Source organism: Gossypium hirsutum, chromosome A09, assembly GCF_007990345.1.
Source record: "Gossypium hirsutum isolate 1008001.06 chromosome A09, Gossypium_hirsutum_v2.1, whole genome shotgun sequence".
Classification (NCBI taxonomy): Eukaryota; Viridiplantae; Streptophyta; class Magnoliopsida; order Malvales; family Malvaceae; genus Gossypium; species Gossypium hirsutum.
Window position 1 is genome coordinate 14,896,104 of NC_053432.1, and position 72,089 is coordinate 14,968,192.

Consider the following 72,089-nt stretch of genomic DNA (forward strand, 5'->3'; position numbering starts at 1 on the left):
ATCATCTTCCAAACCGAATAGCAAAAGAAAGAGAAGCCATGGAAGCATTTTTAGACTCGGCAGTTGCATGATCAAGATGTAAGTCCATTTTGACTCGGTTTTTAATAATTTCTACATTTTTTAGATCGTTGCAGCTTAATCTAGCTAGCCCATATCTCTGATTTCTGAACTGTTAAAGTATGTGAATTTTACCATTGTTGATTAAGTGTATATTTCGATAATTGATGATAGAAAATAAATTATTGTTGTTAGATATACAAGTTTTGTAAAGTGAATTTTAGTAAAAATGTCAATTTTAGACTAAATTGTGAATTATTGAAATTATGTGGTTAAAAGTGTGATTATTTTGAAAATATGGGCTTTTATGAAGCTATACAAAATTCGGCTAGCATGGGCTGTCCTTAAATTTCATGAATTTGAAATTTTACAAGATAAGGACTAAATTGTAAAAATGTGAAACATAAGCGGTAAAAGCGTAATTTTTCCAAAATGTGTATAAAGTGTCAAATTGAACAGAAAGGAAGTTAATTTGCTGAATTTTTAATATATTATAGATCAAGATAAGCAAATACCGGAGCTAGATCGAGGAAAAAGAAAGGTTGGCGAATAGACAATAAATTCCATCTGAGCAACTTAAGGTAAGCTCGTATAGCTAGAATTGAACTATTAATATTTGTAATTGTTTAAAATGAATGTGTATAAGTTGAATGAATAACCCAATTGAAATTTGAATTACTGATTATATGATTAAATTATTGTTTACATGAATGAAAGTGAAATGCTACAATTGTTATATATGTTACATGGATTTAGTATGATAATATGCACTAGGTATGCGAATTGAGTATTTAAATGTATGTACTTAATTGAATTGAATATATATATATGACTTGAGGAATTGAATTATTGATCATTAAATGCTTAAATGATGAAGTTGGATAATTACCGAGCCCCGCTTGAATCGTAGGAATTTGTTAGATACGAGTAACATGTCACTAGGGTTACCGATTTGGTCGAGCTCCTACATTTGTTGCAGACTCACCACAGCTCGTATGAGCTTACCGATATATCAGCTCGTAAGAGCTTACTATTTTTAGCTCATTGGAGCTTACCGTTTCAGCTCGTGAGCTTAGTATTCAGCTTGATAAAGCTTACCATTTTATCTCAATAGTGCTTACTGTTTATCAGCTCAGGAGAAGCTTACTGATTATGGCTCGAAAGAGCGAAAATGATAATAAATTGATAGATTTTTTATAAATACACTTAGTGTGTATCACCTGAGTATCTATCCATATTCTACGTAGTTCAACGGGCATAATTACTATTACTGGTCATATGAATAAGATATGTGTTTATATGGATGAATTACTGTTAATACGGATGAATTACTTTTATTACCGATGAACAACTATTTATACGGATGAACTACTAGTTATATGAATGAATTACAGTTATACAAATAGAAATGAATTGCCATAATGTTATGTGAATTACATGGTATTGATGACTTTATATGCTTATGCATTTGGAAAATTTGGTTCGATTGTATTGAAATGGTAATATAGGTTATAATGACGTACGAACAAATGTTATATATGTGAATCAAGATATAGGTGGTTTAACCACATATGTGCCCATTAGTGTACAAGATACAGAATATTCGATGTTATTTCCATGGTTCAACGGAGAAGATAACGGTATGAGAATTGAAATGATGATATGAATCAGTTCAGGTATACGTGACATGCTCGACAAGTAAGTGATATTTTAATAATTTCATAAAATAATAGATAAGAATATCGCAAATAAAGCCATTGCAACACCCATCAAAGGAGTCGTTCCCCATCCAGGGGCTACCTTACCATATTCCGAATTCAATGGTTTCAAAAAATCCCCTACAACAGTTCGTCTTGGACCAGATCCAATATATAGAAATTCCAATCTCTATCTTTTATTTTTACCCTAAAATAAAAACTTTACAAAAGTTTGGTAAGAGATTTTTTACTTATTTTTTATATTTTATATATATTTTATATAAAATATAAAAAAAAAGGTAAAGAAAAGAAAGACCACTAAATCGAAATAAAGGAGCAATAACCACTTTCTTGTTATGATATGTAAGTGAAAATCGATGAATACATACAGGGATTACCAGGTTGTTATTGTATTACGTGTTGATTTTGATAGAGCTGATTTATATGTCCTCATGTTTCTCTAATTCTGAATTAATTGTTAAATTGTATATAGTACATATTAGTCATATGAGCTGACTAAGCTTATTAGCTTACTCTATTTATTTTCCTTATTTACAATGATTTGAAAGCTCGCTCAGGTTGGAAGTCATCGAAGATTTCATCACACTATCCAGAATTTGATTTGGTATTTTTGAACTCTTTGAAATTAGTAATATGGCATGTGTAGGCTAGTTGATGATATGAGATATATGAGTTATTTTAGCTATTAAAGCTTATATGCATTGATGTGTTAGGCCATGTGATTTGGCTTATTTTGGTACTATGTTTTGATTGAATTTTAGCGTTCAATTATGGTATGTTTTGGTAAGAAATGATGGACTGAAAATATGTAAGTGAGGTATTGATATATATATTTTGTTAGATGAATGGATTATGCATGGTATTAAATAGGTGATTGAATATCAAGTTGAATTGGTATATATAGTATATGGAATGGTTATGAAATGTTTGCTAATTGGGTTATGAAATGTGGTCATTTACGCTTGTGTATATAAGGTGGCAAAATGGCTTTGTAAATAGCCTATTTTTGTCCACACAGGCAGGGACACGGGCGTGTGTCTCAGCCGTGTGTGACACATGGTCCTGTTGCAGCCATATGTCCCCTGGTAAAACCGAAAAAATTTGGTTAACCGATTGAATTCAGTTAATCAGTCGGTTAACCAAATTAATTCGGTCGGGAGTCGGTTAATAATTTTTTGAGTTTTCGGTTAACGGTTAATTTGGCTCCAAACCGGTCGATTAACTGAATTTTTTCAGCTTAACCGAAAAAATTAATAAATAAAATTATAATATATAATAGCCCACTATTCACTCAAACCCAATCTAACATAAACCCAAATACCCAATCTAACATATATTAAGCCAAGTACCCAACCCAACCCAATTACCCAACCCAATCATAAAAATTACAAATAATTTAATAAATAAAAATAAAAATATAAAACTAAAAATAAATAAAAAAACATATAATTTTATACAAATAATTCGATTAATTCGATTAATTCAGGTAATTCGGTCAATTTGATTAATTCGGTTAATTTAGTTAATTCGGTTAATTTTATACTTATTTTAACCAAAAATTAAAAAACATATAATTTCGGTTAACTTGGTTAACCGACCGAATTAACCAAAAAAAATTCGGGTCGGTTAATTTTTTTGAAAAAAATTTGATTCGGTTAACAGTTAAAAATTTTGAAGGTTCAGTTAATTCGATTAATGTTAATTCAGTTAAGATAAAGCTTCAGATTAGTCAACTTTGTTTCTACGCCTTTATTGTCGAGGTAAGTTTGTGTTATTTTATAATGTTTTAATGCTATCTTTTGAGCTATAGGTAAATTGTGGATTGTTATGTAAATAATTAATGCAAATCCAACGACGTTACGAAAACTATCGAGCCCCGTTAGAACTTTAGGAATTCGTAGGATACAAATGACATGTCATTAAGGTTTTCATGTTTCAGGTGCTGGTCTTGAATGTCCTACCGATGGCTGAGGTCCAGCATGTGTTGTGGATACTTCACAGCTCGTGTGAGCAGCATCGTGTAGCTTACATTCCGACCCACAACTCATGTGAGCAGGCCCAATTCACAGCTCATGTAACATCCCGAATTAGGGCTTAGTCGGAATAGTGGTTTTGAGACCATAAATCTGAGATATAAATAATTATTTTATGATTCTCATGAGGTTTATGTTATGAATACATGCTTGTTTCTATGCATAAAATGTCTAATTGCATTTTAAGGACCAAATTGAATAAAGTGAAAAACTTTCATTCTAGAAGCGTTAAGCATGAAATTGCATTAGATATTGAATTAGAGGGTCCTAATTAGAAATTTGACCAATTTCTATAATTTTGGAAAAAAATGGACATGCATAGGAAAAATGTAAAAGAGAAACCCTAGGGGTATTTTGGTCATTTGGTAATTAAAAGAATAAAAAGGGAAAAATAAGTCAAAATTGGCATCCATCTTCTTCCTTCATTGCCGAAAATTGCAAGACACCATAGCTAGGGTTTGTTCAATATTTTAAAGCTTGATTGTAAGTGCATCCTAGCCCCGTTTTTAATGTTCTTTGCATTTTTGAAGTCCTTGAAGCATGATCTAACCATTTCTAACTATATTTTGATCTAGCGTTCATGTATAAAATTTGACCCATGTGTAACATGCATGTATTTTGATGATTAATGAAGGAATATGAATGTTTGATGCATGATAAACATCTTTTACTAGGTGATTTTTAGTGAAAACACCTAAACAAGGGACTTGTTTGTAAAATGTAAAAGAGAATAGTAATAATGTGAAATAAAAGAAAATATGGGCTAATATGAGCATAGTAAAGGTTCGGCTATGCTTGGGTAACCAAGAAAATGCATGCATTTCATTTTACGAGTCTAGAGACCAAAGTGCAAATATGTGAAAGTTTAGGGGTCAAAATGTAAATTTGCAAAAGTACGAATTATGGACCCATTTGAACAATGTGAATAATAAATAAGTTAAATTTGGCATTATAGATTAAGAAAAACGTGAACCGGGATTTGATCGAGGAAAGAATAAAGTACACGACGATTAAGCTCGATTATCATCATTTTGTACAGAGGTAAGTACACATGCAAAAAATGTGGTGTTGTAGTATGTTTTTGTAACACCCCGTACCCGAGTCCGTCGCCAGAGTCGGACACGAGGGGTTTGCAGACTTAAATCACTTCTTTGCACAATCCATTTTAAATTTTCCAGGCAAGCTGGCTAACTGCGTCACTGTCACCTTAAAAATCATATCTTGAGTTTCACAACTCAAAAATAAGTTTCGTGATTTTTCCCTGAAAATAGACTCATATATGCATCTACAAATTTTTTTATAGAATTTTTGGTCGGGCCAATTAGTACAGTTTATTAGTCAAAGTCTCCCATTTTACAGGGATCGACTACACTGACCTTTGCGCATTACGACTTGGATATCTCCCTGTACAGGGATTCAATACTGATGCCGATTGTTTCTATAGAAACTAGACTCAAAAAGGAATCTATGCATATATGGCATGACTTCTAATTATCTCTGTTTAATTTATAATGAATTTCCAAAGTCGGAATAGGGAATCCAGAAACCGTTCTGGCCCTGTCTCACGAAAACCTGAATATCTCTTAACATACTGTTCATATGATCGTTTCATTACTTTCATATGAAAATAGATTTATCAAGGTTCGTTTACATAATTTATTCACTATTTAATTCCATTCCTACTATTTTTAGTTATTTTCCAAATCTACATCACTGCTGCTGTCAGCATCTGCCTTTAAGGTAGACTTTACCTATTTCATAGTTTCCATGATTCAACTAGCCCTTTTAGCGTAAATAGCACAAATTATGATAGTGATTAACCATTCCCATGGCCAATCCTTGTTAAGCATATCCACACCTCTCAATAACCATATCCATACCAAATGATTATAACATTATGCTCAAACATATATATAAGCCATTTTCGCATGGCTATCCAAAATTATACAAATCCAAAGGGTCCATGACCCACAACAAAAAGGGTAGTCCTATGCATGCCATTTCAAAGTTCAACCAAAAGTATACCAAAAGGAGCTTTGATAGTGTGGGCGACTTCGACTTCAAAATCCCGAGTCCAATAGCTGAAGAACCAAAATCTATAAAACAGAGAATCAAAGAAACGGAGTAAGCATTAAATGCTTAGTAAGTTTTGAGCAAAGAATTTAGACACAACCAAAGTATAGCATTCATGTAGCTAAACAGATAATTTCATATGCACAAATTTTCAATATCATACTTACTTCACATTACCAACCCTTATATTCATACACAAAGATCAACTTAGCCAAAGGCCGGTAGCTCATTTATCAACTGAGCGAATACTTATTTGTAAGGGCTCAACTAATTCAAAGCACAAAGCCTTCGGGACTTAGCCCGGACATCATTCGAATAACCATGCACATTTAACAATAAATCATGACACATTCGTATTTCATTTTCATTAGCAAAACTCAAACACAAGACACTTATCACTCTTGCAATTTCGGCTCAATAGCCACATACAAAGAGCATGATTTTGATTCGCTTAAAATATGATCTAATCAAATCATAATCTAAGTTCCATTACTCGAAAACTTACCTCGGATGTTGTCGAACGATTTCGATGGCTATTCGACCACTTTTTCCTTCCCTTTATCGGATTTAGTTCCCCTTTGCTCTTGAGCTTAATTTAACAAATAAATTGATTTAATCATTTGAGCATCGAAAAGAGGAACTCAAGGTACTTAGCCCATATATAATTCATTAGACATCAAAGTCACATATGTACGGAATCATGAATCAAACTCAACACATTAGTTAGTATTCTCCTTAGCTGAATTTTCTAAGTCAAGATAAATCCTTCAATATGCTTACCTATGGCCGAACAAACACATCAACCTATGTACTCATTCATGTGGCCGAATATGCATGTTTATGTTGAGGCCAATTATATACTTAATACCACACACAAATGGCATACACTTTACTAACTAATGCATTACATATTATAACTCAATACGCATCCATCATTTACTCCATAACCGAAACACCATCATATGAAAATATATACCTTGAGATATTATATATGTCATGCCAATACATCATGTGCAAACATATATATATATATATGTGTGTAAGAGCCGAATCACAAGGTTGATTATAACCAAACATAAACATAAATCCAAAACACAAATCTTACCTACCATGCAATAAGCATAAATCATACTTATGGATATACCATGGCCGAATACATCACAACACCTTACCATTTAAATTTTGATCATGGTTAAACAAAGAACTTAATGTCTCACTCAAAAATGCTAAAAAGAAAATCCAAGAGTTAATCAATCCACCATTACATGTATCATTAACAAGCTTCACATTTAGCATGCAATGACATTAACACAAAATCCACCTTGGCCGAATATCATCCCCATGACATAGCAAAGATTTGAACCATGGATAATTAGAACTCAAGCTAGCAACTAAAAACATGCATGAATCTCATGGCACAACATCAACATACCTTAATCTAGATACAAGTATGGCCGAACCTCCTCCTAATCCTCTTCCAAACCAAACATGAAGCAAGAACTCCTTCCTTCTTCCTTAGAATTTTCGGCCAAGGATGAACCAAAGGATGAACACTTTTTTTTTTGTTTTCTTTTCTTCCACTCACGGCAATAGGGGGGGAGACAATCACACACATTCTTTCCTTTTTTTTCCCATTTCTTTTTTACCCATACTCCTTATTTTATTTTTCCTAACATACATCACTAAAATAACATGTTTGTGACATGTTTCCACTCATAACATGGCCGGCCACTAAGCTTAAATTTGGGTAAATTGACATGCAAACCCATCATTTTCACAACATGCATTAATAGGCCATTTCACATTTGCCTAGCACATTTCTAAAATTTCTCACATAAGTCCTATTTGATAAAATTCACTTACAATTGACAAAATTCAAACATGAAATTTTCAAACATGCATATATACATATAATAAGCATCAAATATGACAGCTAATTATTTTTATGACTCGGTTTTGTGGCCCCGAAACCACTTCCCGACTAGGGTCACTTTAGGGCTGTCACAACTCTCCCCCACTTAAGAAATTTTCGTCCCCGAAAATCTTACCGGTAAATAGGTTTGGGTATCGTTCTTTCATAGAATTCTCGGTTTCCCAAGTAGCTTCTTCGATACCGTGTTTGAGCCATAACACTTTTACTAACGGAACCCTTTTGTTTCGCAACTCTTTCACTTCACGAGCTAGGATACGAATCGGTTCTTCTTCATAACTCAAGTCAGATTGAATTTCAACTTCTGATGGATTAATCACGTGTGACGGATCGGATCTATAACGTCGAAGCATCGAAACATGAAAGACGTCGTGAATCATTTCAAGTTCAGGGGGCAAAATCAATCTATATGTAACTGGACCAACTCGTTCGGAGATTTCGTACGGCCCAATGAATCTTGGGCTCAACTTGCCCTTAGGGCCAAATCTGAGTATCTTTTTCCAAGGCGAAACTTTAAGAAACACTTTATCTCCCACCTGATACTCAATGTCTTTTCGTTTCAAGTCCGCGTACGACTTCTGGCGATCTGTGGCTGCCTTCAGACTCTCACGAATTATTTTTACTTTCTGTTCAGCATCTTTAATCAAATCAACTCCGAAAATTTTACTTTCACCGAGCTCGGTCCAAAACAATGGTGTACGGCATTTACGACCGTACAAAGCCTCGTAAGGTGCCATCTTAATACTTGATTGAAAACTGTTGTTGTAAGCGAATTCAATCAAAGGTAAATACCGTTCCCATGAACCACTGAACTCGAGGATGCAACATCTCAACATATCCTCAAGTATCTGAATTATCCGCTCGAATTGACCATCGGTTTGGGGGTGAAAAGCGGTGCTAAAGTGCAGCTTGGTACCCAAAGCTTCTTGCAATTTCTTCCAAAATCGCGAGGTGAATCTCGGATCTCTATCCGACACAATAGAAATCGGTACCCCGTGTAATCTCACAATCTGAGAAACATACAATTCAGCTAGTTTATCCAATGAAAAATCCGTACGTACGGGGATAAAATGAGCCGACTTAGTCAGTCTATCAACAACAACCCAAATCGCATCTTTCTTACTTGTCGACGGTGGCAACCCAGACACAAAATCCATCGTGACTCGATCTCATTTCCATTCAGGTATCATGATCGGCTGAAGTAAACCCGTAGGCACTTGATGTTCCGCCTTTACTTGCTGACATATTAAACACTTCGAAACAAAATCGAAAATGTCTCGTTTCATACCATGCCACCAAAACTGACGTCTCAGATCGTTGTACATTTTCGTACTCCCCGGGTGAATCGACATTCGGCTATAATGAGCTTCGTTCAGAATCATTGAAATAAGTTCTGAATTTCTTGGAACACACAAACGATTTCTGAACCTCAAGCAATCGTCATCATCAACTTGAAACTCTGATTCCACATTCGGAACACATTCAGCCTGTTTTGCAACCAATTCATCATCGACTTTCTGAGCCTCACGAATTTGAGGAATCAATAATGGTTTGGCTTTTAATTCAGCTACTAACACATTGTCGGGTAGAACAGACAAGTGTACATTCGTTGCTCGTAAAGCAAACAGTGATTTACGACTTAAGGCATCCACAACCACATTAGCTTTTCCCGGGTGATAGTCAATGACAAGCTCATAATCCTTTAACAACTCGAGCCAACGTCTTTGTTGCAGATTTAAGTCTCTTTGAGTCATCAAATATTTGAGACTTTTGTGATCCGAAAATACATGGCACTTTTCACCAAATAAGTAATGTCGCCATATTTTTAAAGCGAATACGATGGCAGCTAGTTCGAGATCATGGGTCGGATAATTTTTCTCATGTGGCTTTAATTGTCTCGACGCATAGGCCACAACTCGACCTTCTTGCATCAATACGCAACCTAACCCAAGTAGGGGCGCATCACTATAAATGACAAAATCTTTGCCTGATTCGGGCTGCACTAGAATTGGAGCTTCAGTCAAATAAGTTTTCAGTTGATCAAAACTTTTCTGACATTTTTCCGTCCATTCGAACTTAACATCTTTTTGAAGTAGCTTCGTCATCGGTGTGGCTATCATCGAGAAACCTTTTACAAACCGTCGGTAGTAACCGGCAAGTCCCAAAAAGCTCCGAACCTCAGTAATATTTCTCGGAGGCTTCCAGTTAAGTATGGCTGAAATTTTGCTCGGGTCAACTCGAATACCCGATGCAGATACCACATGGCCCAAGAAGCTAACCTCTCTTAACCAGAACTCACACTTACTGAACTTAGCATATAACTGCTTATCCCGTAAAATTTGCAACACTAATCTCAGGTGCTCAGCATGTTCGGTCTCATCTCTTGAATAGACCAAGATGTCGTCAACGAACACAACTACGAACTGGTCCAAATACTGTCTGAAGATCCAATTCATCAAATCCATAAATACCGCAGGGGCATTAGTGAGCCCAAACGGCATCACTAAGAACTCGTAGTGGCCATATCTCCTTCTAAAAGCAGTTTTGGGTATATCCGAATCTCGAATTCGCAACTGGTAATAACCCGATCTCAAATCTATCTTTGAAAACACTGAGGCTCCCTTTAGTTGATCAAACAAATCATCAATATGCGGTAACGGATATTTATTCTTTATCGTCATTTTATTCAGCTGACGATAGTCAATGCACAACCTCATGGTTCCGTCCTTCTTTTTCACAAACAATACTGGTGCACCCCAAGGTGAGAAACTTGGTCGAGCGAAACCTCTATCCGTCAACTCTTGCAACTGAGCTTTCAATTCTTTTAACTCGGTTGGTGCCATACGATACGGAGCTATCGAAATTGGCGTAGTTCCAGGTACAAGCTCAATACCAAACTCTACCTCCCGAATAGGTGGTAAACCCGGTAATTCTTCAGGAAAAACATCCGGGTATTCACAAACCACCGGCACAGATTCGGGTTTCTTTTCTAATTCTTTGTCATCAAGTACATACGCAAGGTATGCTTCGCACCCTTTTCTTACATATTTCTGGGCCAACATTGCTGATATTACAGCTAGCAGCCCCTTTAAGTCCGTAGACTCAACTCGGATTATCTCATTATTTGCGCACCTCAAATCAATAGTCTTGCTTTTGCAATTCACAACCGCATCATGCACGGTCAACCAATCCAAACCAAGAATAACATCAAATTCATCAAACGGAAAAAGCATCAAGTATCTCGTAAAACAGGAATCTCGAATTACTAGGGGGCATTTCTTACACACTTTGTCGACAAGCACGTAACGACCCAAGGGATTTGACACCCGAATTACGAACTCAGTAGACTCAATAGGTAAATTCTTACTGGATGCTAAGGTTTCGCATATATAAGAATGAGTAGAACCAGGGTCAATCAAAGCAATCACTTTAGTATCAAAGAGAGTAAAAGTACCCGTAATAACATCTGGCGAGGAAGCATCTTCGCGTGCGCGTATAGCATAAGTCCTAGCAGGAGCACGAGCCTCAGATCTGGTCGTAGCATCTCTAGATCCTCTCTGACCACCACTAGCATTGCCCGTATTTCTGGATGGTCTACCTCGAGCAGTGGTAGCACCCGGTTTCCCGCTCTGATTTATATTCTGTTCAGACAACCTCGGGCAATCTTTAATGAAGTGGTCAACTGATCCGCACTTGTAACAGGAGCGATCACGGAATCTACAACTCCCCGAATGCCATTTACCACAATACTGGCACTCCGCTCTGTCCCGACGATCATTTCCAACACTAGCGACCGAAGTGACTCGTGCACTCACAGGGGGTCGATCGCGATCTCGTCTAGAAAAGCCTGAAGTGTCTCTAGACCGGCCTAAGCCATCTCTAAATTTCTTCGATGACTGTGGGAAGGGCTTCCCCGAAGACCTCTTACGAAACTCCCTTGCTCCCACCTCAGTTTTTCTTTTCTCCATACTGAGCTCCTCGGCTTTACAAGCTCACTCGACAAGTACCACAAATTCTCGGATTTCTAACATGCCAACATACAGCTTTATGTCATTATTCAGTCCATCTTCGAAACGTTTACACATCACAGCTTCTGAAGAAATGCATTCTCGCGCATACCAGCTAAGCCTCACAAATTTTTGTTCATAGTCGGTAACCGACATGGAACCTTGTTTGAGTTCAAGAAATTCCTTCCATTTTTGGTCAATGAATCTCTGACTGATATACTTCTTTCGAAACTCAGTTTGGAAGAATTCCCAAGTTACTTGCTCTCTAGGCACAACAGAAGTCAATGTATTTCACTAATAGTAGGCAGAATCACGTAGCAAGGAGATAGTACACTTTAGGCACTCATCGGGTGTGCAAGATAGCTCGTCGAGTACCCAGATAGTGTTGTCCAACCAAAATTCAGCTTGCTCGGCATCATCGCTGTCCGTAGCTTTAAATTCAGTAGCCCCGTGTTTTCGGATTCTGTCAACTGGGGGCTTATTTGACCTTATTTGGTCCGTTACCGGAGGTATTGTAGGTGCGGGGTGGTATTTGTCGGGAATGGAGGTTGTGGAACAGCCGTATTAGTTCGAATGTATTGGTTGAACCAATCATTCATCACGCTATAGAAAGCTTGTCTAGCCTCATCATTCGGATTACTAGCAATAGGATGAGAGTCCGCCGGAGCTGTCCCTTGTGCGGGAGCAGGCGCTACACTCTCAAGATCATCAGCTACCGCTCGGTCGGGATCGGGATTCATTACTATAAATAAACACATTTGCTAATGTCAGAAATCACCACACTATCAAATAATCACATAAAATGGCATGTATAGCTAGACCCAACGCATTACGGTAGTCCTAGAATCGACTAAACCGTAGCTCTGATACCAATAAAATTGTAACACCCCGTACCTGAGTCCGTCGCCGGAGTCGGACACGAGGGGTTTGCAGACTTAAATCACTTCTTTGCACAATCCATTTTAAATTTTCCAGGCAAGCTGGCTAACTGCGTCACTGTCACCTTAAAAATCATATCTTAAGTTTCACAACTCGAAAATCAGTTTCGTGATTTTTCCCTGAAACTAGACTCACATATGCATCTACAAATTTTTTTATAGAATTTTTGGTCGGGCCAATTAGTACAGTTTATTAGTCAAAGTCTCCCATTTTACAGGGATCGACTACACTGACCTTTGCGCATTACGGCTTGGATATCTCCCTGTACAGGGATTCAATACTGATGCCGATTGTTTCTATAGAAACTAGACTCAAAAAGGAATCTATGCATATATGGCATGACTTCTAATTATCTCTGTTTAATTTATAATGAATTTCCAAAGTCGGAATAGGGAATCCAGAAACTGTTCTGGCCCTGTCTCACGAAAACCTGAATATCTCTTAACATACTGTTCATATATCGTTTCATTACTTTCATATGAAAATAGATTTATCAAGGTTCGTTTACATAATTTATTCACTATTTAATTCCATTCCTACTATTTTTAGTTATTTTCCAAATCTACATCACTGCTGCTGTCAGCATCTGCCTTTAAGGTAGACTTTACCTATTTCATAGTTTCCATGATTCAACTAGCCCTTTTAGCGTAAATAGCACAAATTATGATAGTGATTAACCATTCCCATGGCCAATCCTTGTTAAGCATATCCACACCTCTCAATAACCATATCCATACCAAATGATTATAACATTATGCTCAAACATATATATAAGCCATTTTCGCATGGCTATCCAAAATTATACAAATCCAAAGGGTCCATGACCCACAACAAAAAGGGTAGTCCTATGCATGCCATTTCAAAGTTCAACCAAAAGTATACCAAAAGGAGCTTTGATAGTGTGGGCGACTTCGACTTCAAAATCCCGAGTCCAATAGCTGAAGAACCAAAATCTATAAAACAGAGAATCAAAGAAACGGAGTAAGCATTAAATGCTTAGTAAGTTTTGAGCAAAGAATTTAGACACAACCAAAGTATAGCATTCATGTAGCTAAACAGATAATTTCATATGCACAAATTTTCAATATCATACTTACTTCACATTACCAACCCTTATATTCATACACAAAGATCAACTTAGCCAAAGGCCGGTAGCTCATTTATCAACTGAGCGAATACTTATTTGTAAGGGCTCAACTAATTCAAAGCACATACGAAACATACCTCAATTTTGGGATGTTACAAGCGTATTAACTGAAATTTTTACAGCAAGATCGTTCATTCCCGAATCACGTACCTTCGGAATTTAACCGGATATAGCTACTCGTTCAAATGCCTTCGGGACATAGCCCGGTTATAGTAACTCACACAAATGCCTTCGGGACTTAACCCGGATTTAGTAACTCGCACCAATGCCTTCGGGCTTAGCCCGGAATTAGTAACTCGCACCAATGCCTTCGGGCTTAGCCCGGAATTAGTAACTCGCACAAATGCCTTCGGATCTTAGTCCGGATATGGTCACTTAGCACAAAGCCTTCGGGACTTAGCCCGGACATCATTCGAATAACCATGCACATTTAACAATAAATCATGACACATTCGTATTTCATTTTCATTAGCAAAACTCAAACGCAAGACACTTATCACTCTTGCAATTTCGGCTCAATAGCCACGTACAAAGAGCATGATTTTGATTCGCTTAAAATATGATCTAATCAAATCATAATCTAAGTTCCATTACTCGAAAACTTACCTCGAATGTTGTCGAACGATTTCGATGGCTATTCGACCACTTTTTCCTTCCCTTTATCAGATTTAGTTCCCCTTTGCTCTTGAGCTTAATTTAACAAATAAATTGATTTAATCATTTGAGCATCGAAAAGAGGAACTCAAGGTACTTAGCCCATATATAATTCATTAGACATCAAAGTCACATATGTACGGAATCATGAATCAAACTCAACACATTAGTTAGTATTCTCCTTAGCCGAATTTTCTAAGTCAAGATAAATCCTTCAATATGCTTACCTATGGCCGAACAAACACATCAACCTATGTACTCATTCATGTGGCTGAATTTGCATGTTTATGTTGAGGCCAATTATATACTTAATACCACACACAAATGGCATACACTTTACTAACTAATGCATTACATATTATAACTCAATACGCATCCATCATTTACTCCATAACCGAAACACCATCATATGAAAATATATACCTTGAGATATTATATATGTCATGCCAATACATCATGTGCAAACATATATATATATATATATATATGTGTAAGAGCCGAATCACAAGGTTGATTATAACCAAACATAAACATAAATCCAAAACACAAATCTTACCTACCATGCAATAAGCATAAATCATACTTATGGATATACCATGGCCGAATACATCACAACACCTTACCATTTAAATTTTGATCATGGTTAAACAAAGAACTTAATGTCTCACTCAAAAATGCTAAAAAGAAAATCCAAGAGTTAATCAATCCACCATCACATGTATCATTAACAAGCTTCACATTTAGCATGCAATGACATTAACACAAAATCCACCTTGGCCGAATATCATCCCCATGACATAGCAAAGATTTGAACCATGGCTAATTAGAACTCAAGCTAGCAACTAAAAACATGCATGAATCTCATGGCACAACATCAACATACCTTAATCTAGATACAAGTATGGCCGAACCTCCTCCTAATCCTCTTCCAAACCAAACATGAAGCAAGAACTCCTTCCTTCTTCCTTAGAATTTTCGGCCAAGGATGAACCAAAGGATGAACACTTTTTTTTTTGTTTTCTTTTCTTCCACTCACGGCAATACGGGGGAGACAATCACACACATTCTTTCCTTTTTTTTCCCATTTCTTTATTACCCATACTCCTTATTTTATTTTTCCTAACATACATCACTAACATAACATGTTTGTGACATGTTTCCACTCATAGCATGGCCGGCCACTAAGCTTAAATTTGGGTAAATTGACATGCAAACCCATCATTTTCACAACATGCATTAATAGGCCATTTCACATTTGCCTAGCACATTTCTAAATTTTCTCACATAAGTCCTATTTGATAAAATTCACTTACAATTGACAAAATTCAAACATGAAATTTTCACACATGCATATATACATATAATAAGCATCAAATATGACAGCTAATTATTTTTATGACTCAGTTTTGTGGCCCCGAAACCACTTCCCGACTAGGGTCACTTTAGGGCTGTCACAGTTTTAATGCTTTAATATATTGTAATAAATGTTTTATAGTAATTATGAGTTATATGCTTACTGATTGTTATGAAAGCATGAATGTTATTATGGTCATTATCCACGACGTTACGAGCAAGTACGATGGAGATACTATATGCAAGTGAGGAAAAATCCCGTTTGAACCATAGGAATAGTTTAGAATACAAGTGACATGTCACTAGGAACTAAGATGTCCGAACTCATTGAGTGGTCTGGGTTCGTAAGATATGTGGCATCCGAGCTCGTTGAGAGGTCCGAGGTTGTAATGAATGCAATTCATGTAACATCCGAGCTCGTTGAGAGGTCCGATTTCATTATGGATTTGTTACATGTTGTGTGGTAGCTTCGGCTACATTGTATATGTGGCACTTATGTGCAAGGTTTCTGTATAACCAATAGTATTCCGAGAGTTCAACGGGTAATGTAATAACGTAATGAGAGTCCCGAGGAGGACATATGAAAGAGGTATGGTTATGGATACTTTATGTTGAGTGCAGGTATGTATGCTAAACTTATGAGTAATGCCTTAATAAAGATCGATTTACGATGAACCCGTATATATATATATGTCTGTATGATGAGTAAGTAAGAAGGTTTGAATAATGAATAATCTTTATGCATATGTTGCTATGTTTCTGCATGTTGATCCCTTACTACCATTTCATATTATTTGCATGTGGACTTACTAAACTTTAATGCTTACTCCCCTCTCTTTCCATCCTTGTAGTTCTGCCAAGCTAGCTAGGGGATCAAAAGCTGTCGAAGTATTCGATCACACTATCAAAGGACTATTGGGTATAGTGAAATTATTATTTTGAGTATGGCATGTATAGGAAACTTGGTCATTTTGTGATATGTGTCATGCTATTTGGCCAAATTGTGAAGGCTTAAGATAATGATAATTCATTTTGTAATGGCCATGTGATATGGCTCATATTTGATCATTTAGGTTGTAATCTAATTTCCCATGCATACATGTGCTAGTGTTTTGATGGTAGGATATGTTATTGCTTGGTGAGTGTAATATCCCGAATTAAGGCCTAATCGGAATAGTGGTTTTGTGACCACAAATCCGAGATAGAAATAATTATTTTATAATTATTTTGAGGTTTATGATATGATTGCATAATTGTGTAAAAATTTCGTGAAGAAATTTTTGGCATAACGATTTTAATTTAAAGTTAGAGACTAAATCGAATAAGTTGCAAAACTTGCATTCTAGAAGTTTTTAGTATGAAATTGCTTTGAAATATTAATTAGGAGGGCTTAAATGGTACTTGGACCAATTTTAAGTTTATGGACAAAATTAGGACATGGAAGGAATTTTTTTGAAAGTTTAGTAAGGAGGGGCATTTTGGTCATTTGGATATTAAATGAAATAAAAAGGGAAAAATAACACAAAATTGTTAGTTGCTGCCGAATGCTCCCTCTCTCCATAGCTAGGGTTTCTTCAACTTTCAAGCTTCATAGTAAGTGATTCCAAGCCCCGTTTTTAATGATTTTTACGTTTTTGAAATCCCGGTAACTCGGTATAGCTTATGATAGTAATATTTTGAGTTAGAGTTCATATTTGGAAACATACCCATAGGTGAATTTTGTGAATTTTTATGTTTTATGATAGAATATGAGGTTTTAAATTATGTTAGACAACTTGTGCTACTCGGTTTTGAGTAAAAACGAGTAAAAGAGCTTAATCGGCTAAAATACCTAATAGTCATAAGTACATGTTAGAGTGAGTATTTGATGTTGCCATAAAAGGGAAAAGTGATCAGCATGTTATAAAACATAAGAATAAGGAATTAAGTTTAATTCCCGAGATTTGGGGCAAAAGTGTAAATATGCAAAAGTTTAGGGGTAAAATTGTAATTTTGCTAAAATTTGAATTAAAGACTAATTTGATAATTTGAGTATTAAATAAGCTAAATGTGTTATTTTAGATCAAGAAAGACGTGGAATCGACCCCAATCGAGGAAAAGAAAAGATTGTGGAATAAATTGCAAAATCATTATATTTTGGTACCAAGGTAAGTTCATGTGTGAATAATGTAGCATAATTTTTATTTATAAGTTATTGATGTTAGTTATATGATATGCTGATTTTTATCATGAAATATATGCTTTGTGGTTATTTTCGAATAAAATGCAAATTATGTGTATTATTTGTTAAATATAAAGTGCTATCGAGTATTGGTTTCGGTATTTTACGGAAGATGGCAAGGATATGTGTTCGATGAAAATCCCGTTTGAACCTTAGGAATAGATTGGGATACAAGTGACATGTCACTAGGATGGTTGAGCATCCGAACACATTGAGTTGAGTCCGAGTTCACTTACGGATGCGAATGTTCGAACTCGTTGAGTTGAGTCCGAGTTCGTGAGATGTAACTAAGCATCCGAACTCGTTGATTGAGTCCGAGTTCACTTATGGATGCGAACGCCTGAGCTCGTTGAGTTGAGTTCGAGTTCACTTAGGGGCGGGTTACATGATTTCTTGATTACATATGTGGCACTTATGTGCAAATTATCCATGTATCCGAGCTATATTCAGATGTGTTCAACGGGTAAAATTTCTAGTGAAACGAAAGAACACTTAAGATGCAAGTGACGTTTTGGTAAGTGTTGTGAAATGAACACTTTGGACAGGTATGTACTTAACCCTCGGGTTGAAAATAGATACAACAACGATAAGGTGGTAAGATGATGAATGATGTTTAGAAATGTGATATATGTTTTGGTGATACTATGCTAAGGTTGTTTGGTATAATTGTATTGTTATGTTACTTGTTATTTGCATATGAACTTACTAAGCATTTATGCTTACTCCCTCCTTTTTATTCACTGTAGTTTTGAACAAGCCGGCTCGGGAATCAGGACAGGTCGAAGGTTCGATCACACTATCCGAAGGACATTTTTTGGTAAATGGCTTGTAAAACTTAAGTATGGCATGTATAGCAATATACCTATTTCGTGTAAATAATTTTGTGATATGGCGGTGATTTGGTTGAGAAAATGCTTGATAATGATAGGTCATGGAAATGACTAATTTAGACCATGTTTGATGTCATGGAAAGTTAATAGGTTATCTAGTCCATAAAAACTCATGAAAAGATGAAATTTGCCATAAACAGAACATTGCAGCAACACTGACGTGAGTTTGAAAATTTACTAAAAATCATAGAAATCGAATTTGGTGATGGATTAAATATGAAATTGAATCCCAATATGTCTATTTTCACATAAAACAAACGAAACAGGTAAAGGAATTATATGTTAGAGGATATTTGAATTTTGTGAAACAGGGCCAGAGTGATTTGTGGATCCCCTGTTCCAAATTTAGGAATTCACCATAAATTGTAAAAAAATACTTAGGTGTTTCATTTTATATTCTTGGAATCCTTATTGAGTCTAGTTTCAGGATAAACAAATGTCACAGTCATATAAATTTTTCACAGAGAGAGATATGGTTCGTAGTAAACAGAGGCCAGTCCAGCCAAGTCCTGAAACAGGGGTAACTTTAACTAATAAACTGTACTAATTGGCCCAGCCAAAAATTCTAGAAAAAAATTTAGTAAATAGATATATGAGTCTAGATTTAGGTAAAATTTACGGATCTTCATTTCGAGTTTCGTAACTCGAGATATGATTTTTCTTGTTACTGTGACGCAGGTAACTAGAAAGCTGTGAATGTAGAAACAAATGATTCAAAGTCTTAATTTGATAAATTATGTTCGGTAACACCTCAAGCTCGACTCCGGTGACGGTCTCGGGTGTGGGGGCGCTACAGTGAGTGCATGATAATGATGTGATATGCTTTTGATCGATGAATGTATGGTAAAGTATGAATTAGGTGCTAAAGGATAAGGGATGACCTAATGGCTTAAAATGACTATAAGTATGAATGCACAATTTGAAGTCATGATAACAAGTTTAATAATGCATGAAATTGGTGTGGGATGCCTCTAAATAATGTAACAAATGAATGTGCAATAGGATGACTTTATGAAGATGTGGTGTGGAATATTCGAGTAGTTGAATATGTCATGTTGCATGTTATAAAGTATGTTTGAATGTATGGGTGATTATTCGCTTGGAAAATAGCCTTTAAATGGTCCACACGGGTAGACACATGGACGTGTGTCTATGTAACACGCCTAACCCGTATCCGTTGCCAAAATAAGGTCATGAGGCATTACAAAATAAAACACGATCTCAAACAATTACTTATAATATATATAATTATTCACATACACAAGTCTCGAATGTTAATCAAAATTTATTTCATAAATTAATATATCTCTTAAATTTGAACATTTCACATCATATGCATATATAGTCATATCGTTCACATGTAACAATATAAAATATAATACATCAACAATTCCATATATATACGGCATTAGCATGGTAATCTATACGGACCTTATATGTTTTATATATTAATATTACTAAAAGCAAGCATTTGGTTATAAGTTCACTCACTTCATTTCTTGGTCTGATCGGCTAACCTGTATATATATTTTTATCTCATTATACACATTCATTACTTACACTTATTTAGCAAGTTCTTATAACCATACGTACACAGGTAATAAGCACCCATAAATATGAACACTTTACACATATACAAGGCACATAAAAACTTTGTTAATATAACAAATCCAAATGTCATGTATGCATGTCTTAACTTAATGCATAAATGAGCATCAAAATTTGTATCATGCATATACCTTTCTCTTTACCTACTAATTTCATAATTTATATTAATCCAATGTCATTCATAATGAACTAGATGTCCGAATATATATAACATCAAGACAAATCTTATATATTATGATTACGCCCTTGATATAGACTCAATATAAAACTAAACATATATATATAACTTAATCATCATATATGCATGCAAGGTGTGCATTTACCCAAAAGCCAAGGCCATACTTAACATTAAAGCATCAAACACATATCAAATAGTCAACTAGATTAATCATAAACCACATACATTATTTATCACTTAATAATCGCACTAACCAAGCTAGAACATAATCACCCATCATTGAAACAATGCCACATTTTACACTTTCCATCACATGATAATAAACATACCAAACACACATTATACCAATACTCTTTCATAGCCGAATCTTGCTGCTTAAAAATCACGTACATATCCAAACTTCCATCATTAATTACCAATAGACAAGTTCATTAAACAGTTGACTAGGAATTCACAAGACCAAGTTTAACATAATATGCAAGCCATTTTCAAAACATATAGTGCTTATCACATATATCTTGCATTCAAGGCATGCAACTTAGTAATCAAGATTAATATAAACCTTACCTATCATAACTGAACACTAATATAATAATTTAGCCATTTTCGCATGGCTTATGTACGTAACCAACTTTCGGCATTTTCAAAATACGATCCAGCCTATACATGCCATAAGTCAAATTCAAATATTTAAGTACCGAAGCTTTAGATAGTGTGATAAACTTTGCTGGCGATCCCCGAGCTTGTAACTTGAAATTAAAATCTATAAAACAAAGTAACATGAATACACAAAGTAAGCTACATAGCTTAGTAAGTCAAAAGAAAATAAACAATTTCAAGATATATTCGATTCATTTTGAGTTTAACTGAATTATATTAACATTGCTGAATTTAACTTCTAACTTAGAAGTGAAATAAATAATAACATTTTCAAGCATAGTTCTACCATGGCCGAATGCTTCCACAATCATATTAACTGAATGTCAATCAATTTTCTAAGTTAAAATATCATTATACAATCAAACACATATTTACTTATTCACATAAGCTCAAGAATCCAACTATAATATCATGTACATATACTACTTGTATGGCCGAACACATATATGATCACATATATATATACATATCCAAAATTAATTCCATAATATTCATACCATTTGTTCAAACCAAATATATTTTCTTAATTCATATATATATATATATATATATTTATGCTTTGCATCACATAAAACTTATCAACTTTCAAGTCTCACACATTCCTTATTACCAATAGCTAACAAGCTAAACCATACCTGGCCTTTTAGCTCATTTACACATTCGATCATGATTTACCTTTGCCCGATGAACCATTCAGAACTGGATAGGACACTCATATAAACACGCAAGTTGTACAATGCCAACGTCCCAGATGTGGTCTTACATGTAGTCACATATCGATGCCACTGTCCTAGACAGGGTCTTACTCATAAACACATATCGGAATCACATATCGATGCCATGGTCTTACTCGCACACATATATCGGAATCCTATGTCATGACATATGTATCTTAACTATTCCTAAGGTTCATACGGGGCTTTCGGATGTCGTAACTCGGTCGAACGAATGCTTGGACATGATTACCAAGCTTATTTGCATTCAGCAAAAGCATGTATAAATTCATATTTTAACTACCAGCATATATTTTTAGCATTTAACTACAATTAAACACATCTATTTGCTTATGGACTTACCTCGGACGTTATAAAACGAGACAGGGTTGCTAGTCGATAACTTTCGTTTTTCCTCAATCCAAATCTGATTTCTTTGGTTCTTGATCTAAAAATATTCAAATTAAACTCATTAAAACATATTTTCATTCAATTTAGTCCCAATACACATAAATGGGTGAATTACCATTTTACCCTTGACAGTTACAATTTTTACAATTTAGTCCCTATTACACAAAACACAAAATATTAAAAATTTCAAGGTACCCATGTTTGGCCGAATATACCTAGTGTTCATACAAGCCCATATATTTCATTTATTTCACATTTTAGTCCCTTAAATTATTATTTTTGCAATTTAGTCCTAATTACTCAAAAGCATCAAAAACTCCAATACAAAATATGTTAATCTAAAACATATATTTCATATTTCATCATCAAACAACAAAACTCACAAGCTATCAACAATGGCATAACTCAAAATATTCATCAAAATCAAAAATTAAAGCTTAGGTCTTGAAGATTACTAAGCAACGATCTCAAAAACGTAGAAATTATCAAAAACTGAACAAAAATGAACCTTGATTGAGCTTGAATATATGCCGAACCCTAGCTCTTGTTCTTTCTTTTTCTTTTGTTTATATTCGGCATGATGATGAAGAAATAAAAGATTATTTTTAGTTATCATATAATATAACATATATACTAACTTATTATTATTTCATGTTTTACATTTTTAACCTTATTTATCAAATTATAAAACCATTATACCATGGCCACTACCATCCACTTTACTTAGTAATGGGCAAATTGCAACATAAAGGCTTCCATTTTAAAAGCCAAGTACAATTCAGCCCCTATTAGAAACAACCACCTAATTTTCATTTTATGAAATTAAGTCATTTTATTTAATCGAACACTCAAAAGAAAAAATTAAATCACGAAAATTTCACAGATATAAATTTACACAAAATAAACACAGAAAAAAATTTTAAATATTTTTTTAACTCGGATTCGTGTTTCCAAAACCACTGTTCTGATTAGGGTATAAATCGGGCTGTTACAACTCTCCCCCCTTAGGGATTTTCGTCCCCGAAAATCTTACCGATGAATAGGTTCGGATAGCGTTCTCTCATTGCATCTTCTGGTTCCCAATTGCTTCCTCAACCCCATGTTTACACCACAATACCTTAACTAATGGAATTTTCTTATTTCGTAACTCTTTAATCTCACGAGTCAGAATGCGAATCGGTTCTTCTTCGTATGTCATATCGGGCTTCGTCTCGATCTCAGATGGACTAATCACATGTGAAAGGTCAGACCGATATCTACGAAGCATTGAAACATGGAACACATTGTGGATCTTTTCTAACTCAGGCGGCAACAATAGTCTGTAAGCAACTGGCCCGATACGCTCTATTACCTCATACGGCCTAATAAACCTCAGACTCAATTTATCTTTCCGACCAAATCTGAGTATTTTCTTCCACGGTGAGACTTTCAAGAAAACTTTATCTCCGATCTGAAACTCTATATCCTTGCGTTTCAAGTCCACATAAGATTTCTGATGATCCAATGCTGCTTTCAGACTTTCACGAATTACTTTCACTTTCTGTTCAGTTTCTCTGATCAAGTCGACCCCGTGTATCTTATTTTCATTGAGCTCATTCCAGTTTAATGGTGTACGACACTTATGACCGTACAAAGCCTCATAAGGTTCCATTTTGATACTCGATAGAAAGCTATTATTATACGCAAATTCAATTAGAGGTAGTTATCGTTCCCACGTACCTTTGAACTCGAGAATGAAACATCTCAACATATCCTCAAGTATCTGAATGATTCGCTCAGACTAACCATCTGTTTGCGGATGGAAAGTAGTACTGAAATGTAATTTCTTACCTAGTGCATCTTGTAGTTTCTTCCAAAATGGCGATGTAAACCTCGGATCTCTATCTGAAACAATAGATATAGGCACACCATGTAATCTCACAATCAGAGAAACATACAATTCAGCCAGCTTATCAAGTAAGTAGTCTATACGTACAGAAAAAAATGAGCCGATTTAGTCAATCTATCAACAACAACCCAGATTGTATCTTTCTTGCTCGGTGTCAATGGTAAACCAGATACAAAATCCATCGTGACTCTATCCCACTTCCACTCAGGTATCATGATAGGCTGAAGTAATCCTGAAGGCACCTGATGTTCAGCTTTTACTTGTTGACAGATTAAACATCTTGCAGCAAAGTCAGAAATGTCTCGTTTCATACCATGCCACCAGTAAAGCTGTTTCAGATCATTATACATTTTTGTACTACCTGGATGAATAGATAACCGACTTCTATGAGCTTCATTCAGAATCATTTGGATCAACTCTAAATTCCTCGAAATGCATATTCAGTCTCTGAATCTCAAACAGTCATCAGCATCAACTCTGAATTCTGATTTTGCATCCGTCTCATGCTGAGCTCGTTTTACATTCAACTCATTATCAACCTTCTAGGCATCACAAATTTGTTGAATAAATAATGGTCTTGCTTTCAATTCAGCTACTATCGAACCATCATCAGACATAGCCATATGCGCATTCATTGCACGCAAAGCAACTAGTGATTATCGGCTTAAAACATCAGCAACAACAACCTGAGTGATAGTCAATCACAAGCTCGTAGTCTTTTAGCAATTCTAACCATCAACGTCGTCTCAAATTTAGATCTTTCTGAGTCATCAAATATTTCAGGCTTTTATGATCAAAATAAACATGACATTTCTCACCGAACAGATAGTGATGCCAAATTTTCAATGCGAACACAATGGCTGCCAATTCTAGGTCATGTGTCGGATAGTTCTCTTCATGTGGCTTCAACTGTCTCAAGGCATAGGCTATAACTTTGCCTTCCTGCATTAAAACACAACCCAAACCATTTAAATATACGTCACTTTAAATAACAAATTCTTTACCCGATTCTGGCTGAACTAATACTGGTGCTTCGGTCAAAAGTGCTTTCAACTGATCAAAGCTTTTCTGGCATTTCTCTGACCACTCAAACTTAACATCTTTCTATAGTAGCTTCCTCATCGAGGATGCAATCATAAAGAAACCTTTCATGAACCGTCTATAATAACCTGTTAGTCCCAGAAAACTTCAGACTTCAGAAACATTTTTCGGAGGTTTCCAATCAAGTATAGCTGAAATTTTACCCGGATCAACCCGAATACCCGATGCTGACACCACATGACCCAGAAAAAAGACTTCACTTAACCAGAACTCACATTTACTGAACTTCACATACAACTACTTATCTCGCAATGTCTGTAATACAAGTCTCAAGTGTTCGGCATGTTTAGTTTCATCACGAGAGTAGATCAAAATGTCATCTATAAACACAACCACAAACTGGTCCAAATATGGTCTGGAGATCCAATTCATCAAATCCATGAAAACAGTTGGTGAATTAGTGAGTCCAAATGGCATAACCAAAAATTCATAGTGTCCGTACCTCATTCAGAAAACAGTCTTTGGTACATCTGAATCTTTAACTCGCAACTAATAGTAACCTAATCTCAAATCTATCTTCGAAAACACTGTAGCCCCTTTCAGTTGATCAAATATATCATCAATCCATGGCAACGGATTCTTATTCTTTATAGTCACCTTATTGAGCTGTCTATAATCAATGCACATTCTCATAGTTCCATCCTTCTTTATCACAAACAGTACTGGTGCACCCCAAGGAGAGAAACTCGGTCGCGCAAAACCTCTATCTGTCAACTCTTGCAACTGAGCTTTCAATTCTTTTAATTATGTAGGTGTCATTCTGTATGGAGCTATGGATGTCGGAGTCGTCCCTGGCATTAACTCAATACCAAAATCTACCTTTCGAATAGGTGGCAAACCCGGTAATTCTTCAGGAAACACATCTGGATACTCGCACACAATAGGTACTGATTCAATGTTTCTTTCAGCCACTTTACTATCAAGCACGTAGGCAAAATAAGCTTCACACGCTTTTCTCACATATTTCTGAGCTAGCATTGAAGAAATTACTGCTAGTAAATCATACAAATCACTAGATTCAATCCGAATAACCTCATCATTCTGACTCCGTAAATCAATTGTCTTTCCCTTGTAATTCACAACAGCATCATGTAATGTCAACCGGTCCATACCCAAAATTATGTCAAACTCATCAAATGGAAGCAACATCAAATTAGCTAGAAAGCACAAATCTCGAACCATCAAGGGACAATTCTTACACACTTTGTCAACCATAACACACCGGTCTAAGGGGTTTGGCACTCTAATCACAAACTCAGTAGACTTAACAAGTAGAGTCTTGCTAAATACTAATGTCTCACACACATAAGAATGAGTAGAACCAGGATCAATCAATGCAATTACATTAGTATCATAAAGAGTGAATGTACCAGTAATAACATCTGGGGATGAAGCCTCCTCTCGCACGCGAATGGCATAGGCTCTGGCAGGTGCACGAGCCTTAGATCTGACTGTTGTATCTTTATTTCCTCTCTGACTGCCACTCGCATTACCCACATTTCTCGGTGGTCTACCCCGAGCTACAGTATTATCGAATCTCGAGTTCTGCACTGGATTTTCTTCGGCTAACCCTAGGCAATCTCGAATATAATGATCTGTTGATCCATATTTAAAACCAGCCCAATCATGTAATCTACAACTGCCGGGATGTTGTTTACCATAGTGTTTACACTCGGGTTGATTTGATTTGACATTCCCCACACTAGCTACTAAGGTAGCTCTCGAACTCGCAGGTGGTCTATTCTGATCCTGTCTGGTATAACCTGAAGTGGCTCTAGAACGACTAAAATCATCTTGAAACTTTTTTGGTGTTGACTGAGCTGACTTACTAAATGATCTCTTATGCGAGTCTCTAGCTTCAAAATTAGCTCTTTTCTTCTCTTTCCCAAGCTCTTCAGCTTTGCAGGCTCGCTCAACAAGTACCACAAACTCTTTTATCTCAAGTATGCCAACTAACAGTTTAATGACTTCGTTCAGTCCATCTTCGAATCTTTTACACATTATGGTTTCGGTAGAAATACACTATCGGGCATACCGACTTAGTCTCACAAATTTTTGCTCATATTCTGTCACGGTCATCTGCCTTGTTTCAGCTCTAGAAATTCTTTTTGCTTCTGATCAATAAATCTTTAGATGATATACTTCTTATGGAACTCAGTCTAGAAGAATTCCCAGGTCACTCGCTCTCTCGGAACCACTGATACAAGGGTATTCCACTAGTGATATGCTGTGCCTCGCAGCAAAGATATGGCACACTTCAAACATTCATCTGAGGTACAAGACAGCTCATCAAACACACGGATAGTATTATCAAGCCAGAACTCAGCCCGCTCAGCATCATCATCATCCGTAGCTTTAAGCTATTCAGCCCCATGTTTTCTGATTTTATCAACAAATGGCTTATACAATCTCAACGGATCACTTACCTGAGGTACACCAGGCATCGAAGATGGATTAGTCGGGGTGGAGGTTGTTGTGCAGCCGGGGTAGTCCGGATATATTGAGCAAACCAGTCATTCATCATTTGGTAAAAGGCTTTTCTAGCCTCTCCTTCCTGGTTACTTGAAATAGGTCGAGAATCAACCGGGCTATCCCTTACGCGGGAGCAGGCGCTACACTCTCGACATCATCAGCTACAACTCTGTTAGGATCCATTTACTACATGAAAACACATTTTCAAATGTTAGAAGTCATCACACTATCATAGTATATGATATGGAATGTATAGCTAGACTCACACGCGCCACGATAGTCCTAGAACCGACTAAACTGTAGCTCTAATACAATCAAATGTAACACCCCTAACCCATATCCGTCGCCTAAATAGGGTCATGAGGCATTACAGAATAAAACATGATCTCAAACAATTACTTATAATATATATAATTATTCACATACACAAGTCTCGAACGTTAATCAAAATTTATTTCATAAATTAATACATCTCTTAAATTTGAACATTTCACATCATAGGTATATATAGTCATATAGTTCAAAAGTAACAATATAAAATATAATACATCAACAATTCCATATATATACGGCATTAGCATGGTAATCTATACGGACCTTATATGTTTTATATATTAATATTACTAAAAGTAAGCATTTGGTTATAAGTTAACTCACTTCATTGCTTGGTCTAATCGGCTAACATGTATATATATTTTTATCTCATTATACACATTCATTACTTACACTTATTTAACAAGTTCCTATAACCATATGTACACAGGTAATAAGCACCCATAAATATGAACACTTTACACATTTACAAGGCACATAAAAACTTTATTAATATAACAAATCCAAATGTCATGTACGCATGTCTTAACTTAATGCATAAATGAGCATCAAAATTTGTATCATGCATTTACCTTTCTCTTTGCCTACTAATTTCAAAATTTATATTAATCCAATGTCATTCATAATAAACTAGATGTCCGAGTATATATAACATCAAGAAAAATCTTATATATTATGATTACGCCCTTGATATAGACTCAATATAAAACTAAACATATATATAACTTAATCATCATATATGCATGCAAGGTGCGCATTTACCCAAAAGCCAAGGCCATACTTAACATTAAAGCATCAAACACATATCAAATAGTCGACTAGATTAATCATAAACCACATACATTATTTATCACTTAATAATCAAACTAACCAAGCTAGAACATAATCACCCATCATTGAAACAATACCGCATTTTACACTTTCCATCACGTGATAATAAACATACCAAACACACATTGTCGAAACCACCCCTTTATATTTAAAATTTTATTATTTAAATGAAAAAAGCGGGGGAATCGACTTTTTAAAAATATAAATGTGGAGTCACCACCGACCTTTTGTTTTGGTGTGATCGGATCACCTAAAAATGAGGTTAGTTTAATAAAACATTTTTGGTTTATTAAAACAACGATTTTGGTCTAGAACTTTTGAGAAAATGGGTTCGGGAGTCAGTTACGCATGAGGAAGGATTAGCACCCTCACTACGCCCAAAATTGGTACCGAATCGATTAAATACTGTCCTTATGTCTAAAATTAAAAAGTTTTTGAAATGTGGTTCTTTTTTATAAAGTTTGAGTAACCCGAGTTGGTTGCCAAAATCTTCTTGTTTCGATGTCCGAACATTTATAATTCGAGAATTACAAAAGGATGCTCAACTATTTAGTCCAACGAAAAACTGAAACCAGCACAGTAGGGTACGATTCCTCGAATTTCCAAACATTGATCATTGCCTTTCCTTATAAAATACGTGTGAAATTCCAAGGAGATATTCGATTATTTTGGGCAAATGAAAAAGTGCAACCTAGCACGATAGGGCTCGATTCTCAAATCGCCAAACATCGAACATCTTCTTCATTTTGAAAGATTTTAGAAAATGTGAGTGAAGTTCCGAAGGGATCTTCAATTGTTTTGGACCAATAAAAAAGTGCAACCCAGCACGATAGGGCACGATTCTCAAATCACCAAACATTGAACATCATCTTTGTTTTTAAGGTTTTTGATAAACATGAATGTAAACCTAAAGGAATATTCAATTGTTTTAGACAAACGAGAAATCACAACCCAGCACGATAAGGCATGATTCTCGAATTGTCAAACACCGAGTATTACCTTCGTTTTAAAGGATTTTTAGAAGACCTGAGTGAAATTTTGAAAGGATATTTGATTATTTTAAACAATCGAAATTGCAACCCAACACGTTAGGGCACGATTCCACGAATTGCCAAATATTGCGTATCGCCTTCGTTTAAGGGATTTTAAAATACATGAGTGAAATTTTGAAGTGATATTCGATTATTTTGAGCAAACGCGAAATTACAACCCAACACGTTAGGGCACGATTCCGCGAATTGTCAAATATCAAATCTCGTCTTTGTTTTAAAGAATTTTTGAATGAATGATTATAAAGCTAGCTTAAAACGTATTAATTTGACTCGAAATAAGACGAAATTAATCGTAAAAATTTGGATTTTATAGAACCGCATCTCAAAAACCAAGTGGAAAACAATGATATGAGGTAATAGATGTACGCATAAAATACAACAATAGAAGAGTGGAAGCAATACGATTTATTTGACCAACTAACAAACACTTACAACTAAGCACAATTAGCTTGGAAATATAGCTCAATCTCAATCATGCATGGAGAATAATTAACATGGCAATATAAAATAATGAACAAATAAATAATGCAACGATAACATGCATGGGAAATAATTTATATACAATACAATAAAGAAAATAATAGTACAACAATACAACACCACAAAATAATACATAAAAATGTGCCAAAATGACGTACATAGCATGATATAAAATAATTAACGCAAGATGTAAAAAGAGGAACAACATAGTAATTAGAAGCCAATGTGGTATAAAATGATTTTAAAATAGTGACGAATAAATGAACACATAATATATAGGTTGACCAATTTGCATAAAAAGTAAGGATATATAATTATTGAAATAGATATTATAGAGTGGAAATTTGAATCAAATTGCATGTAAAATGTTTTAGACACAAATGCATTTAAAAAAATGACAATGTACATGATAATAATGAATATAATATGAAGAGTAATAAAGATATGTGACAAGTTATAATACACTAAATAGATTTATAAAACATATATACATAAATGACTTTTAAAAATAATTATTTGTAAAAGCATAGAAATACCTACAAGCTTAAATTACTTTTATAACAAATTGTATAATGGACTTAAGAACATGCTTATATATATATGTAAAGAAGACTATATGTATGAAACACATGGATTTAATAATATATAGATCAAATGTAAGTATCAATAAATATACATATATAAATAATGATTACTTAGAAGATATGTTACGTAGGACTATATAATGAAATACAAGAAAAAATTTGAGAAATCATATGTATAAAATTATATAGGGTTAATAATATATATACGAAATAAGTTAAATTTAATATATATAAAAAAAATATGGTCATATGTACAAAGTATGTTTTTTTTAGGAGTATCTAGTTAAAAATGACCATATACATATAAAAAAAGAAAAATAATTTAAATGACATATACACCATATATATATATAAAAGGATCGAATATGAGGATAAAATATAAATATGTATATAAAAATAAATGAAAACTTTTTTTAAAAAAAGAATGATAAAACGATTTTAAGGATACATCAAGTTTTAAATTAGAAAATATGTAACAACACAAAACAAATAGTATATATCTAAAATAAATAATATATGAAAACCTTAGATTAATAATAAAATAATTTAAAAGTGAAGAATACGACAAATTTTAAATTAATATGGAAAAATGGCTAGAACTTAAACATGTACATATGGTGAAAGACAATTTAAATCTTATGTAAAACGTGAAAGGTTCTAAATATATATATATAATAAGATGTGTTCTTGAGAAATAAATTATATACATGATGGGCTAAAAAAATACGAACACAAATATACAAGTAGGTTTAAAAGGAATTATGTATGTAAAAGTAACGTAGAATTAATAATATATAGAATAAAAAAACTAGTCTTGCCAAGAACTATATATGCACAATATTATATGAATAAAACGAAGTAATATATAATTTTTTTTAAAACAATATGATAAAAGAAAACTTTAAAATAAAGACTTTATAAAAACAGGGGGTAATATTATCAAGTTAATTCAAAAAAGGTATGTATATACTTGTATAGAAAGTATTAAGTTGATAGGAAAAAAAATGATAGACCATGTAAATCAAATGGACGCAATTAAAATACAATTAAAATGAATGGGCTAATTTATAAATAAAATAATCAAAAGAGGGCCAACGTGTGATGCGCATCAATGTAAAAGGACTAGAATTGGAAATAACCCAAGTTCTAAAATGCAGAGTAGAGACACGGACCAAAACGCAAACACGCGCAAATTACAGGGCTAATTTTAAAACACAAGGTAGGCAAATTGGACACAAATTGAGGGCTATGCGAAAGGGGAAGGACTTGTTTCATAAATAGACCATTTTAGGCGCAAAAGGCTCCCCCCACCCTTCTTACACGGTACCGTTTTGCTTAATATTTGAAACTAAAAGCCATTGAATGGCAGCTTACTATTCCCCTTTTTTTTTCACCATAAGTAGCAGACCCAATTCTTAAGGTTTCAACACAGCAAATTTTAGGGTTTTCCCATCCCCCCATTTGACCATTCGACTGCCCCATTCCACCATTGAAATTGATGGACGGTGGCTCCCCATAGAGTCGTTTCATTCTCCTACTCTAAGCCTCACCTCGAAAGGTAAGATTTTTAGCCCGAAAACCCATCTCAAGCTTCGATTTCGACAAAGAAGAGATGGTCCCCGATGGCTCGTTTGAAGGTATGCTTCCTTTTTTATTATATTATGCAGAAAACATATGAAACACGAAAGGAAAATGAAACAGATGCGAAAAAAAAAAGAAAGAGCACAAGGCGTTCGAAAAAAATCACCTTCTTTGCTTTGTATTGTTTTTGTATTCTCTTTTTCGTATTCGTTTTTTGTTGCCTTCGTCAGTAACCATTACAAAGATTGAATCATTGGATTTATAGCCGGAAAGAAAACCCAAAAGAGAAAAATACAAAATAATTTCCTATTAGCTGCCATTCTCGTTGCTGTCTTTTGTTTCTTTTCGCAGGTACAGATGCGTGGCATGTGTACGAAGCTGTACTGGCGTGCAAGGGCTGTTGACATGGAGGCATGAGCGGCGTTGGGGCTGTACGGCGACTGAGGGCGGCGGCGCGAAGAGAGAGACCTAGGGTTCCAAAGTTGTAAAAAATTTTGGGCCTATCGGGCCTGTATTTGGGTTTGAAATTAGGTTATGTAACTTGGACTGATGGACTTTTATTGGACTGTTAATATATTTTTGTTTATTATTTTTTGGTTTTGTGTTTATCTGGGCCCGGGCTAAATTGGCCCATTACACACATTATACCAATACTCTTTCATAGCCGAATCTTGCTGCTTAAAAATCACGTACGTATCCAAACTTCCATCATTAATTACCAATAGACAAGTTCATTAAACATTTGACTAGGAATTTACAAGACGAAGTTTAACATAATACGCAAGCCATTTTCAAAACATCTAGTGCTCATCACATATACCTTGCATTCAAGGCACGCAACCTAGTAATCAAGTTTAATATAAACCTTACCTATCATAACCGAACACTAATATAATAATTTAGCCATTTTCGCATGGCTTATGTACATAACCAACTTTCGGCATTTTCAAAATATGATCCAGCCTATACATGCCATAAGTCAAATTCAAATATTTAAGTACCGAAGCTGTAGATAGTGTGATAAACTTTGCTGACGATCCCCGAGCTTGTAACTTGAAATCAAAATCTATAAAACAAAGTAACATGAATACACAAAGTAAGCTACATAGCTTAGTAAGTCAAAAGCAAATAAACAATTTCAAGATATATTCGATTCATTTTGAGTTTAACCGAATTATATTAACATTGCCGAATTTAACTTCGAACTTAGAAGTGAAATAAATAATTACATTTTCATGCATAATTCTACCATGGCCGAATGCTTCCACAATCATATTAACCGAATGTCAATCAACTTTCTAAGATAAAATATCATTATACAATCAAACAAATATTTTCTTATTCACATAAACTCAAGAATCCAACTATAATATCATGTACATATACTACTTGTATGGCCGAACACATATATGATCACATATATATATACATATACAAAATTAATTCCATAATATTCATACCATTTGTTCAAACCGAATATACTTGCTTAATTCATATATATATTTATCCTTTGCATCACATAAAACTTATTAACTTTCAAGTCTCACACATACCTTATTACCAATAGCTAATAAGCTAAACCATACCTGGCCTTTTAGCTTATTTACACATTCGATCATGATTTACGTTTTCCCGATGAACCATTCAGAATTGGATAGGACACTTGGATAAACACGCAAGTTGTACAAAGCCAACGTCCCAGACGTGGTCTTACACGTAGTCACATATCGATGCCATTGTCCCAGACAAGGTCTTACTCGTAAACACATATCGGAATCACATATCGATGCCATGGTCTTACTCGCACACATATATCGGAATCCTATGTCATGACATATGTATCCTAACTATTCCTAAGGTTCATACGAGGCTTTCGGACATTGTAACTCAGTCGAACGAATGCTTGGACATGATTACCAAGCTTATTCACATTCAAAAAAAGCATGTATAAATTCATATTTTAACTACCAGCATATATTTTTAGCATTTAACTACAATTAAACACATCTATTTGCTTATGGACTTACCTCGGACGTTATAAAAGGAGATAGGGCTGCTAGTCGACAACTTTCATTTTTCCCCGATCCCAAATCTAATTTCTTTGGTTCTTGATCTAAACATATTCAAATTAAGCTCATTAAAACCTATTTTCATTAAATTTAGGCCAAAAACACATAAATGGGTGAATTACCATTTTACCCCTGACATTTACAATTTTTACAATTTTGTCCCTATTGCACAAAACACAAAATATTCAAAATTTCAAGGTACCCATGTTTGGCCTAATATTCATAGTGTTCATACAAGCCCATATTTTCATTTATTTCACATTTTAGTCCCTCAAATTATTATTTTTTCAATTTAGTCCTAATTACTCAAAATCATCAAAAACTCCAATACAAAATATGTTAATCTAAAACATATCTTTCATATTTCATCATCAAGCAAAAAAACTCACAAGCTATCAACAATGGCATAACTCAAAATATTCACCAAAATCAAAAATTAAAGCTTGGGTCTTGAAGATTACTAAGCAACGATCTCAAAAATGTAAAAATTATCAAAAACCGAGCAAAAACGAACCTTGATTGAGCTTGAATATATGTCGAAGCCTAGCTCTTATTCTTTATTTTTCTTTTGTTTATATTCGGTAAGATGATGAAGAAATAAAAGATTATTTTTAGTTATCATATAATATAACATATATACTAACTTATTATTATTTCATGTTTTACATTGTTAACCTTATTTATCAAATTATAAAACCATTACACTATGGCCACTACCGTCCACTTTACTTAGTAATGGCCAAATTGTAACATAAAGGCTTCCATTCTAAAATCCAAGTACAATTCAACCCCTTTTAGAAACAACCACCTAATTTTCATTTTACGCGATTAAGTCCTTTTATTTAATCGGACACTCAAACAAAAAAATTAAATCAAAAAAATTTCACAGATATAAATTTACATAAGATAAACATAGAAAAAGAATTTTAAATATTTTTCTGACTCGGATTCGTGGTCCCAAAACCACCGTTCCAATTAGGGTCTAAATCGGGCTGTTACAGTCTAGACCGTGTGTAACACACAGTCTACCCCATGGGTATGTTGAATGGCCGTGTGTCCCTTTGTAACACCCCTCGCCCATGCCCGACGTTGGGACAGGGTTCGAGGTGTTACTTGACTTAAACTCAATCAATCACAGAAAAATAGGGCCGTAAAATTTCAATCAATTTAAAACTTTTCTTTTCACAAGCAATCTATCTTGTATACGGGCTTATGAGGCCCAAAACATAGATCCGAGGTGATTCAGAACCCAACCATGACCTTATGAAAAGCTTAGAAAATATCATGCATGCTCCACATGCCCGTGTGGGTATAGAACGCACGACCGTGTGCTAGGGACACGCCCATGTCCCTAACCCGTGTCTAAAAACCTGGGCATTCTGCCAAATCTGCACGTCCCAAGCACACACTCGTGCCCTATAACCATGTCCTTCACACAGCCGAGACACACAGCCATGTCTCTTGTCCGTGTGCTACAAGCATGCATACTGACTTTATGACACGGCCTGGGCACACGCCCATGTGGCCTGCCCGTGTACTAAAATGACTTGAAAGTTCTAAGTGCAAGGGACGCACGACCATAACACACACCCATGGGTGTGAGCCGTGTGTCACACATGGCCTAGACACACGCCCGTGTGTCTTACCCGTGTGGATAAACTAGGCTATTTCCCAAGCCATTTTGTCACCCATTTTGTACAACCTATACAAGATCATGTCAATATACAATTTTCACCCCAAAAGTCACCAATTAATTCAAAGAAAGAACATTATATGCATTCATCAAAATGAATAATAGCCATTATTCCAGGTCTAATACAAAATGAAGGGCTTTTATCTTAAACCAAAATACATGAACAATTTCTCAATAATACAACTTACTAGCCTAGCCTTATACATGCCACAATCAAAAATATGAATCCAACTATACCGGGTATAACGGACGATAGCGTGATCGATATCTCTGACTTCAAGGGATCCTTGAGTAAATTGGCAGTACTGAAAGAAAAGGGAAAAGAAAGAGAGTAAGCACAAAGCTTAGTAAGTTGCATATAATAAGTATACAACAACATTCTCACCATTTTCCATCATGCTTATAGCTCAAAGGTAAACATAACTTAACTTACTCAAGTCTCAATTTCTAAATTAAACTCGTTTCTCATGCTTATCATATAGGTACCTGTAACACTCGTAACATGATTATCCTTTTTTCATCAAAATTGAACTACAACTTTCACCATTGAACCGTTTTGGGATACTATTGGATATTATATGAACCTTCGACATGGGATAAATTGTCGATGCCATGCCCCAGACATGGTCTTATACTGGCTCTCATATATGCGTGTTGATGCATGTCCTAGACATGTCTTACACTAGTACTACTCTTAGTCGATGCATGTCCCAGACATGTCTTACTCTGGCACTCATAATATGGCTGAAGCATGTCCCAGACAAGTCTTACACTAGCCCTCGTCTGGATGCCGATGCCATGTCCCAGACATGGTCTCATACTGGTGCACAAATCACCCAATGTCTTAGCACGAATATCCAATTCATATCCTAAGGTTCAACGGGATATTTCTACTATATCAAATATTACAAGGCATTCTCGGTTTATAACTTAACAACTCATACAATATCAATTCAATGACAATATGAATACAAGTATTAACAATGTAGTTGTACTATTTACATACAACTTACCTTAGACTACAAAAAGTGCTTGACTAAACGACTTAATCGGATTGCTTGGCTTTGCCTCGATCTAGGCTCAGTCTTGGAAAATCTTGATCTATATTAACAATATACATCCTTTTAGTCACTAAACACAATTAAACATTCATAAATTCACAAATTTGGTAAAATGACCATTTTACCCCTATGCCCGAAAATCAATTTTTATCAAATTTCTTCGTATTTTTAGCCTAGCTAAACTCTTTTTACTACTAGATCAATCCAAAATTCTCACTATATCACACACTTATTACTTAATTTGCAACTTATGCAAACTAGCCTTTTTAGGTGTTTTCATGCTAACACCTTTCACAAAAGTTGTTTATAGCACAACTAAGACTCATATTTTCCATAACAAATCAGCATATAACACAAATACATCCATGGAAAAATCCTAAACTCTTGACTATTTTGTAAGATATCACCCTCATTTGAAAGCTCATGCTTCAAGGGTCTCAAAAATATAAAAATCTTGAAGATTACTCATTAAAATCACTTACTTATGAGTGCTTCAAGTTGCCACAGATTTTTGAGCTTTCAAACCCCCATTTTAGCTGATATTTTCGGTGGTAGAGAAGAACATGAGAAGATGATATCATCTTTTCTTATTTTATTACTATATTAGTCAAATTAGCCACCAAACCCAACCAAACTTGGACTTTTGACCAATTTGTCTCCCATGGCCGGAAAAGCACTCTAAAAAGGGCCTAATTTCCCTTTAAATACTCCAATTTTTGATTCTCTAGCTATTTAACACATTTGAGTACTAAAAGGTAACTTTTACCTTTTATGCGATTTAGTCCCTTATCGAATCGGGCTTGAAAACATTAAAATTAACTCACTAAATTTTTCATGCACTAATATAATCATGCTATAATATCATAATTATAATAAAAAAATTTTATATCTTCAGATTTGTGGTCCCGAGACCACTGTTTCAACTAGGCCCTAAATCGGGTTATTATACCCCTGGTCCTAAAATTTCCAATTCAGTATGCATGGTAGTAAATACATGGGCAGAGACATGGTCGTGTGTCTCAACCGTGTGGAGTACACAGCCTAGCGCACGGGCATGTGCCTTGGCCATGTGTTCCTAAATAATTGATGACGTCATAAACAAAATGTCTAGGTTTTTGGACACGGGCGTGTCTAGGCCGTGTGAGAGACACGAGCCAGGGACACTGGCTTGTGCTCAGCCGTGTGAAAACCCTTGTAGGTTCGAAATGAAAAATAAATTTTAGTAATTCCACAGGGGTATCGGATACGGGCGTGTGCATTGCCTCTACATGAGCGTGTGAAGCTTAAACCTAAAAACTTTCTTAGAAATTTCTTAAGTTCTCGGTTTAGCTCTAGATTTCTTTTAATGTATGTTTCGGACCTCATAGGTCCATAATAAGGATAATATGATCTTATTTGATCGATTTTAAATTGGAATGAAATTTTATGACCCGATTTTGCATGTTTATGAATGTTTAAGTCCGGTAATGCCTCGAATCCTGTCCCTGTGTCAGTTACGGGTAAGGGGTGTTACAGCTCGTGTGAGCAATAATGTAAAAAAAAGGAAAGGTTATGATTATATGTTTGGCACACTTCGTGTGAGCTATCCCATGTATCTGATGATATTCTAAATAGTTCAATGGGCATGAATTTGAAAGGAAATGGTAAGTGTTCAATATGAACCAAGACATGTATGTATGAAATACATTGAAATGGTGAGCTACATAGAAAACATGCTACGTTATGATGGATAATAAATCCAATTGAATCATGCTCAAGTATTGTGACAGCCCTAATGTGACCCTAGTCGGAAAGTGGTTTCGGGACCACAAGACCGAGTCGTAAAAAAATAATTAATTGCTATATTCTGTGATTATTATGTGTGAACATGAGTATGTGGAAGTTTCATTCCCTAATTTTACCAATTGCATGAGAAAATTATTAATAGGGATCGATTTGAGACATGGAGAAAATATGATAGTCCAATTTAAAATGGTCTATTAGTGCATGTACCAAAAAGAGTGGACTTGCATGTCAAATAGACCATTTTTGAATGTGAATGGCCGGCCAACACACGCATGCATTATGGTGTTCCCTTGTCTCCATTTTTTTATATTTGGTGGGAATTATGTATAATAAATTTATATTAGTAAGTGGTGATAAAAACAAAGTTCCTTCATCTTTTCTATCATCTTGCCGAAACCATAAGGAAAAGAAAAGAAAAGAAAATGGAAGCTAGGACATTCGGCCAAGTGAGTTTATAGATTAAGGTATGATATCATGTGGTTCTTTTGGCATTTTTTTTGTGAAGTTGAGTTGTTTTGATGCTCATAACATGACCCATGTGTTGATTTTTGAGTTGTGTTGCAAGAAACCTTTGGTTATGTTCTTATATGCCAAAGTGATGATGTTTTGTAGTATGTGATTTGAAATGGTTATAGATGAATATGAACTAAGAAACATGTATTATTGAGTAAGTAGAAGATAGAAAGGGGTTTAAATGGGAGGTTCATTTGATTTATTTTGTCCTTGTATGAAAAGTGGTTCTTGGTTATGGCCGAATGAGTCATCCTAGATTAGTTGAAAAGAATGTTCATGTTATGAGGTAATTTGAATAATTGACCGAAACATGAAAGGAATAATGAAAGTTGTATTAAGTTTAATGTGCATACTTTAGTCTAAGTATTGAGGAGTATTCGGCTAAGATAGTTGAATGTGGGTGTTGCCGATTTTTAAATGTAGATTATGGGAGTGGCTATAATGGGCATTAAGATGTTGAACTTAAGAAATTAGAAGTAAATGAACTTGATAGTATTTAAGAGATAGAGGTGATAGATTAATGTTGCACATTCGGCTATGGTTAGGCATGTTGATGATCTTATCTTGATTTAGATAATTAGGCATAAAAGGGTGGTAAAGGGGATGGAATTGTCGAATGATTAGTTGGGTAACAAAAGAAGCATTCGGCCATCTCTTGAGAGCTTGTGTGATGTTGGGTTTAAAATTAGCAAAGGTAACTTACCTAATGCATGTGCATGTGTGATTAGATTTTTGATGATATGGTAGTTGCATGAGGTTATTAGCCGAATATACTAACATACATATACATGTGAAATTGGATTGTAAATATTTAGCAAGGTGGTTAAACTAGTTAAATTATTGATTTAGCTCAAGGAGTTAAAGGAGGTGAATCGAGCAAAGGCAAAGAAAAGGTTATCGAGTAGCCGAGTTGGAACCGTCTTACCCAACACGAGGTAAGTCATTAAGCATGTAGTTGGTATTATTTCAATGGTCATAATGTTATGTATTGATGCTGAATGGAATGAATAAATATACATATATATATATGCATGTACGTATGTGATGATGAAATTGTTGAATGAACGAAAAGAGGTAAGATGTACTGAGTTGTTGATCTCGGCACTAAACGTGCGGGACAACCATTTATGACCATGAGATTGGCGCTAAGTGCGCGGGATTAAATTGTACAGCACTAAGTGTGCGATTTGACTATGTTGCACTAAGTGTGCGAAATGAATATGATGCACTAAGTGTGCGAATTGACCATGCGGCACTAAGTGTGCGAGTTTGACTATGTAGCACTAAGTGTGCGATTTGATTACGTAGCACTAAGTGTGCGAGTTGATTATATAGCACTGAGTGTGCGGGCTCAATATACATTCGTGAATCATTATGGACACTATGTGTGCGACACTATTGAGTCGATCGCGGACAGCGGATCGGGTAAGTGTCTTGAGTACATGGCTAATATGTGCTATGCTTATACTTGGTGTTGAGCTCGGTAAGATGAACCTATGTGACAACTATACTTGAAGTCACGTACATAAAATTTATCGTAGGATGGGTGAAAGGCCGTTTTGTTGTTTGATTGTAACGAAAATAAATTGATTTATGAAAATGCTTCAATGTCCTAATGATGAGTATATGGATTGTGAATGCATTGATTGATATGAAATTGAACCGATAGGTTGGAGGAACTATGGTATGGTTCGGTATGGATGGAGTAAATTGTCTCGTTCCATTTTGCTTCTTCTTGTGATAATGTTATTGATAGATGGTAGTGCATTGCTTATGACTTACTGAGTTATAAACTCACTCGGTGTTTCCTTGTCACCCATTATAGGTTGCTTGGACTCATCTATTTTTGCGGGGTCAGGCCGTCATCGAAGTCATCACACCGGATAGCAAGTTTTGGTACTTTCTTCTTAGTTGGCTTAGAAGAACATTTTGGCATGTATAAGCTATTACGTTGTGTTCGAATTTTGGCATGTAAACTTTAAGCCATGCGAAAATGGCACGAATGTTCGATTGAGTTGGATCAAGGGTAGGCATGAGATGGACCTAGTTACTTTCGTAACAGATGCTGGCAGCAGCAGTGTCATGAGATTGAAAAATCACTAAAAATAGTAGGAGTGGAATTAATTGATGAATAAATTATGAAATCGAAGCTCGATGAGTCTTCTTTCATGAGGAAGTAACGAAAAGATCATATGGGCAGTATATTAAGAGATAATCAGATTATAGTGGGACAGGGCCAGAACGGTTTCTGGATTCCCTACTCCGACTTTGGAAATTCATTACAAATTAACCAGAGATAATTAGGGGTCGTACCATATATGTACAGATTCCTATCTGAGTATAGTTTTCATAGAAACAAACGGCATCAGTATTGAAGCCCCGTGTAGGGAGATATCCAAGTCGTAATGGGCAAAGGGCAGTGTAGTCGATCCCTGCAACTTGGGAGACTTTGACTAATAAACTGTACTAATTGGACCGACCAAAAATTCTAGAAAAAAATACATAGATGGGCACATGAGTCTAGTTTCGGGGAAAAATTACGAAACTGATTTTCGAGTTACGAAACTCAAGATATGATTTTTAAAACGACTAGTACACAGATTGGGCAGTGTCTGGAAAAATAAATTTTGTAAGGGGTTAAAGTCAGTTAACACCTCGTGTTCGACTCCGGTGTCGGTTTCGGGTTCGGGGTGTTACAAGTATAATGGTTATCCATGTTAAATTCATATGAATTATGTTCAAGTATTCTAACATGTTTGTGTTGGTGCTTAGGCTTTTGACAAGCTAAAGGTTGGATTATATCATGTTAAATTTGAATGTTATGTAATGAAATGGTAAGTTATGTTTTATGTTATACGAACTTACTAAGCATTATATGCTTACATAGTCTCTTTTCCCAGGTTTTATAGATATTCAGAAGCTCGTTCGGTTTGGAAGCTAGTCAGATACCTATCACACTATCCCATGGATATATCACTAGCTTTTGGTGTTTTGGTTATGGTTATAATGGCCTGTATAGGTGAACTTGTATTAATGATATATTTTTTATGTTTGACATGTATAAATGTGGTATTATGGTTGATGAAATTTTGACATTTTGTTGTTTAAATGGTTGGTGATGAAATAGTCAAGTGAGGGTATATGTTGAATGAACAATTGGTATGTTTGAGTGTGGTTTGGCATGTGGTTATTGTGGTATTACTTGGTATAGAAAATAGGTTAATTATGTATGGTTGATTCATGGATAAGTATATTTATGTTTAGGTTGATTTTGTAACACCCCTTACCAGTGTCCGACACCGGGACAGGATACAAGGCATTACTGGACTTAAACGCAAGCAAACATACAAAACTGGGCCATAAAATTTCGTTCAAATTAAATTCATTCATACACATGCAAATTTTCCCTTATATGGGCCTATGAGGCCCCTCGGGAGTAGTTCAGGACTAATCCAAGAACTTTCGAAAACTTTAGGGAAACTTAAAAAAAATTCATGAAACAAGGTCATATGCCCGTGTGGGTAAGCCGTGTGGTCACACACGCCTATGTGGCTTAGGACATGCCCGTGTCTTCAGCCCATGTAACTCTCTGTTTATGACATCATCAACACAATTAGGGTCATACGGCCAAGTCACACGCCCGTGTGCTTAGGCCCTATGGAGAATTAAATTTCAAAAATCAAGTGCGGACTTCACATGGCCTGGACACTCGCCCATGCCCTGAAGCTGTGTCCTTCACACGACTGAGACACACGGCCGTGTCTCTGCCTGTGTGTTTACTACTGAGCATTCTATTTTTCATTTAATAGGGTGCAGGAGACACACAGCTAGAGCACACACCCATAGGGCAGACTGTGTGTCACACACGGCCTAGACACACGTCCGTGTGCCTACCCGTGTGGACAACTTTGAGGCTATATTCCAAGCTTTTTGTCACCCTTAATGACACATGCACACTTACACATTCATAATCATGGCTCATACAAGTCAACTTCTTATCAATTTATACTTGCTTAAGACTTCATATTTTATTTAGACCAAGCTTACCAAATTCACATGCAATATGAATATCAATTCACTTCCATTTCATACATTCATGCCTGTACCAGTCCGGTTTTGACCCTAGTTGGAACAGTGGTTTAGGGACCACATATCCTAGTCAGAAAAATAGTTAAATATTATTTTTCGTGCTTGAATTAGCATATGTGAAAGTTTCGTCTGAAAATTCGATTGTTTGTGTGCTTAATTTGATAAAAGGACCTAATCGCGTAAAATATAAAAGTTGCTTGCTACTTGTTAAAAGTGCTTATTTGATTTGGCTTTATAAATGAGAGGTCCTTATTATGTTATTTGACCATTAAAAGCATGAGTGGACATATATGGCCTTATTATCATAGTTTATTTATGTTTTAATGAAAGGGTAAAAATGGTAAAAAAAATTATTAAATGATGACCGAAAAACACAAAGGAAAGAAAAACAAAAGGCTTGCTAGGGTTCAGAAATATTAAACTTTGATTTAGGTATGTTTTTGTTCCAGTTTTTGATAATTTCTACGTTTTTGTAATCGTTGCTTCGTATACTATCAAACCCATGCCTCAATTTCTGATTTTGATCATGATTTTGAAATGTGTCATTGATGAAATTATGAGTTTTGTGAAGTTAGTTGTTGATAAATGAAAGTTTGATTTTGGGTTTACATATTTTGTCTTTGGATTTTTGATGAAATTGAGTAATTTGGGATAAATTGTAAAAATGTTATTTTGAGAGACTAAACTGTGAAATAAACGAAATGTATGGACTTGTATGAGAGCTATGAAAATTTAGCAAAGCTTGTGTACAAGCAAATTATGTGTATTTTGTGATTTTGTGAATTAAGGACTAAAGTGTCAAAATGTAAAAAGTGAGGGCTAGTTTGCAAAATGCCCTAATTGTGTGTATATGGATTGTTTTGAGCAAATGTGTGATTGAATAAGTTAAATTTGAATTGATTTAGATCGATAACTAAAGAATACGGAATTAGATCGAGGAAAGTCAAAAGTCGTCGAATAACCGATTCCATCTATCCAAATCCCTACGAGGTAAGTCGATATACAAATAAATGTGCTTGAATTGAATTATTATTCATATGATATTGAATTGTGATGAATGAATATTCAAGCTCAATATGTGCTGTTCGAGAAAGTATCGACAAAGTTTCGACGTCCGAAAAGCCCTGTACGAACCTTAGGAATAGATAGGATACATATATCATGACATAGGATTTTCGATATGTGTTATCATGTAAGACCATGTCTGGGACGTTGGCATCGACTTCTGTTTTACGTGTAAGACCATGTCTGGGACATCGACATCGTATCTGATTTCGTGTAAGACCTTGTCTGGGACAGTGGCATCGATATTTGATTACATATAAGACCACGTCTAGGACGTTGGCATTGTATATGTTCTCTGAGCTATCCGCGTATCCTTACGTTTTCGAATAGTTCAATGGGCATTCCGAGAAAATGAATGAATAAGTGAATATATATTCGATTCAGGTACGTTTGAATTGTGTACTATATTTGAAAATGAAAGGTAAGTATATGTGCAAATGATTATCTATGATCCAAGTATATGAATATGAGGTTTGTGTTGGCATTTGGCTCCAAAGTATAAGTAATTTGATGATGTTTATATCCTTTAAATCATAAGTTTAATTGTATATGGCTTACTAAGCTTTTGAAAGCTTATTTTGTGTGTGTTTGCATTGTTTTTTTAGATATTGAAGCTACTGTGAGCTCGGGGATCGTCCAGGATCATCACCACACTATCGAACTTTATTTTGGTATTTTTGAAAATGTATTTATTGAAGTATGGCATGTATAGGCTAGAAGTGTTTAAATTAAGTTTTGTGATGTATATATATATTTAGCCATGTGATATGGCTTGGTATGAATGTGTTTGTTATATGGTTTTGGTATATGAATCATGAGGCAATATGATATATTTTGTGTGTTTATGTATGACTATAAGAATGGGTAAGATTGGTAATCTTTTGACATGTGTTAGCTATGATGAGTTTTGATCATGAAATTGAAACATATGTTTTGTATGATTTTATTTTAGATTTGTTATGATTTGTTTGATAAATTGAGATGAAAATTTGGTTGACAATGATAAGTCATTGATGGCTTATGTTTTAGTTGTGAATTGGTCATAAAATGCTGTGCAAATATGCTTGGTTTGGTGCTTGTAGGTTTGACCCAATTGGGGTGGCAAGTTGGCTATTCAAATGGCCTATTTTTGTCCACACGGGCATGTGTCTCAGCCGTGTGCGACACATGGCTATGTTGCACGGCTGTGTGTCCCCTGGGGTACCCTACAATTGTAAGTTAGACTCGAGCACGACCAAGGCACACGGGCTTGTGGCTAGCCGTGTGGCCCAAGTCAGTTTTGACCATGGTCAAGGCACAAGGGCGTGTCTTGTGGCCGTGTGAGCAAGTCAATATGTATGCCCTGTTTTGACACGGCCTAGACACATAGGTGTGTCTAATGCCGTGTAAGGCACACGGCCTATTTACACGAGCGTGTGACTTGTACTTGTTTGAAAAAATATTTAAGTTTTGGAAAAATTTTGTATGTATTCGGTTTAGTCCCGACTCATTTCTGATGCATGTTTAAGGTCTTGATGACCTATATAAGGGACTCTATTTTGATGTTTATCTCTGATGCTTTGATGATTATGAAATGAAAGTTAAATGTTCTGATTCATCTGGTAATGCCTTTAACCCTAGTCCGGAGACGGATACAGGTTAGGGGTGTTACAATGCCCTAATTGTTATTATGCCATTTACTCACATTTCCATCATCAAACATTCATGATCATATCCACAATTCATCCATGCCAAATGAATTTAACCATAACATGAGTGAACATAGCACATGCATGCATCTATCAATAGGATTACATCCCCATAATTAATATGAGTCATATCTTATGGCCATATACAAAATGAATCATCAAATCATTATAAGCCAACACACTTGGCTAAACCAATATGACATATAACAAAAGGTCCAAGTCCCTATACATGCCATACTCAAGATACTTAAATTCACTATACCCAAAAGATTAGTTTGATAGTGTGAATCGAGCTCCGACGTCCTTCGATCCCCAAGCTAGCTTGGCGATACTATAAGAAAAATGGAAAAGAAAAGGGGGTAAGCATAAAGATTAGTAAGTTTGCATGTAAATAATTAACAACATTAACAATGCATTACTATACACATAACACAATAATCTTTATCACAATGTCATCAAGTATCATAGGTACATTTTAAGTCATGCTATTTATGAAATGTACAATAAAACTCATGATCAAAATTCATTCTTTCACTTCTTTCAAGGTTTCATCGATTCATAATCTCAATGTTTATGAGCTTTGTGTGCGTACCTGTACCCTTTCAACATAACCATACCTTGTCATCTCTTTGACATGATCGTTGGATTACCCATTGAACCACTTGGAATACTAAAGGGTACTCGGGAACTCTTGTACACATGGTAGGATGCCAATGCCATATTCCAGATATGGTCTTACATGGGATCACATATCGATGCCAATGCCATGTCCCAAAAATGGTCTTACATAGGATCATAGGTCGATGCCAATGTCATGTCCTAGACATGGTCTTACATGGGATCACATATCGATGTTGATAGCCTAGCTATGGTCTTACACGAAATTACATATTGATGCCAAAGCCATGTCCCAGACATGGTCTTACATGGGATCGCACATAACCTTAATGTCATGACATTTGTATCCTAACTATTCCTAAGGTTCAACTAGGGTTTCAAGATATCAAACTTCATCGAATCGTCATCGAGTCATTATTAATTAAATCCATGAAGAAAATTACACAATTCATGCAATATTAAAGCATTAAAAACATAATAATATAATGTTGCATTATTTACACACAAACTTACCTCGGTACTCAAAATATGCTTACTCTTCGATTTAGTCCACAACCTTATTCTTTCCTCGATTTAGGTCCAGACTCCTTTTTTTCTTGATTATTGAGCTTGAAAGTTGAGCAAAACCCTAGCTATGCCTCCTTGAGATTTTCGGCCAAGGTGGGAGAAGATGGACACAATTTTTTTTACTTATTTTCCCTTTTTATTCTTTTATTAACCAAATGACAAAAATGCCCTTAAGGCCTTTCTTTTAAATTTTTCCTATTCATGCTCATTTTTGTCCATAAAAATAGAAATTGAGAAAATTACTATTTAAGGACCTCTAATTAATAATCCATGGAAATTTCATGCTTAAAGCTTCTAGAACTCACATTTTACAACTTTTTGCAATTTAGTCCTAAATATCAAATTGGACACTTTATCAATAGAATTTCTTCATGAAACTTTCACACAAGCATGCAGTCATATCATAGACCTCATAAGAATCATAAAATAAATATTTCTACTTCGAATTTATGGTCTCAAAACCACTGTTCTGACTAGGCCCTCATTCGGGATGTTACAGATTTAATAACTTGTGATTGAGGTGCCTTTTGACATATTGGTTGTATGGATAAATACCATATTGAATTAGCCTTATCATGCAATTTTTAGGTATGTTTTGAAGCTTGATTATATGTGCAAATGGCTTGTAGGTTTCAATGGGTTGCAAGTCAGGTAGTTACACGGCCTAGCACACAGCCTTGCACACGGGCATGTGAGGCTATTTCGAGAGTTACACGACCTGGCACAAGAGCGTGTGGCATGGTCGTGTGACCCAAATCAGAGGTTGCAAGGACGCGGGCTGGGACACAGCCGTGTGTTCCTATTTCAAATGTCCACATGGGCATGTGTCTCAGCCGTGTGAGTCACACGGCCTGGCCACATGGCCATGTGACCCCTGTATGTGAAATTTTCTATTCTTTTTCATAAAATTCTAAATGTTTCCAATTTAGTCTCGAATCATTTCTAAAGTGTTTCTAGGGCCTTGAGGGCTCGAATAGGGGAGAATAAGCATGTGTTTGAATGAATTATTCAATGATTTATGAAATGTTTGGAAATTGATGATTTTAAGTTAATTTCTTTCGGTAATGCTCCGTAACCCTATTTCGGTGACGAATACAGGTTATAGGTATCACATATTTGGAATTGAACTAGAGTACTATAGATGATAGCTTGATTTGTTTAGGTAGGTGAATGATTTGTTTTATTGTGCAATCAATGTTTTACTACTCACTAAGTTGATTAGTGGTAGTAGTTATGTTTGGTAGATGATTAGGTTTCAAAATTTTAGGCAAGTCTATTCTTAGGTTTCAAGGGCTATAGTGGGATTTTCTAACCCTCCCATTAAGCTTTTTCCCCATTGTCTGTGCTATATAAGGATGTCGATAGCCGGCATGCTTCACCTCTTTTTCTCTACATTCTTTTTTGAATCTCTAGAAATTTTTAAGGTATCTTCATTAGAGAAGACGAAGGAGGTTTTAGTAGCTAGTCAAAATGCCCTTGTTAAGTACCAACTTACTGGTAACTTCTGGAAAGCCTTCAGGTTGTTGTCGAAGGGATTTACGTTTGACTTAAGTGCATGCATGATTAAATTAGATAAATGGTCTAATGGTTATAACTATTCCTTATTTATCTCAATAAGCTAGTAAAGGCCCAAGCAATCAAGGCAAAGGACCAATAGAGTAGATTCTATTTTAAAGCTTGCTGGTGAGTTCCTTCTTACTTCCTTTGAGTTATAATACTTCCATGATATGTGGGTTATTTACGGTAAGTTGTATCTATTGTAAATGAGTCAATGTGTTGTGTTTGGACACGTGTGTAATAAACCAGTATTGTATGTGTGAGTATGGCCATTGTCGATGTAAAAGCACCCTCATTGTTGCACGTGCCCAGTACCAGATAAATTGTGATATGTGAAAATATGGAAAGAAAATCTATTTGTGATGCCTCCAGTAGGGCAGCTATATTGCAAACTAGATTGGCAGATCATGGCCTAGCCTTGCGGGAGAACACATATTCAACTTAACAAGGATGATATGAATATGAATATGACTGATTCAGATTCTGAATTATGGGTCCAAGATTCGTGATTCTGAATTATGGGTCCAAGGCTGGCACAAGGCAGTTTCATTTGTAAACATGCATTATTATGAAAGATAGGCATGATTTGGAGGACAATAAATGCCCACGTACTGTGCGTTTGTGCTATATTTAAATTAGCAAGCTATATTTAAATTGGAAAAGTGTTTTTGCCAGTGAACTGTAGATGGCATTATTGATGTATTGTGTTTGTATGCATTATTGATGTATTGTGTTTGTATGACAGAGTCTCACAACTAAGTTTGTTTTTCTTATGGGTATCGGTGCTTATTGATTAGCGGTATTTCTGTAAATTATATGTGTCCATTTTTGGAACTCACTAAGTTCAAACAAACTTACTCTGTTACTTTTCTTTCTCATGCATTAGATAGTAGAAGAAGAATCAATTGAAGAGGACTACACTAGAGCTGTGCTTGCAAGTCACTTTTTTTGTTTTTGTATCATGCATGGCTATTTTGTTGAGTAGCATATAGATTCGTTTTGTACTCAACTTATTTAATTATCCCCATCGTTTATATTGTCTCTGTTTTGAAAGAATTTCTCTTTTCTCTAAAAGTGTATGCCAAATTTCCTTGATTTGTTGTTCATGAACTTATTATACGCCAAAACTGGGTAGTGTTGGATAATAGATCTTTAATTTACAATTCCCTTTTTTTTGTCAAGGATGTGTTACAAAATGAAAGAAAAATAATGACTTTTAACAAAAAGGTAGATCTTCATAATTGTTTCGAAAACAAATAAGTGAAGTCAAAAAGGTTTGAATCCTTTGGTAACGCCCCAGCCCATTGGGCTACCTGTCTGGCCAAATGTTATACGCCATATTTACCCTGACGAACTAAGGGGTGTTACATGTCGTCTCATGTATTCCATATAAGGGGAGTCGGGCCTCTTCTGTACTGGGTCCAATTATATGTGCTTCTTGGATTTTAACCCAACACTTTATAATTTATTCCAACCCAATATATATTTTGTTTATTTCCCAAATTAAATATTATTTTTTAAATTAATTTAAATAAATAATTTTCTCAACATAATTCTAATTTCGTTAAAATCATGACAACTTTACCATAAAAGAATATATGAAAAAAATATATTTAATTTTTCTATATTCAATTGGATTCACTATGACCAATTAATTTAAATACATTTTTAAATTCAATTAATTAATTAATTAATTATTCAAAAAACCTTAAATTAATTCTCAGATCATCTTCGAATGTAACACAATTCTCAAACTTTATCATTTCTATCAATTTCTATTCATTTGATTCATTCTGTAATTCATATTTTGTTTCAACGAGCTAGCAGAAAGACTAATTGGACAATTGAAAACAAGACTCAAATAATTTATAATTGAGTTTCAACTTTTCTCCTATTAATTATAAACTCATTTAGTCACGAAGTTATTCCACTATGCTATTGTGACTGAGCTCTCCCAACAATATATCATTATGAAAGCAACTTGATCAATACTCGTCCAATGACATTGTCATAATTGTGTTACCCTCATAGGATATCCTTAATCTCTTTGGGATAATATTCGTTCTCCCAATACGATCCTATTTTTCTTTCATGGTAACCATTACATCTTCCTTCATAAAAAATCAATTACTATCAAATAGTAATCAAGTCATTCATCACAAAGATGAACGACCATGACCACGTTTACTTTTTATCAACCATGTAATGCCAATGAGAGGATATCATTTACCCATGTCTCACGTTATGAATTCCATTTTTGTGAATGACACTACATACTGCAGAAGTCGTACACCCAACGCACCAGCTTTCGATTTCTTATCTATTTGAACTCAGGCTTTCACTTACATCAAAGTGTACGAGTCATGCATATATCGTTCGGCATCCACTCATGATTTAGGTATGCAACACTATGAACATCACAAGTGAATAAACCCATAAACGAATTCAGGATCTATTCTTCTTAGGTTCAGTCTGATTGATTATTAGTCCAATCAGTCACATCTATGTCTCTATCTTCTAGGAGTCATGCGCTCCAATGCCCAAGACAAAGCATCTCCCAAATTAGACTTTAATAGACAACATATTAGTCTTTCAATCGATTTACTCATTTCTGATTAGACTAAGGACATGTTTAGGTTCATCTACTAATATCAGTTGTTTTCTTATATTACGATCTGACCACGTAATACCGCTTAGTATTAGTTCAATATTAGACAACCAATGAGCAACATTTTCTTCCATTTTGCTTTGCATGCAAAACCTATATAAGGACAATTATGCAAAGTCTATCAATGAATTTTTTTTATTAATCAATCTGTTTGAAAAAAATTACAAGTTTACATCCGAATATACTGCACTGAAGGCATCAAATCCAACATACCCAACATCAATCTTTATCATACAACCATTTGTGGAAGACATTTGACTGTGTCAAAGCATATGACTCATAATGTTGGAATAATGGTGATCTCAAGTCTAAGGATCATACACATAATTATCATTATGAGAAATGTTGTAACTATTATATAATAATCAGGAAGCATTCTCATGGTGGGCCAATCCAACATATTGTTCCCTAACAAATACTTATGTGTTAATTTGATATCACATATCCATAACAACACTTGCCATCAATCAAGCACATATTAGTCTCAATGCATTATTGTTTTCAAAGTCCACAATAATACTAAACTAAAGACATTTAAAAATGATTATATCATTCTTAGGACCTTATCATTATACAACTTATTTAACACAAAAATAAAGACTAAAAACAATAATGACAATTCCTTTATTAATAAACTAGGTAAAAGTATATTATTACAATTATCATCTGATTGGTCTTTGGGCATACACCAACAAGATAAGTGTTATCTATGGAAGTTGATACCCCCTATTGTAAAATCACTAGGTTGTCATTTACTTCATTATTCCCCACTCTGCACACCTTACATAGCACCCTACATAGGCATGCCAAACCACAAATCCCCAATTGTATGTTCTGGTCATTTCAAAATTACTTAACAATCATAAATACATGGAATGAACTAAGTTGCTAAACTTTTGTAACATCATCACGCCCCAATCAACTAAAAGATGTAAGCTCAAACATGACATTGAATATCTTCGAGAGTTCAATTCTTTAGATATGTTTGAAGTGGCTCTTCAACCATGTTAACTTTAATCTGAAGTCCATTAGAATCAAAATTATACTAGGTACCTATTCTGAAGGTTGCAACAATGACTTCTATATTGTTATTAAAAAAAAAAATCTCATTACTGGACGGCTGTCCACTAAAGGTCTGTCAATAATGCTACATATTCTAGCATTATTATAGTTTCACTGCATGAGAAATAAAATGTATGTGTCTCCATCTCTATCATTCAATCAGAGCAAAAATGAATGTTATCACAAAAGTAAAATTTTCAATTTGACTAACATGACATAAACCAACATCTCTTAAGTGAGAAATGATAACTCGTGAGGCTTTATTATTTCCATATTACTGCAACAATACGCTAATAGAGTATATTTCATTATTTTTGCATTCTAAGTGACATGTCTTTCTTCCGATCTCAATAAAGGGCAACTATTATAGAATACTTTGAAATTCAAATTTAGAAAATATTGGATATATAAGATAGTAAAAAATGTAGAGGATGAGTTTTTAGGCCTTCTATGAAAAGTAAACAAGTGGAATGTGTAATATCCGGATTTTGGGACTAGTCGGAATAGTGGTTTCGTGACCACAAAATCCGAGATAGAAATAATTATTTTATGATTATTTTTAGGTCTATGATATGATTGCATGATTGTGTGAAAATTTTGTGAAGAAATTTTATGCATAAAGTGCTTAAATTGAAATTAGGGACTAAATTGAATAATTTGTAAAATTTGCATTCTAGAAGTTTCTAGTATGAAATTGTTTTGAAATATTAATTAGGAGGTCTTAAATAGAAATTTTACCAATTTTTAAGTCTATGGACAAAAATTGGACACGGATGGAATTTTTGGAAAGTTTTGTAGTAAGGGCATTTTGGTTATTTAGGGGTAAAATGAATTAAAATACAAAATTAAAAGCCAATTTTGCTCATCTTCAACCCCATGGCCGAATATAGCAAGGAGAAACCATGTCTAGGGTTTTTCAAGCTTCCAAGCTCGATTGTAAGTCCGTTCTAGCCTCGTTTTTAATGATTTTTACGTTTTTAGAGTCCCGGTAGCTCGATTTAGCTTATGCTAGCAATAATTTAACCTAGGGTTTATATTTGGAAAAATACCCATAGGTGAAATTTGTGTATTTTTGTGTTTTATGATAGAATATGAGGTTTTAAATTATGTTAGACAACTTGTGCTACTCGATTTTAAGCGAAAACTAGCAAAAGGGCTTAATCGGTAAAAATACCTAATAGTCATAAGTACATGTTAGAGTGAGAATTTGATGTTTCCATAGAAGGGAAAAATGATCAGCATGTCATAAAACTTAATAAAATAGGCTGAAGTTTAATTTACGAGCTTTGGGGCAAAAGCGTAAATATGCAAAAGTTTAGGGGCAAAACTATAATTTTTCCAAAATATGATTTTGGGTCAATTTGAATAATGTGAGTCCTAATTAGACTATATTTTAAATGATAGAGCAAGGAAAACTAAAATTCAGGCTAAAATAGGGAAAATACCAAGTTGTGGACGAAATGGTAAAAGTAGCCATTTTCGCATACGAGGTAAGTTCATGTGTAAATGTAGTAACATAATTGTCATTTTAAGCAATTTAATGTTGTTCATATGATATGATGCTGATTATTATCATGAAATATTATGCTTTGTGGTTATTGTTGAATAATATGTAATTATGTGAATTACTTGATGAGTATGAACTATCACCGAAGTATTAATTTTGATATTTCGTGGAAGATGGCAAAGATGTGTGATCGAGGAAAACGCCCGTTTGAACCTCAGGAATAGATTAGGATACAAGTGACATGTCACTAGGATATTTGGGCATCCGAACTCGTTGAGTTGAGTCCGAGTTCACTTATGGATGCGAATGTCCGAACTCGTTGAGTTTAGTCCGAGTTCGAGAGATGTAACTAGGCATCCGAGCTCGTTGAGTTGAGTCCGAGTTTACTTATGGATGCGAATGCCCGAGCTCGTTGAGTTGAGTCCGAGTTCACTTATGGGCGGGTTACATGGTAGCTTGGCTACATATGTGGCACTTATGTGCAAACTTTCCATGTATCCGAATTATATTCCGATGTGTTCAACGGGTAAAATTCTACTCAAATGGAGGAATACTCGAGATGAAAGGGACGTATTGGTAAGTGTTGTGAAATGAATACTTTGAACAGGTATGTACTTAACCCTCGGGTTGAAAACTCGATATAACAACAATATGGTAATATGATAAATGAAAATGTGATATGAATGTCTCGGTGATGATTATGCAAATGATGTTTTATGTTTGCTTATATAGTTGTGTTACTTGCTATTTGCATGTGAGCTTACTAAGCATTTATGCTTACTTCCTCCTTTTCATTCCTTGTAGTGTTGACAAGCCAGCTCGGAAATCGGGAACGGTCAGAGGCATGCTCACACTATATCCGTATACCATCTTGGCATAATGGCTTGCATATTTTGAGTATGGCATGTATAGCATTATAATCATTTTGTATATATGGTCTTATGATATGGTTATTGAGTGGTATGGAAATGCTTGGTAATGATTAGCCATTGGAATGGCTAATCATGATCATATTTGGTGTTATGTATGCTAAATTACTAGCTAATCCATGGAAAACATGAAATAGGTAAAATTTACCATAAAATAGATTCAGACAGCAGCAGTGACGTGAGTTTGAAAAATCATTAAAAATAGTAGAGATACAATTAGATGGTGAATAAAATATGGAATTTAATAATTATGAGTCTATTTTCATATGGATGGAACAAAACAGGTATATGAGTTATATTTTATGAGATGTTTAAATTTTTGTGAAACAGGGCCAAAGCGATTTCTGGATCCCCTGTTCTGACTTTGGAAATTCACCATAAATTGTTCAAAGATAATTATAAGTCATGATTTATATTTACAGATTCCTTATTGAGTCTAGTTTTATTAGAAACAAATGGCATAGTCATTGAAACTCTGTATAGGGAGATATCTGATTCGTAATACACAGAGGTCAGAGCAGTCGAACCCTGAAATAGGGGAGACTTTAACTAATAAACTGTACTAATTGGATGGAGAAAAAAATTCTATAAAAAAAATTAGTAAATAGATATATGAGTCTAGTTTCAGGGAAAATTTACGGAATTGAATTTCGAGTTTCTTAACTCGAGATATGAATTTTTAAGCGACTATGACGCAGATTGTTAGCTTGACTGAAAATTTTAAAAATAAATTGTTTGAGCTGTTTAAGTAATGAATTAAGTCTGTTAACACCTCGTGTTCGACTCCGGCGAAGGTCTCGGGTACGGGGCATTACATTTGGTGGTATCAGAGCAGGTTTAGTCGGTTCTCGGACTAACCTAGCATGTGTAAAAGTTTAGCTATACATGCCACTGATCCATGATAGTCTGATGTCTTTCGACGCGTATCAGTACCGTCTTATTTAGACACGGTACTCTCCAACCGAGCTGCGCCGACGATGTTCAATGTTATGTGAAGGTATTTGAGTAAAATTATGATTATGATAAGTCTCGGTTAAGAAAAGTATGAATAAAAGTTTATGATACATATGTGATAAATATCCATATTTGCTTAATGCTCATACGATGTAGTGTATGTGGCTTACTTGATAAGATGAACGGAATAAATAGAAAGTAGTAGAGGTATGAATAAAGGTCATAATATCATGATACGAATGAAAATGTCCTTGTCTTGATTGGACGTTGAATGTTGATGAATGTTAATGATATACAATTTTTATGAGATAAAGGATTATAATGAAATGAACTTATCTAATTTAAATTGTTGGACTGAATTATATGATTGTAATGATATGTATATGATGATGCACGAAATGAAAGTTGTGATTGTGATGCAAATATCTATATTTGTTTGGCCTTATATGATGTCATGAGCATGAATTAATTTAATTAAATGAATGGATAAGTAAAGCTATCTAGAAAACATAGAATGTATGCATAAGTATATTGTCTAAATGGGACAATAGGAAAATTGGTGTAAGCCAACATGAATGTTGCATTGCCTGAATGAATGACATGATTTTGATGATGTTGCTATGATGATGGAAGTTGTGTCATATGTGTATGTATAAGAAAGTCGAGTCAGAGGTCCTACAACCCCTCCCCCTTACCGAAGTGGTACTTATAATGGAATTTCATGAGATTTGTATTGAACAAGTTTCCGGTTGAGAATCCAAAGAGTTCAGTGATAGAATAATTATAAGTATGATCAGAGATTGAAAATGAGCTGATAAGTAAAGTCAAAGTCAGTAAAGTATCAGATTGATATAAAGATTATTGGAATTATGCACTGTCCCAGTTAGAGAAGGAAATTCTCTTTGGTAAATCGAATTACTCAGGTGCAAGGTCGAGAAAAGTGTAAATAAAAAATTTATTCAGAACTGACCTTCTTTAGTGAATGGTTTAATATGAAATTTGTGATGGCAGAACTAGTTGGGGAAATGATATTTGAAATGTGAACTATCTGAGTGTGACAGTTATGACTGGACAGATTTAGCAGTCTCTTTTGAGATGTTCTATGTGTTTACCCGTTCTCAGAAATATTTCTATGGCTATTGATCTTCTGAAGAAATTCTTGTTATATGGGAATGTCTTCTAATTCTGGTGTTGGATGAAAGCATTGGTAGTCTGACTGGTTTATAATTTATATTGCTCTATTTCATCGGGTATTCTATTTCATTTCGTCTGATAAGAATTGATGAGAGAATACGTAAGATATTATGTTTCTGTTTCTTCTACTTGATGCTTCATCTGATATATATGTATGGGAAGATATATTGTTCTTGTTATATTTGATTCCAGTGGGATTAAATGATGTTTTCTTTTGGACTTTCTTTCTTTGAAGAATTATCAGGGTATTCTGTATTTTCTCTATGAGTTTGGTTTTCGATTCTCCGGTATAGTATCATATCTTGGGTTTCTTTATCCTGGATCTCTTTATTCTGGATTTCTTTATTCTGGGTTTCTCTATCTTGGATTTCTTTATTCGGTTTTCTTTTTATCTTTGTTCCATAATTTTTCAATTAAGACTCATGTTCGAAGTGCGTTCTTCAGCTCGTGATAATCATGTCAAATATGACTATACTTCTAATTTGATCTTGGTAATGTGGTGATTTTAGTATTGGGATTTTTTCTAATTTCTATATAAGGATTTGACATCAATAAAGGCATAGGTTGTAAAAGCGCGAGTTTCAGTCGGTATGGTGAATTATTTATTTGAAAGATTTCATGTGACAATTATGCCAGGATTATTTTTTCAAGTCTGATAATATAATTTCATTTTTGTACGGATAAAAGAGTAAATAGTCTGAGCGAGAAGTGTATATTTATTAAAAAGAGTTGGATATTAGTTAAAATCACTACGAATGATAAGGTTTTCATCTTGTGAAAGCTGAAAAGTTTATTACATGTTGACAAAGTTTGGATAGATAAGGATATTGGTAACCGAAGCATCTGAACTAGACTAGTCTACATTGAGTAAAGACTTCCTGACTTTCAGTAATGTACTGTTGTATGAATTGTGATGTGTTTCAAGACAGTGAGGTAATGTGATAGTTTAGAGCATTCGATGTTACATAAAATCGGAGTTGTTAAAGGGGTTAAAGCCGAACATTGGGATCTATCAAAATTATCCTTGTCAGTGTTGATATTGGGATAGAAATGAGAAGGATTATTCTTGAGGCCATATCAGAAATATTTCCATGGCGGAAAGAGGAAAATGTGATGTATCCTATTGTTAAAGGTTTGGCGAGATCTATAAATCATATATGTATTGAATGAATTCCTACTCATCAGATTCATGGAATTTCAGGTCTCTTTGATTGTTGGATTTCTTGGAATTCCGGTCTCCATTAAATCAAGTTGAGATCTGGGTTTTATGTCATGATATCATGGGAAACTGAGAAGGGTTGAAATTTTAAGAACAGTTGAGAGTTGAGACTGTAAGCTTTCAGATCATATGAGAAATTAAAGAGATGTATTGGAGGTACAGCCTAAGTGAAAGTTCTTCGGCACCGAATATGAGATTAAAAGTGAAGACCACTTTTCTGGTAAGATTTTCAGGGACGAAAATCCCTAAAGGGGGGGAGAGTTGTAATATCCTGATTTTGGGCCTAGTCGGAATAGTGGTTTCGTGACCACAAAATCTGAGATAGAAATAATTATTTTATGATTATTTTTAGGTCTATGATATGATTGCATGATTGTGTGAAAATTTCGTGAAGAAATTTTATGCATAAAGTGCTTAAATTGAAATTAGGGACTAAATTGAATAATTTGTAAAATTTGCATTCTAGAAGTTTCTAGTATGAAATTGTTTTGAAATATTAATTAGGAGGTCTTAAATAGCAATTTTACCAATTTCTAAGTCTATGGACAAAAATTGGACACGGATGGAATTCTTGGAAAGTTTAGTAGTAAGGGCATTTTGGTCATTTAGGGGTAAAATGAATTAAAATACAAAATTAAAAGCCAATTTTGCTCATCTTCAACCCCATGGCCGAATATAGCAAGGAGAAACCATGTCTAGGGTTTTTCAAGCTTCCAAGCTCGATTGTAAGTCTGTTCTAGCCTCGTTTTTAATGATTTTTACGTTTTTGGAGTCCCGGTAGCTCGATTTAGCTTATGCTAGCAATAATTTAACCTAGGGTTTATATTTGGAAAAATACCCATAGGTGAAATTTGTGTATTTTTTTGTTTTATGATAGAATATGAGGTTTTAAATTATGTTAGACAACTTGTGCTACTCGGTTTTAAGCGAAAACTAGCAAAAGGGCTTAATCGGTAAAAATACCTAATAGTCATAAGTACATGTTAGAGTGAGAATTTGATGTTGCCATAGAAGGGAAAAATGATCAGCATTCATAAAACATAATAAAATATGTTGAAGTTTAATTTACGAGCTTTGGGGAAAAAGTGTAAATATGCAAAAGTTTAGGGGCAAAACTATAATTTTGCAAAAATATGATTTTGGGTCAATTTGAATAATGTGAGTCCTAATTAGACTATATTTTAAATAATAGAGCAAGGAAAACTAAAATTCGGGCTAAAATAGGGAAAATACCAAGTTGTGGACGAAATGGTAAAAGTAGCCATTTTCGCATACGAGGTAAGTTCATGTGTAAATGTAGTAACATAATTGTCATTTTAAGCAATTTAATGTTGTTTATATGATATGATGCTGATTATTATCATGAAATATTATGCTTTGTGGTTATTGTTGAATAATATGTAATTATGTGAATTACTTGATGAGTATGAACTATCACCGAAGTATCAATTTCAATATTCCGTGAAAGATGGCAAAGATGTGTGATCGAGGAAAACGCCCGTTTGAACCTCAGGAATAGACTAGGATACAAGTGACATGTCACTAGGATATTTGGGCATCCGAACTCGTTGAGTTGAGTCCGAGTTCACTTATGGATGCGAATGTCTGAACTCGTTGAGTTGAGTCCGAGTTCGAGAGATGTAACTAGGCATCCGAGCTTGTTGAGTTGAGTCCGAGTTCACTTATGGGCGGGTTACATGGTAGCTTGGCTACATATGTGGCACTTATGTGCAAACTTTCCATGTATCCGAATTATATTCCGATGTGTTCAACGGGTAAAATTCTACTCAAATGGAGGAATACTCGAGATGAAAGGGACGTATTGGTAAGTGTTGTGAAATGAATACTTTGAACAGGTATGTACTTAACCCTCGGGTTGAAAACTCGATATAACAACAATATGGTAATATGATAAATGAAAATGTGATATGAATGTCTCGGTGATGATTATGCAAATGATGTTTTATGTTTGCTTATATAGTTGTGTTACTTGCTATTTGCATGTGAGCTTACTAAGCATTTATGCTTACTTCCTCCTTTTCATTCCTTGTAGTGTTGACAAGCCAGCTCAGAAATCGGGAACGGTCGGGGGCATGCTCACACTATATCCGTATACCATCTTGGCATAATGGCTTGCATATTTTGAGTATGGCATGTATAGCATTATAATCATTTTGTATATATGGTCTTATGATATGGTTATTGAGTGGTATGGAAATGCTTGGTAATTATTAGCCATTGGAATGGCTAATCATGATCATATTTGGTGTTATGTATGCTAAATTACTAGCTAATCCATGGAAAACATGAAATAGGTAAAATTTACCATAAAATAGATTCAGACAGCAGCAGTGACATGAGTTTGAAAAATCATTAAAAATAGTATAGATACAATTAGATGGTGAATAAAATATGGAATTGAAGAATTATGAGTCTATTTTCATATGGATGGAACAAAACAGGTATATGAGTTATATTTTATGAGATGTTTAAATTTTTGTGAAACAGGGCCAGAGCAATTTCTGGATCCCCTGTTCTGACTTTGGAAATTCACCATAAATTGTTCAAAGATAATTAGAAGTCATGATTTATATTTACAGATTCCTTATTGAGTCTAGTTTTATTAGAACAAACGGCATAGTCATTGAAACTCTGTACAGGAGATATCTGATTCGTAATACACAGAGGTCAGAGCAGTCGAACCCTGAAACAGGGGAGACTTTAACTAATAAACTGTACTAATTGGATGGACCAAAAATTCTAGAAAAAAAATTAGTAAATAGATATATGAGTCTAGTTTCAGGGAAAATTTACTGAATTAAATTTCGAGTTTTGGAACTCGAGATATGAATTTTTAAGCGACTATGACGCAGATTGTTAGCTTGACTGAAAATTTTAAAAATAAATTATTTGAGCTGTTTAAGTAATGAATTAAGTCTGTTAACACCTCGTGTTCGACTCCGGCGACGGTCTCGGGTACGAGGCGTTACAGAATGAGTTATGTAACACCCCTAACCAGTATCCGTCGTTGGAACAAGATTTCGGAATATTACCAGAACATTTAGAACATTTGTCAATTAATTTACATAAATTACTATTCACTTGCCGGGATCATACATGTCGTCCCTTATATGAACCTTCGAGGCCCAAAAAAAGTGTTGGAATCAAATCGGAACTAAATCTAGAACTCAGGGAATTTTTCGTGAAATTCCAAAAATTTTCCTAGGTGCAGGGCTCACACGCCCATGTGGTCTAGGGACATGCCTGTGTGGTCAAGCCGTGTACTACACACGCCTGTGTCCCTAACCCATGTAACTCTCTGACTTTTAAAGATGAATAAATTGAAGTCACACGCCCGTGTGCTAGGCCGCGTGGCGAATTTTTATTTTCAAAATTTAGGTGCAGTTTTCACACGGCCGTGTAACACGCACGTGTCCAAGGCGGTATCAACCACACGACTGAGACACATGCTCGTGTCTCAGCTTGCGTGCCCAATTCTGAGCATTTTGTTTCTCATTTTTAAGATACAGATGACACATGGCCAGACTACATGCCCATGGGACAAGCCGTGTGGACAAAATAAGGCCATCTCCTAGCCTCGTTTGTCACCCAAAACTTACCATTTTCCTGCACTAAAACTCACAAGCATATATCGACCAATCCAACATCATATTCACAAGAAATTTAACATCAATCATAAAGTATTATGTCATGCATCAATAAATATAAACTTACTCATGTCATAAACTCATATGCTAACACAATTTCATCAAACCAACTCATAAAAAGCACTTATATGATTATCAAAACATCACTTTAAAATAGCCAAACTTAGACCATCATTAGCCTCTCCAATGGCTAGGTTACAAAACAACCATTACATGCCATCATTGGCCAACTAAGCTTATACATGCCATTATACCAAAATGAGATTTCTATTTATACCAAAATGAGATAGTGGATAGTGTGACGACTGCTTCGCGAGCTTTGAGCACTATAAACAGGGTAAAATAAATGGAGTAAGCATTTTATGCTTAGTAAGTTCGTATAACGGGAAATAAACTTACCGGTCTTATTTATTAACACAAGCACACACATATTCCATCAATTTCGAGTAAGTTACCTAAACACATACTCTTATTCAAACAAGTTAGTCACATAATCTCATATGAATATCAAGTAAACATAGATGAGCTCATCACATTACAAGCTTCCATTAATTTTACCTTTCCACTCTTTAAGAGTCTTTTTCGTCGAACTATTGAAATCTCGATGGATGTTCGGGTAATATACACATGTGCAAAAGTACCCAGTGGGTACATAATGAAAAGGCAGACCCTTGAGTCGTACATTTTACCGTAGGATTATCAATCCAGGCTAAATCCTATCCGTAGCATATGCTCTAAAGAGCTTAATATGGATTACCCGTCCGGGCTAAATCCAATTTATAACCTAACTCAAGAGGGCTTACATTAGAATTACCCGTCCAGGCTAAATTCTATTTGCAACATATGCAATATTATTTTCAACCCATCAAAATTCAACATTCGACCGAAATACGATAATTTGTCCATATTACACAACTTAAAACTATTTCATTATGTATATATGTCATCTCACACATAACAACACAATCATACAATTCAATTCAATCATATTAACTTACATTTTTAAGTTACATGAACTTACCTTGAAAATGGTTTGTTTTTGAATTTCAACTAATCTTAAACCTTTTGTTTTCCTTAATCTAGTTCCGTAGTTGGTCTTTCAGGATCTATATGGATAAATTTAACTGTTAATCTATCACATTTCATATACATTTGCATTCTATTACATCCTATGTAAAATTACCATTTTGCCCCTATCCTTTTTAAAATTTCGATTTCGTCCCTAGGCTAAGAAAATAAAATTCATGAAATTTAACCCTCTTTCCAAGCCTAGCCAAAATTTATAAACAACACTTACAGCACACATTTTTCACAAATTTTAGAATTTTCCATGGGTTTTTACCATTTTTCATTTTAGTCCCTAAATCAAGTTTTCATCAAAAATTGCTTTGTAAAAGTTGTTTATTTATGAATAACTTTTCAATTTCTACCATAAATTTCTAATTTTCAACATATTCATCCATGACCCAAATTTCATACCTTGATAACTTTTCAAATTAATCCTCTAAATAGAGAGATTGGACTATCTCGGTTTCAAAAACATAAAAATCATTAAAAACAGGACTTGATTTCATACATTTTCAAGCTTGGTAAGTTGTCTTCCTCTCTCCTAGGATTTCCATAGAAATTTTGGGGAAGATGATATAAAATTAGATGAATATTTCTTTTTATTTAATTTCCATCGTTTAATTTTAGTGGTTTCCAATTTAGTCCCTTGCCTTTTCTAATTTTTCCAAGGATGAGTCATTAAAATATCTACTAACTCCTCTCCAATGGTCTAATTACCATATAAGGACCTTAAGTTTTGAATTCCATAGCTATTTGATACCTATAGCTACTAGAATCCAACTTTTGCATTTTATGCAATTTAGTCCTTTACCTAATTAACCACACAATCGATAAAATTGTCGTATCAAAAGTTTCATGTGACCTTCCTATCATGATGCCAACCATAAAATAAAATAAATTTATTTTTATTATTAACTAGGATTTGTAGTCTCGAAACCACTGTTCCGACTTCACCGAAATTGGGCTGCTACAAGTTATTCATAGGTTCTAGTGTTAGGGTTCCACTAGAGCTTTTAATAGGACCTTAACACCCATAGGTGACGAGGTCAATTTAAATTACCGATATTCTCTCATTTAAAAAAAATGAATGAATGAAAACATTAATATTATAATTTACACTTTTATAAATTTTAAATATTATCCATAATTGTTATAAGATACACAATCTATTACATATTAGGATTTAAAAAAATATATATATGGATAACTCAATACCTATGGATGTCAAGGTCCTACTAATCATTTCATAATAATTGACCTAATTGCAATAGAGCTTAAAAAACTTGGCCGCACAAATCATAGCTCGGCAGTCATTGATGTTGAGATTCCTATAAAAAAAACATATTATGAGAATTAACTTATATTAATATATAAATTTTTTTGCTATATTCAAATAAAAAAAAATCAAAGTTTAGATCATTGAAAAATATGATGCAATTAATCTAATATTTAAATAACTTTGTTCTACAATAAATAACTATTATTCAAAGAAGGTTTTTTGTGGTACCTAGATGGTAAATCTATTATACCTCAACCATTAACTAAACCTCTTAATAGTCGGCTTGGTTTCAAAGTGCTTTTAAATGTTTATACGGAACCATCAAAGCGGATTTCAAGAATAAAAAAATGTTAATGCAAATGAAATAGCTATAAGCAAATAACATTGATCCAAAACAAAAAATAAAAAGACAGATCTTGAAGATTTATGAATGGAAAAAGATGTCAACTTTACAAGACAAATCAAACTTTCTTTTTATCTTTTGCCCCTCGATACATTATATACACATGCTATGTATATATGAGCAAAAGGGGTTTAGATTACCCCCACATAGCATCAAATCTTTGATGAATCCCTGAGAAATCAAAATCCTGTTTGGTACAACGAAAAACTCGGCTTCATCATATATGTCCACCTACCGATGGCTTGCAATACCAATCTTGACATCGAACATCTGCAACTAAAATGGCAATAACTTGTTCCTAACCAGATGGCTTGCGGGTAGTTGCTTTTGGGGAGATAAGCACCGGTTCATTACTTGCAGCTTTCATTGCAGCAATCTCTTCTAACCGTTTCCATGTTGCTTCACGTTTTGATTTAACCTCGTTCTCTTGTGCTTCGTCTTCCTTAAACTTGCGCAAGCACTCCTCAAAGAGCTCAGGGTCAGTGGCGGAGAAAATCTTTCGGACGTTTAAAGTCAAACTCTCCACTGCCTGGTTCCAGTGGTTTCTTGCGTTCTTCTCCAAGGATGGGAAAATAATTGGAAGTATAACTTTCCGGTTCTGTCTTATTAGACTCTCGATATGATCATTGTTCCATAAGAATAAAGCCCTCTCTGCCACCTACAAACAAATTATAAACACAAGGACATATTTCATGCTAGCATAGCCGACTCGATACAGTTTCACATAGCAACAATGTCCAGATATCGCCAGACAATAAAGCCTTTAACTCATATTGATGAGTTCCCCTTGTTTCAAAATTCAATTCACTTATCTAGGCATATTCTGTTAAGGGACATTCATACGGAAAAGAAGCTAAAGTTGCAAGTAGAGAAACGAGGAAATCCCTACCTGAAAATGGGAACTACTCAAGCAACGGCCTATCTGACGGAACAAGGGTACCATGCAGCGTTGAAACTCGGCAGGTTGTGTGGCTTCTAAAACTTCCTCCAGTTCACCTAAGAACATGACTTCTTTCGAGCTATTTGTGATTGGCCAATACTTTAGCAACCCCCGTATAACGGTTTCGGCAAGCTTGCAGTCCTTCTCCACGAATTGAGTAATGCAGTAAGATAACTGCTGGTGGTACATGGGTATACACTTTGGTTTATGAAGCGGTATCAGTGCACGGACAAGAAAGAGCTTATGTTCTTCCTTCAATGGCAAAGCAAACCCATTGATTATACTTCCCAGTATTTCTAGAAGCTCTGCGATTCCGTTATGTTTTTCAGTTTCGAAAATAAAGCGGTAAAAGATGTTATTGATTGCCTTCCTGATGAATGGACGATGGACCATAAATTTTCCGTAGATACGATGCAGAACGGTTTTAAGATACTCCCTTTCTCTGGGGTCCTCTGAATCGAAAAGATCTAACAGCCTTAGAACAAAAGAATGATCAATATACCGCTTGGCCAATTTTGCATCTGTCTCGGGTGATGCCACAAATCTCAATAGAAATTCATAAACAACTTGCAAATGAGGCCACGCAGGGTCCATCGAGGGTTCTTCTTCTTCCAAATCAAATGCTTCTAAAACCTTGTTCTCACGGGGCTGAGATGTTAGCGCTCTAAACAAATTTACAGATACCATCTTCACGATTTCTTGCATAACAATCTCCGAGAATTTTCCATTAGCAGATGAAACATAATCCACAAGCTCATGTAAGGTTTGCCGCTTGAGATCCTTCTCTTTGAGGTTTTTTGTCGGGTCAGTGAAGTCAAACACGATGCAACACAAGTTCAGTTTTCGGATAAGCAAGTTCTGCTTCTCAGAATTCGGTACATCTCTAAAACTAGGTAAAGCCTCAAAAGAAGTGGTAACCATATTCCCATTCAGTTTCGTATTCACCACTTGAGAAAACTTGTTACCTTGATTCAACCCAGAATTTGGAGAACTAGAGCTGGAAAAGGACGAACTGCTAGAGTTTGCATAGCGGTTACTAACTTGATCACTGCTTCTTGAACTGGTAGAAGCATTTGATGATGAAGTAGAGGTTCCTCCTCCCTCACGATTGTCACTCGACTTAGATGGTTTCCGTGGGAGCCTATTAAGTATTTGTTTGATCATCGTAACTTAAAACCTCGATATGAAAAAGAAAACCCCTCAAAGAAAATGCAGTATCATCATACTCGAAGTGGACAATGAGTCAACCCAGCCATAAATATGGGACTCCATCCTCAATAAAATGAGTTATTACTCAAATTCCTCAACAGAGAAGCTTCATTGTTTGCCTTAACAACATCAACCAAACTTCATATGTTGAAAAAAATCTAAAACACATAAAACAAGTCCAAGATAGAGAACATCAATCAACTAAAACAAAAGCCCCAATTAGCAAATAGATGGCAAAGCATGCATCACTTTGAGATATAGATAGATAGATAGATAGATAGATAGATAGATAGATAGATAAAGAAACCGTATGCCTAAAACAATAAACAAAAGTACCCAATTTGATCACCCATTAAAGCCATGAAATTCAGCTAAAAGCTTTAATTTTCAGGCTACATAACTTTAAAGAATGAAAAGGGGCAAAGAATTTCCACCTGTGTTCCCCTTGGCTCTATTTTTCCGTAGCTTCCAAAGATTAACAAAAGCATTAAGGTTGACCGAAAGGTAACAAGATCTGGGTTTGATCTTAAAATCCCAAACAGCATTTTCCAACAAAAGCAACCTACAAAATTATCCAAAAGAACATAACCCAAAATAAAACTCTAACTAATATGAAGAAAGAAAAAGAGCTTTGGTGCAAAACCAAGAAAAGGTGAGGAAACAAAAATATGAACAAAAAAAAAAGAGGGTAAAATCTGTCTACTTACAAAAGAGATAGTTGAGCTACTCCTTTCTTTCTCACACAGAGAGATAGAGATTTTAGAATTTAAAGAAAAAAAAATGAGGGATTTAGGAAAAAGAAGAAAAACATCATCCATGAAACAACCTTTGGCTGTTGTTGGTGGTGTTTTAGTTTTCCTTTTTTTCTTTTCTTTCTTTTGTGGAAAATAATTGTTTAACTTAAACCCATATCTCTATTTTTTTTTATTTTAGTAAAGATTTAATCTTTTTCTAAATCTTCTCAGCAAAATTTCATTTTCAATCTCAAAGCTCACACTTTTTTTTCACTTTTGATTTTCTCCCGGATGAAGATGGAGAATATTAAAAATGAGAAATACAACAAAAATGATAGTTTAATATTCCCACGCGCTACTCAACTCGAGTGGTAATTTTTAAAGACTTGACAGATCCATTGTTGTCCACGGTTATCATCTAAAGGCCAAAGCTTCCATCTTTTCTTCCGGCTTTAGCACAGTTTTCCATTCTGGTCGGGCAAAGGACCTCACGTGCACTTTGGCGCGTGCCGTAGAAACTATAATGTATCTTTTCTTTTTGTATTTATCTTTTGTGAGCTGTTTAAAATCATTACAAACTTGAATTATAATCTTAGATAGCTTACAACATTATTACCATTAAAATTTTCTTCAAACCTTTCATTTCCCTTTAATATGTAAAAACCCCAAACTGTTCATCTCACATAGATGAAGGTTTATAAAGATATAATTTATTTAAATTAAGGTATAATAACAAATGCAGCTCCTAAAATTTATATTTTTTGTCATTTTGATTCTTTTCTTTTTTGAATCACTTTGGCTTTCAACTTTTAAATTTTAGTTAAATTGTTAAACTTTTAATGATATTAATGTAGCAACACATGTGACAATCTACATGTTATATTTTTTGAATTTTTATGAAGTATACATAGACTATTACAAGGGTTACCACATCAATATCATTAAACTTCTAAGTGTTCCATCAATTTTTCCCTCCAAAAAATAAATTGATTAAATTTTAAAGGTTAAGGGATTAAAATAATAAAAGAATTAAGATCAAAACAACAAAAGAAAATGTTAAATTTATCATTATAACTTAATTAGTCTTAAATATCAAATAATTTCATTTTTTTCCTGTACTATAGTTGCAATGAAACCCTTCAATAGTATAATTATTAGTTTAGTTATCAATTGAGATTTTTCTCATTTGATAACTATTGTGATCATAATTATGAAAACATAAATTTAAATACCTTTAAGCATGTTTTTCGAAAATCATAAGTGGAACTAAATATTATATAAAAGGAAAATAAATCCTGGCTTTGACTTGATTTTTTTGAACATGTATGAAAAGATAATTTTTTTTAAATGTTACGATTAAGTTATCTAAAAGACTTTGTTGAAATACTATTTTAATTCAAAATTTTAATTGAAACAAGTTTTAAATTTTAAAAACCAAACTAAAACTTGATTATAATTTAAGAAAATCTAATATACTTAACCCTTGGAAAGGTATGTATCGCAGGTACTCTTTGTTTTCTTTTTTTTAAATTAAGGTGTTTACCGCCAATAACAGTGATTAATTCCTTCGCTACAGGTACATTGAAAAGAAGTAATTGCAGGCCCTGAAATGGACAACAACACATTAATCTAAAACTTACAAAGTCAACAAAACTCCTTTGCAAGCAAAGCAATGAACGTCATCTATAACTTTCTGCATACAAAAATTGACAACAACATCTAATGAATTTCGCTTTTAAAACATATCATGATGTTAAAGGATAAGCTAAATAATCTCGATTTACCTTTCATAAATCGAGAAACTTCAACGAGCCATCTTGCCAAAGTACCTGTCAGTACCAAAAGGCTTGCATTGTGGGCAAAAATTATATAAATTTTCTTTAAACTTCAGTTGGTTACAAAATAATCGCAATAATCAAGGCTTCATCGTGGATCTGTCTCTCAAAAGTACATACAAGCATCGTGTTGAACAACAAAGCAATGGGTGAGTGCTGGACATCCAAACCAAGGACCCAAAACCAAAACCATATCCGAATGGAATTGTCCAATCCCTGGTTTCAATGCTCCATCAAAGCAGCTTCTGTTTCTGAAAGTGGAGCTGCACAAAACAAACCTCCAAATCAAATACGACCTCATGAGGAGGTAGAAAACGAACAAAACTCCGCTAAAAAAGTGGAACCATGGTGGCATTAGATTATTACACACTTATAGTACAGCGCCTACATCGAGGCTATATAATAGTATTAGTTTTCAATAAAAACAACATACCGAGCAAATCCTCATAAGTATCGGCTAACAAGGACATGTCCATCAGCAAAGGAGGAGAGAAGACCTGATCTTGAGCATCATCCATGTCAAAAAATGATTGTCCATCAGAAGTTGCAGAACTTGAAGCAGCGGCAGAGAGAAATCCATTTACTTGATCGTAATCATTAAGAGAATCTAGATTGTTCAACGTTTGCGGTAAGTCATCATAGTTATGACTCCCAATTCGACCATTACTGGCATGGCTATCGAGCAAGGAGTTGTCAGTTTGAGTTGAAAATAATCTCTTAGTCTTTATTAAGCTCACTTTATTTTCCGGTCCCCCACAAGAAAAATTAGTTGACGAAACAGGTACGAAGAATTGTTCAGAACTTTCATTAGATTGATTGTCCCGTGATGACTCTAAATTGCAGGATGGCGTTGACAATGCAGCTTGCCTAACAGATCTTTTTAAATTCTGAATATAAGAATTGTCACTATCTGCAACATTAAAGGAGTTAAATTACCAATTCTCTTTCAACTAATAAAAGAAGATGCATTAAATCAATAACATGAAGGGAGACAAGTGGAGCATAAAAGAAGCAAACCTTGGGGTGGGTAATCTACATGATTGTTTACAGATGGCTGTTCCACTGAGTTCCTTTCAGAAAAAGTATCAATTTGATTGGTCTGAGGAGCAAATGTATGTTGCTTCTGCCTGTTTCCACCTTTTCCAGCTGAATTTGGGGTTAGGGGAGCTCGCTTTTGCATGGCTCCACCTTTTCCAGATGAATTCGGGGTTAAACTAAACAATTGTGGAAGCTTTAAAGCAGGAGGACTAGCTGAAATCTTCTCAAGCTGAACAGTAGACATTTTTGAAGTAATGTCACCAACATCATCGGAGCTACTCTCCTGCATGATCAATAAAAATATCGTAAAAATGAAGCACAAGCTCTAGAAGCACAAGTATCCAAAATTTCAAATAATTTCAAATGCTTGCATAACATGAAAAATTGATGGAACATTATTTACCAAGGTCCTTCCACTGCTCTGAGCTTGAATAGGTGAAGAGGCTTGACCACGATGTTTGGCCATTGTAGGTAAGTTGGAGGAAATGCTATTTACTTTCTCTGTACAGTCTGATATTGACTTCTGGATTGCTGGAGCAACTTCCTTTAGTTGGTTAATAAGCACCTGCATTTGAATCGTATTAGAAATTTGTACATGTCATCTGGAAAAGATCAGTATCTAGAGTCGACAAAGATATGCCAAAAAGACCCTTTAGAGAGAACTTAGAAACCTTTAGAGAGAACTTAGAAACCATAGAAGCAATTTATAAACCCACAAAACATGCTCGTATGAAGCAAAGCAAACTAATATATTCCCACTAGA

General features: G+C 34.7%; 2 protein-coding genes and 1 long non-coding RNA gene across 3 annotated transcripts in view; 1 reads left to right on the forward strand and 2 right to left on the reverse strand.

Moving 5' to 3' along the window:
- Positions 1–32,677: 32,677 nt before the first annotated feature.
- Positions 32,678–33,503, forward strand: LOC107888710 (uncharacterized). The gene is made up of 2 exons (XR_001681456.2): positions 32,678–32,970; positions 33,266–33,503. It is a non-coding gene; the product is annotated as an uncharacterized lncRNA (long non-coding RNA).
- A 32,066-nt stretch (positions 33,504–65,569) lies between these two features.
- LOC107888709 (serine/threonine protein phosphatase 2A 57 kDa regulatory subunit B' theta isoform) lies at positions 65,570–68,779 on the reverse strand. The gene is made up of 4 exons (XM_016812886.2): positions 68,427–68,779; positions 68,154–68,281; positions 66,460–67,877; positions 65,570–66,228 (listed from the first exon to the last, which is right to left on the reverse strand). The coding sequence occupies exons 3-4, from the start codon at positions 67,672–67,674 to the stop codon at positions 65,869–65,871; spliced, it is 1,575 nt and encodes a 524-aa protein (XP_016668375.1). The 5' UTR covers positions 67,675–67,877; positions 68,154–68,281; positions 68,427–68,779; the 3' UTR covers positions 65,570–65,868.
- A 1,526-nt stretch (positions 68,780–70,305) lies between these two features.
- The window catches only part of LOC107888708 (AUGMIN subunit 6), a 4,902-nt gene continuing 3,118 nt past the window's right edge, over positions 70,306–72,089 (reverse strand). Inside the window, exons 10-13 of the mRNA XM_016812885.2 lie at positions 71,730–71,891; positions 71,306–71,609; positions 70,722–71,198; positions 70,306–70,551 (exon numbers count right to left, since the gene is read on the reverse strand). Coding sequence (XP_016668374.2) covers positions 70,511–70,551; positions 70,722–71,198; positions 71,306–71,609; positions 71,730–71,891 — 984 coding nt within the window. The 3' untranslated portion in view covers positions 70,306–70,510. The remainder of the gene's footprint in view (positions 70,552–70,721; positions 71,199–71,305; positions 71,610–71,729; positions 71,892–72,089) is intronic.

Coding starts and splice junctions, on each gene's coding strand:
- LOC107888709 (XM_016812886.2), bottom strand. CDS start 67,674: ATGATCAAACAAATACTTAATAGGCTCCCACGGAAACCATCTAAGTCG. Junction 66,229..66,459: donor TGAGTAGTTCCCATTTTCAG/GTAGGGATTTCC, acceptor ATTTGTTTGTAG/GTGGCAGAGAGGGCTTTATT.